The following is a 70,367-nucleotide window of genomic DNA, read 5'->3' on the forward strand; positions in this document are numbered from 1 at the left end:
GGGACAATGGGCAGAGCTCAGTGACGCTGACCATGAACAACCTCAAGGACGAGGATTCCGGATCCTATTTCTGCATGAAATCTTCTTGTACCGGTTGTTGGCCTACTGGTGCTTATAGTGACAGTGCTGGCCATGGCCTGGAGCTCTGGTATTTGATCCGCACTCATCATTGTGTCCCCAAACTCTCGAGTTTTGCCCCAAAGCTTGGCCTTTGGTCCAGTTGTTGACTCCTTGTTGTCCTAGGGTGTCATTACGTTGCTTGCCTCCCGAGTAATTTTTCTTTTTATGCTGGATATTATGGTCTGTGACTTCAAGAATGGCTCTAAGAGAGAATATTTTGTTTTGATTTGTTTTGTTTCTGTTTCCTTTTATTTTGTTATCAGCTTTTCACTCCCCCAGCAGTCGGTGGCACACAGAGACGGGGCAGTACGCAGGGCTTATTTTGCTCTTGCTTTTTGCTCCTGCTCTTTAGTTAGTTCAACCTGGCAATCAGAATTTTCCCTGGACTGTTTCTCCTTTCCCTTTTTTGGACCTGCTCTGGACTAGGACCTGGGAAACACTGAGAGTTTGCACCTTGTGGCTGCAGCAGCTGCCCCAGCACCGGAGGGACTGATAACAGAGCGACCACCCCTGAGAGAGACTTTCTGAATTTGTCATCTTTTTCAGAGCAATGAAGGAGTGGCGTCATCTGGTGTTGTTTATTTTCTGTGCTGGGGGGTGCTGTGCCTGTAAAATAAACAGGTTCTTACTACTCATTTCCGAGGAATCCCTCCCGAACCGGTTGGGAGGAGCAGGTGTGTGCTCCTGCCCCTGCTGGCCCTCCGAGGTGGGTCCCACACCATTTTCCATATGGCCACGCCTGGTTTGAGGCCCTCGACCAATCAGGTTCCTCATCCCCATCTCCCATTTGTCCCGCAGGGCTCCGGGTGGCCGTGACCCTGCTGGAGTGCGGGGGGCACCTCCAGCCCCCCGGGGGGTCCCTGCGCCTCCTCTGCCGAGGGTCTGGGTTCGATTTTGGGAATTATGGAATGTTCTGGATTCGCCAGAAATCTGGGAAGACGCTGGAATACCTCGCAAGTATCAATGGTGTTGGCACCACCCACCACGCGCCATCAATCAATGGTCGGTTCAGGATCTCCAGGGACAACGGGCAGAGCTCGGTGACGCTGACCATGAACAACGTCAAGGACGAAGATTCCGCTGTTTATTTCTGTGCCAAACGTAGCAATAATGATTATGGTTTTTCTGGTCCTGCTCTTATTGGCGAAAATTCTGTTAGCAGACCACCCCCATGTTGGTCAAAAAATGTCTCCAATGCCCAGAGATCCTTCCCCGGCATCCCAGTCCTTTGTGTCAAATCTTCACCATTTTCCCCCAGACTTTGCCCCATCCTTCCCCTAGTCTCGATTGTCTCCCCAGTTTTGCCCATTTCACCCAAATCTCCCCCAGCTCCCGGGGCCCTGATTGGAGGAGGCCGGAACTGGAGCCAGGGGTGAAGGTTTGGGGCCAATGGTTGAGTTGTGGGGCAGGAGCAGGGGAGGGTTTGGGGTCAGTGCTGACCATTGGGCAAATGGGGGAGATTGGGGACAAAGGGTCAAGATCTGAGTCAATGGGTAACGTTTGAGGGAAGGTTCTGGGGACCTGAAACGGGGGGGACATGGGGACGGGGGTGCATCCACAACTGGTGTCTTCAGCATAAGCAGCAGCATCGCCCCAATTGCCAGCAGCAGCACATTTGGCACAGAAATAGGATCCGGAATCCTCGTCCTTGAGGTTGTTCATGGTCAGCGTCACCGAGCTCTGCCCGTTGTCCCTGGAGATCCTCACCCGGCCCCTGACCGATGGCGCATAGCCAGTGTCAGCACCATCGCTCCTGATCCCCGCGACCCATTCCAGCCCCTGCCCGGGTCGCTGTCGGACCCATTGCATGGAAAAACTGCCGAAACTGAACCCGGATCCCCGGCAGAGGAGGCACAGGGACCCCCCGGGGGGCTGGAGGTCCCCCCCGCACTCCAGCAGGGTCACGGCTGCTCCCCCATCCCCAAATCTTCACCAATTTCACTCATAACATCACTGGTTTGGTCCCAAATCTCCACCAGATTTTTTCGGGTATCCTGACATTCCTCAAAATCTGCAAGTTAACTCAATATTCTCATTAATTAATTGGACACCTTTTCCTGAGTGTTCCACATTGATTTCAAATGCAATACCACGTTAAAAACCCCCAAACCCCTCCGGGACCCCAACCCCGGCACATCCCGGGCTTGGCCCTGAGCTCCCCCTGGCTCCAGGTCCTGCTGCTCCTGCTGGCTCTCCCAGGTGGGCTCCACCCCTTTTTCCTGGAGCACACGCACCTTTTCCCCTTCTGGAGCAATCACATTTCTCATTTTTAATCATCTCCGCTTTGTCCCGCAGGGCTCCGGGTGGCCGTGACCCTGCTGGAGTGCGGGGGGACCTCCAGCCCCCAGGGGGGTCCCTGACCTTACTGTGCCGCGCATCTGGGTTCAATTTTGGGGGTCAGTCCATGAGCTGGGTCCGTCAGAGACCCGGGCAGGGGCTGGAGTGGCTCGCGGGGATCAGCAGTGGTGGCAGGACCTTCTATGCATCGTTGGTCAAGGGCTGGTTCAGGATCTCCAGGGACAACGGGCAGAGCTCGGTGACGCTGACCGTGAAAAAACCTCAAGGTCGTGGATTCCGGATCCTATTTCTGTTCCAGGGGTTATTATAACAATGCTGCTGCTAATGACGCCTGTCGTTTTGACCTCATCCCCATGGCTGTTTCCCCCTTGTCCCCGTTCCCCAGACCCTTCCCCCAGTCCCCAGCCCCTGACCCCATTCCTGTCGCCGTGTCCCAGCTCTGAACTGGCTCTGCCCCAATCTCAGCTCTTGGCCCCAAACCTCAGCTCTGGGCTCCACGTCCAAACCAAATTCCCAAAAACTGACGAGGACGTCCCAGATCCAGCCCTACCGTGTCAATCTGCCTTTGCTTTGTGTGATTGGCCACAAACCTCTCGCGGTGAGCGGCGCCATTGAGTTCTGTGTGTGCTGCTGGGGCCGTGAGTCGCCGGCACCTCCCCAATGCCACAGCCCAGTGAGGAGAGCGATGGTGGGAAACCAAACGGCTCCAGAGGGATCCCCACAGCCCCATCCTGGTGGGGATTTGGACAGAGACCCCCAAGCGGGGATGGGCCCAGGACTGAGGATTGGGGGAAATGTTGGGGGTTTGGGGACAGCTGGGGACGCTGAGATGGGTGCGTGGATCCACCGCTGGGGTCTTCACCATAAGCACCAGGACCCCAAGCACCAGCATAACCAGATTTGGCACAGAAATAGGTGGCAGAATCCTCGTCCTTGACGTCGTTCATGGTCAGTGTCACCGAGCTCTGCCCGTTGTCCCTGGAGGTCGTGACCCGGCCCTTGACCGATGGCGCGTAGCCGGTGCTGCCACCAGTGTTGATCCTGCGAGCCACTCCAGCCCCTGCCTGGGTCTCATCTCCAGGGGAGATGGAGATCAGGCCCCGGATCCGGGTGTGGGCTGGGCTGGGGGTGACCAGATGCCAAAAGGGACGTCAACCCACCTGGGAGGGCCAGCAGGATGGGGAGGAGAACAAAGTGACACAGTGTGTGGCCAACATCAGGATCTGGATGCAGGAATTAGGATTTGGGTGGATTTTTTCCTTCATCCCCATCTCCCCTTTGTCCCGCAGGGCTCCGGGCTGCCGTGACCCTGCTGGAGTGCGGGGGGGACCTCCAACCCTCCCGGGGGGTCCCTGCGCCTCCTCTGCCGAGGGTCCGGGTTCAGTTTCGGGAATTTTGACATGTCATGAATCCGTCAGAGTCCCGGGCAGCGGCTGGAATGGCTCGCGGGGATCAACACTGGGGGAGCCACCGGCTACGCGCCATCGGTCAAGGGCCGGTTCAGGATCTCCAGGGACAAGGGGCAGAGCTCGGTGCTGCTGACCATGAACAACCTCAAGGACGAGGATTCCGGATCCTATTTCTATGCCAAAGCTGCTGCTGCTGGTTGGGGTAATGGTGCTGCTGATGGTTTTGACCCCACCCTTATCGCTGTGTCCCCCCTGTCCCCGTTCCCCAGCCCCTTCCCCCAATCCCCAGCCCCTGACCCCATTACTGTCCCCGTGCCCCAACCCTGCCCTGGCCCTGCCCCACATTCTCAGCTCCTGGTCCCACACCTCAGCTCGGGGCCCATTCAGGGCCATTTTGGCTCCTGGACTGTCCCTGACCGTGCTGACCCTGCCCTTGACCAATGGAACATTCCAGGTGACTACACCCTTGCACCCTTCTGCTTCTCTCAGCATGGAGCCCTTGGCTGGGGATCAATGTGAAAATTTGTGGAAAAATTCAATTTCCCCAATTTTTTCATGTGTTTTTGGCTAAAAAAATGGTTTTTTCTCCATAGCTCCCAGAGAGGATTCCAGCCCAGCCCCAAGGAGCAGCACCAGACACCGCGGCCGCTGAGGGAGCAGTGAAGCCCCAGGTGGGACAAAGGGAGGGAGGGAGGAGAAGACGCCGCGATTCTGGGGCTCCGCAGCCTCCCCCCACTTCCTCCCCGGCAGCTGCCAGGGCCCGGCCGGGGCAGGAAAGGAAACAGAAAGTTCCTGGTTTTGGTCACTGTGAACATCTGTGTTTGGCAAAGGGAAACTCAGCCTCGGGGCGCTGCGGCAGAGCGCCGGCTGCACAAAAAGCGTTGTGTGCAAAGGGCCCCGGAGTGATCCCCATTCTGCACTGGGACGGAGGGGAAGGGCCAGACTGGGGAGGAATGGGGAAAATTAGAGGAAATTGGGAATTGGGGAAGTGATGGTGGAGTTTGGGGGAAAATATCTGAGATGTTAGAAAAAGAGCCAGGATTTTGGGGAAGGATCAGAGAATTCTGTGATGCTTGGGAAGAGAGAGGAGAGGGCTTGGGACCACAACAACCATAAACACCATAAGCATAGCAGCATTACCGCAACCACTGGTGTAACGTTTGACACAGAAATAGGATCCGGAATCCTCATCCTTGAGGTTGTTCATGGTCAGCGTCACCGAGCTCTGCCCGTTGTCCCTGGAGATCGTGATCCGACCCTGCACCGACGGCGCGTAGTTGGTGTAAGCACCACTGCTGCAGATCCACGCGATGAATTCCAGCCCCTGCCCGGGTCTCTGGCGGACCTGGAACATGTCGTAGCTCCCGAAAACTGAACCCGGCCCCTCGGCAGAGGAGGCGCAGGGACCCCCTGGGGGGCTGGAGGTCCCTTCCGCACTCCAGCGGGGTCACGGCCGCCCGGAGCTCTGCGGGAAAAAGGGGAGATGGGGATGGGGCCAAAGCTCAACCCTTGACCCAAATCCTGACTCTTGGCCCCAAATTGGGACCCTTGGAGTTCATCATCCTTATCCCAGGTGGGTCTCGATACTTTATCAACCTTGACCCTCCCAGTTTGCGGCCCTGAACCAATCAGGTTTCCCATCCCACTCTCCCCTTTGTCCCGCAGGGCTCCGGGCGTCCGTGACCCTGCTGGAGAGTGGGGGGGACCTCCAGCCCCCCGGGGGGTCCCTGCGACTCCTCTGCCGAGGGTCCGGGTTCGATTTTGGACAATTTGGGATGGGCTGGATGCGTCAACGACCCGGGCAGGGACTGGAATTCGTCGCAGGGATCACCAACACTGGTGGCAACACCGGCTATGCGGATTCAGTCAAGGGCCAGTTCAGGATCTCCAGGGACAACGGGCAGAGCTCAGTGACGCTGACCATGAACAACCTCAAGGATGAGGATTCCGGATCCTATTTCTGTGCCATACCTTATTGTAGTGGTTGCTGGGCTGCTGGTAACAATGGTGACAATATTGGTGATTGCCTCCAGGCCATTCTTTTTGCCCCACTCCCTTCATTTTGTCCCTAAAGCTCTGATTTTCATCCCAAACCTCTCTTCTTGACGCACTCCTTGACCTTTTCACTCCATTTGCAACATCAGTGGCCACAGACCCCAAACCCTCCCCTGCTCCTGCCCCAAAACTCAACCACTGGCCCCAAATCTTCACCCCTGGGCTCCAGTCCAGGCCTCCTCCAATCAGGGCCCAGGGAGCTAGGGGAGATTTTGGTGAAATTGGCAAAATTGAGTTAAAGTGTAGAGTGTAGGCAGCAGGGGCGGAGTTTGGGGGAAACTCTTTAACACTTGGGAGAAAAGCTGGGCTCTGGAGGAAGGATGACTGGGAGTGGAGACATCTAGTGACCGTCATAGGGCTGGGGCCACTGCTGGAATTGTCACTAAAACCAGCAACACCACCACCATAACCACTAGTAGCACATTTGGCACAGAAATAGGATCCGGAGTCCTCGACCTTGAGATTGTTCATGGTCAGCGTCACCGAGCTCTGCCGGTTGTCCCTGGAGATCGTGAACCGGCCCTTGACCGATGGCGCGTAGTCAGTGCTGCCACCACTGTTGCTGATACTGGCGATGTATTCCAGTGTCTGCTCGGGTCTCTGGCGCATCCAGCCCATCCCAAAACTGCCAAAATCAAACCCAGATGCGCGGCACAGCAACGTCAGGGACCCCCCAGGGGGCTGGAGGTCCCCCCCGCACTCCAGCAGGGTCACGGCCGCCCGGAGCCCTACGGGACAAAGGGGAGAGATGAGGATGAGAAACCTGATTGGCTGTGGGGTCAAAGTAGGTGTGGCTTGCTGTAAAAAGGGGCGGGACCGCCCTGACAGGAGGATGATGAACTCCCAGGCTCCAAATTTGGGGCCAAGGTTCAGGGTTTGGGTCAAGGGTTGAGCTTTGGCCTCATCCCAAACTCCCCTTTGCCCTGCAGGGCTCCGGGCGGCCGTGACCCTGCTGGAGTGCGGGGGGGACCTCCAGCCCCCCGGGGGGTCCCTGCGCCTCATCTGCCGAGGGTCTGGCTTCAGTTTTGGCAGTGTCTCCATGCACTGGGTCCGCCAGAGACCCGGGCAGGGGCTGGAGTGGCTCGCAGGGGTCTACAGCAGTGGCAGCGCCAACTGTGCAGATTCGGTTAAGGGCCAGTTCAGGATCTCCAGGGACAACGGACAGAGCTCGGTGACTCTGACCATGAACAACCTCAAGGATGAGGATTCCGGATCCTATTTCTGTGCCAAAGCTGCTGGTGCTGCTTGGGCTGCTGCTGCTTACATTGACCATGCCGGTGGTGGCAGCGCCCGTGCCTGAGCCCCTCTTATCCCCAAATCTCAGAACCTTTACCCAAATCTCAGCCCTTGACCTCATTCTTGACCCCTTTGCCGAGATCTCCCCCATTTCCACCAATAGAGACTAAAGACTCCAAACCCCCAAACTAGTTCTGCCCCAAACCCACCAGCTTTGGCCCCAAAACTCGCCCGATTCTGCCCCAAATCCCCACTCTGGGCTCCCAGCCACAGCCGCTGACCCAAACCTCACCCGCTGTGCCCAAATGTCGGCCCTTTGGGGCAATTTTGGGGCACAAGTGGGAGATTTGGGGCCGAGAGTTGAGTTTGGGGGCAGACCCAGGGCAGGGTTTGGGGCCAATGGGCAGCGTTGGGGCAAAGGGGGCGGGGCTTGGACAAAGGGTCAGGAGTGGGACAGGGGGGTTTGGGGAAGGGTTTGGGGACAGCTGGGGACAGGGACGAGGCCAGGACCCCAAACACCAACCCAAACACCAACAAAAGCAGTAAGAGCAGTGCTAACACCAGAAGATTTGGCACAGAAATAGGATCCGGAATCCTCGCCCTTGAGGTTGTTCATGGTCAGCGCCACCGAGCTCTGCCCGTTCTCCCTGGAGATCGTGAACCGGCCCTGGACTGAATCCACGTACCTGGTGCTGCCACCATCACTGTTGACGCTGGCGATGAATTCCAGCCCCTGCCCGGGTCTCTGGCGGATCCAGCCCATTGCAAATTTCCCAAAATCGAACCCAGACCCTCGGCAGAGGAGGCGCAGGGATCCCCCGGGGGGCTGGAGGTGCCCCCCGCACTCCAGCAGGGTCACGGCTGCCTGGAGCACTGTGGGACAAAGGGGAGATGGGGATGAGGCCAAAGCTCAACCCTTGACCCCAACATCCCAACTATTGGCCCCAAATTTGGACCCTTGCCGTTCATCACCCTCCTCCTCCCAGGTGGGTCCTGTCCCTTTTTTCCAAATGGCTAAGCCCACTCTGAGGCCCTGGACCAATCAGGTTTCCCATCCCCATCTCCCCTTTGTCCCGCAGGGCTCCGGGCGGCCGTGACCTTGCTGGAGTGCGGTGGGGACCTCCAGCCCCCCGGGGGGTCCCTGCGACTCCTCTGCCGCGGGTCTGGGTTCAGTTTCGGCAGTTTTGGGATGATGTGGATGTGCCAGAAACCCGGGCAGACTCTGGAGGGGCTTGCGGTGATCGCCAGCAGTGGGAACACCTACTGCAATCCATCCTTCAAGGGCCGGTTCAGGATCTCCAGGGACAACGGGCAGAGCTCGGTGACGCTGACCATGAACAACCTCAGGGATGAGGATTCCGCCGTTTATTTTTGCGAGAAATCTTCTGGTATAGGTTTTGGTGGTCCTGCTGCTAATTGAGGTGATGATGATGGTTGTGTCCCCATCCCCGTGTCCCCCCCTGTCCCCGTTCCCCAGACCCTTCACCCAAACCCGCAGCCCACACCCAGCCCTTGACCATTGATCCCAACCTTGCTCTGCCTCGGCCCCAATTCTCACCCGCTGACCCCAAACCACAACTCCTGACCCCAAATCTCCTCTTTCTACCCCAAAACTTGATTCTGAAAGTGGATACTTCTGGTCAAGGGTTAAGATTTCGGTCAATTTTGTGGCCAAGAGCGGAGAATTTTGGGCAGAGCCAGGGCAGGGTTGGGAGATGTTGTCAGAAATGGGGTCAGGGGCAGAGTTTGGGAGAAGGGTCTGGGGAACCTGGAAGGGTGGGGACACGGCCATGGGGATGGGGTCAATACCATCAGCAGCAGCACCCCAAGTATCAGAGGCAGCTTTCACGCAGAAATAGGATCCGGAATCCTCGTCCTTGAGGCTGTTCATGGTCAGCGTCACCGAGCTCTGCCCGTTGTCCCTGGAGATCCTGAACCGGCCCTGCACTGATGATGCGTAGGTGTAGCTGGATCCATCGTTCTTGATCGCTGCGACGTATTCCAACCCCTACCTGGGTCTCTGGCGGATCCAGAACATTCTGAAATTGCAGAAACTGAACCCGGATCCTCGGCAGAGGAGGTGCAGGGACCCCCCAGGGGGCTGGGGGTTCCCCCCGCACTCCAGCAGGGTCACGGCCGCTCTCCGATCCCCAAACCTTCACTGGTTTTGCCCCCAATTCCCTTTGTTTGTCCCCAAATCTCCAACAGAGTTTTCCAGAATGATAAAGTGCCTTAAACTGTGCAATTAGCCCCAGTTCACCCATTAATTAATTGGACACCTCCACCTGACTTTTGCATCCACTCACCCCCATCTCCCCTTTGTCCCACAGGGCTCCGGGCAGCCGTGACCCTGCTGGAGTGTGGGGGGGACCTCCAGCCCCCCGGGGGATCCCTGCGCCTCCTCTGCCGAGCGCCCGGGATCGATTTTGGGATTATTGTGATGGCCTGGATCCGCCAGAGACCCGGGCAGGCGCTGGAGTTCATTGCAGATATCAGCACCACTGGCAGCACCAGCTACGCAAATTCGGTCAAGGGCCGGTTCACGATCTCCAAGGACAACGGGCAGAGCTCGGTGACGCTGACCATGAACAACCTCAAGGACGAGGATTCCGGATACTATTTCTGTGCCAAATATGCTTATACTCCTGATGGTACTTATGGTGTTGCTTCTATTGACGTGCCGGGCTTGGCCCCATTCCCCATCCAGCACTGCAGGAGCATCCGGGAGCAGGACGGCCGGGACAGACGGACGGATACGAGAGATCTCTGCAGCCAGGTCTGGAATTTGGGGTTTATTGCAAAGGACGAACTGCAGGGCCCTGCTGGGAGCTGCCAGGCACAGCTGGAGCAGGGCTGAGAGAAGAGAGGGGAGAGAGGATGAGACGGGAAGAGAGTAAGAGAGTAAAAAGGGTAAATGAGTAAAAGGGTGAGAGAATAAAAAGGCTAAGAGAGTGAAAGTCAGTGAATAAAATGGTAAGAGTGTAAAAGGGTAAGAACATAAAACTGTAAGAGAATAAAAGGGTAAGAGAGTGAGGTTCCCACCACAATACAATAAATCTTCTTCTCTGTAGAATATTCTAATTCTCACTAACCAATCTAATACAATATACAAACCCTACAGCATTTCCATACACCCTAAAAGAAGCCTTTCATTACCGTACTCTATTACATTTTAAACCCTAAAAACTCCTCTTTGGCACCCTTCTGCCAAGTCTAAAACCTGCTCTTTGGAAACCCTAAAAACTCCTCTTTGGAGCAACTTTAAACCCTAAAAACTCCTCTTTGGAAGAACTTTAAACCCTAAAAACTCCTTTTTGGAGTAACTTTAAACCCTAAAAACTCCTCTTTGGGCCCTTCTGCCAAGCTGTAGGGTCGCTCTGACCCTTGGAGCTGTCTGCAGGCAGAGGGTGTTGTTCCATCAAAATGGGCTCACCTTCAGCCGGCCACGCCGTTGTTTTCCAGTTGTTCAGTCCCTGAGGGATCTCAAAGCTTGCTTTCATTTCAATCTCTCTGATGGTCTCCATATTCTCAACATTTTTTACCCGACTTATTGATATTATCAATATACCCATATTGATAAGGCTTTGCTGTTCCATCCTCCCCAACCAGCATCAGCATAAGCACCGTGACCATCGGTGTCCTTGGTGCAGAAATAGGATCCGGAATCCTCGTCCTTGAGGTTGTTCATGGTCAGCGTCACCGAGCTCTGCCCGTTGTCCCTGGAGATTGTGACCCGGCCTTTGACGGAATCCGCGTTCCTGGTGACGCCACCACTGCTGGTGATGGTTCCGACCCACTCAAACCCCTGCCTGGGTCTCCAGTGCATCCAGCCCATCCCAAAATTCCCAAAACTGAACCCGGACCCTCGGCAGAGGAGGCGCATGGAGCCCCCGGGGGGCTGGAGGTCCCCCCCCGCACTCCAGCAGGGTCACGGCCACTCCCCCATCCGCAAAGCTTCTCTGCTTTTGCCCCAGAATCCTTTTTTCTTGCCTCAAATGTCCAGCAGAGGTCTCCTGTATTGAAAAATTCCTTAAACCCTGCAATGAGCCCAAATCCACCCATTAATTAATTGGACACCTCTGCCTGACTTTTGCATCGCCCCATCCCCATCTCCCCTTCGTCCCGCAGGGCTCCGGGTGTTGCCCGATTGATAAATGACACAAAACTCGGATAAGTTTTGTGGGTGCTTTATTACGGGCCCTTGGTGCTGGGGGACTCACGTCCCAAAAACCCAAGCCCCCGATTTCACGTATGGGTGCTTCCCTCTTATACATGCGATTCACAACAAAGTCTCCAAGAAACAGTTCCTTTGTGATACATTCCTTAGTTCACAGGCAAGATCATAAATCTTCTGCTTATCTTATTCTAAGAGCATTGTATGCTGCCTTCAGACAGGTTAGCATTCTTACTCTCCTGCACTAGTTTAATTATTTACTAAATTCCTAAGACTACCTGCTAAGTTACACACAAACCAAACACACACACTATCAACGGCTGCAAAACTGCAAAACTGCTTTTAACAAACCAATTCACACACAACTCATAACTAAACTATAATTACACATTTTGCTAAATTTCATTTCTTTTCCAACATTTCCCCCCTTTTGAGCATCCTTCAGTCCTACTGCAAGGATGCTCAATCAACAGTATTGACAGTAACATCTTCATAACGAGGTGGGGAGTGTTCTTCATTCTGCCGCCCGCGGGTCATGGCCTTCAGCAACCGGAGAGATCGCTTCTTTTCCTTTTCGATCACTCCTAAGAGGCATCTATATACAATCCATATAGTCACTAAAAATACTAAAAACATTAGTGCATACTGTATAGCAGATGTAATCCAGCCAGACAGGTGAAGCCCCAAAGAATCAAATACTGCTCCTATCCAGTTATGCTGTGCTTCCTTTTCAATTTCCTTGGTTTTTGTTTCCACTTCTGCCAGTTAAGAAATATCTTTCTCAATTTCAAGTGTAACATTTGGAATGTGTACACAGCAATGATCTATTCTCCTACTCAGGTAACCACAAACTCCATGTTCTCTTAACAGTAGCAAATCCAATGCCATTCTGTTTTGTAGGGTCATTCTTGATGTAGCTTGCAATTGCAAATTTAGATCTTTAAATCCCTTCTTAGTAGCTGCTGCCAACCTTTCTGTCTGTCCTAACAAGTTGTTGAGCATTTCCCTATTTCGATATGTCGCTACCGGAGGGAATAATGATTCTAATATCCATCCAAAGTGTACTCCTGAGCCAGGTTCATGCCACTGCTCCTCTAGGGATCCTTCCCTCTTTCTGAGTGCTTTCCTTTGGATCAATCTATTCTGTTTCCAGTATGGACACAATGTGGGAACCCCTAGGGTGATTTGTGTTACTGATCCATCTAGAGGTAAATGTGCGGTCCACTGTCCATGTCCCAACACCCAGACTAGATTTCTAGGGCTATGCACAGTAGTATATCTGCAATCTATAGGTCCCTCCATGGACTCTTTGCTAACCGTATGATCATATCCCCTACACTCGCATCCCCACTTTAATGCCATTTTCACCGGTACCAATCCAATTCGGTCTTCCGGTGTATCACATGTAAAAACCTCAGTACAATTCCAATCCTCTTTCTGCGGTCTGAACTCTCGGGAAGATGTAGATGTGATGAGGGCCCTATAATGTGACTGATTCTTTACTCCTGACCATTGGATGCACCATTGTACTTCCCCAAGGTAATTATAGTGTTCCAAAACACTAGGTCCCCATAATGTCTTCCAACTATTCCAGGTTTCAAAATTCTGTGTGACATTCTGACAACTCATCTCATTTCGGTGGGATTTCGTTCTTATTCGTGCTGTATTGCATGGCTCATCTATTGGGGTTGCAATTAAACACCTCCTGGTATTTTGAATCCAACCATAATGATTGGGCTTCTTTTCACATTCCTCTCTAGTCATAGCCCGAATGGTCATACACAAATCCCTCCATACATCCACTGGTTTGGGAACTGACTGGCAGGACCATGAAACATTCTTAAATGTTTCAGGCATTTTGGTTACCGGTATTATTCCCCAGGGAATAGGTTCACCTGCAGCCTGTGGTAATGGTAGGCAAGCTGTTATTTTAGTCACGTTCTGCATGATCCCAAAATCTCTAATTAATCCTACCACTAAGTTTTCCTGCTCAGTATTCCGTTCTATTGTATCATTAGCCTCCCGTCTACCCCTTCTACCGTGTCTCTGTAAGGATAACATCATTCTGTCATGCCTCCACCATGCATTTCCTATTCTACGATTAGTGACATTCAACCACCCACAACCTTTGCCTTCCTTCTCCCACCAACTGTCCTGTCCTCTATTCTGTCCCAGGTCAGTTCCCTATTTTGCCTCCACCTTTTGACCCATAGGTTCCTTTGATATCTTGATCTTACTAGGAAGGAACAATTTATTCTAAGGGGTGACCCATCCCACATGTCCGCTGCCATTGATACTGGATCAACCTTTATGTTTTCAGCACGATCCCCTGTCCATGGCAAAACCCTCATACTCACTCTTTTGTAATCAAAACTATCCCGTCTCTTGACCAAACATGTATATTCTCCCGTATCGTTTGTGGTTACCTTAGTAAGATTCAGTACCGTGTTTCCTTGTTGTTTATCCTGATCCCAACCGACTCCGATCTTGCCTCGGCTTCTTTCAGCCCCCCGTTGCCATATTGCAATAACTTCACCGGCCTCAACTCTCTGGCTGTCAAATATAACACAAGTTAATTGAACATCCATCCCTTCCATGACTGTAACCTTTGTTTCTTCAACCTGTACTAGAGTAGACCCTTGAACGGGTAATAGTCTCATGATCACTAGCAGTAATATAATTAAGAAGGCGGCTTTGCGCGGAAGATCATCCGGGTTGGAGACACCATCTGGGTTTCCCATTGGAACGGTGCCTTCTTTACCCTGGTGTAATGGATCCAAGCATCCATCCCCTGGACCTTCACCGCCGTGTAGGTCGTCATCATCACCTGGTGGGGTCCACTCCATGATTCCCGTAGAGGATCCGTGATCCACTTCTTGACGTACACCTGGTCCCCAGGCTGAATGTCGTGGACCGAATTCTCCAGCGTGAGCGGTCTATTCCACTGTAAAGTATTTCTTAAAGAATTCAAGATCTTATTAAGTGACATAACATACTCTGCAATTGTCTGGTCCCCACTCACATGTACCTCCCCTTGTAATACAGTTGCATGATATGGTTTGCCATATAGTATCTCATATGGACTTACGCCTACCTTTTCCCTTGGCTTAATTCGAATCCTGAGTAGGGCCAAAGGCAAAGCTTGAGGCCAGTGCAGCTAAGCTTCCTGGCAAATCTTTTTGATTTGTACTTTCAGGGTTTGATTCATCCTTTCCACCTGCCCACTAGACTGAGGTCTCCAGGGGGTATGCAAATTCCAGGTTATATCTAACAGTCGTGCTAATTCCTGCACTACCCCGGCTAAAAAATGCGGACCCCTATCTGATGACAATCCTAAAGGTACTCCAAATCTTGGTATTATTTCTTTTAACAAGGTTTTTACCACCTCCTTAGCCTGATTAGTTCTACATGGAAAAGCTTCTGGCCACCCTGAAAACGTACATACATACACTAACAAGTATCTGTATCCCTGTGCCCTAGGCAATGCGGAAAAATCAACTTGCCAGTAATCTCCCGGTTGTGGCCCGACTTGCAGCTTTCCCATTTGTATTTGTCTCCTAAACATACCGGGCACATTGCATTAACTCTTTTTGCCATTGTTAACATCTGATTAGAGATTATCTCATTTTTCAAAAATTTTACCAATACTTCTGCCCCCCAATGACATTTGTTATGTTCTGATTCCAAAATAAATTTCATTATGCGAGTAGGTACTACTATTTGTCCCATTGGTGTAACATACCACCCAAGTTGATTCCTCTGTGCCCCTAGCAAGTTTATTAGTTTTCCATCTTCTATTGAATATTTGGGCTCCTGATTCAGGTAAGGGGTAGCCGGATTCGTTCTTACCGGTACCAATGCCATTTGAGTCCATATTTCCCGTGCCACTTGCCGTGCTGTAACATCAGCAAATCGGTTTCCTCGGTAAACGTCTCCTTCCGCAGTCTGATGTCCTCTAACATGCATAACTGCAACTGCTTTGGGACTATGTACTGCATCCAGTAGCTGTAGTACTTCTTCCCGGTGCTTGATGTTGGTTCCCTGTGAATTCAATAGCCCCCTTTCCTTCCATAACGCCCCATGTACATGAACCACACCAAAGGAATATTTAGAATCTGTCCGGATATTAACCCTTTTGTCCTTGCTCAAATACAGGGCTCTGGTGAGTCCAATCACCTCTGCCTTCTGGGCCGAAGTTCCAGGTAACAAAGTCCTTACCTCTATTACCTGATCCAATGTTACCACTGCATACCCGGCACAGCGAGTCCCATTCTCGACAAAACTGGATCCATCGGTGTATAGTTCCCATTCAGGGTCTTCCAATGGTTCATCCTTTAAGTCGGGTCTGCTGGCATATACTTGTTCAATTACGTCTACGCAATCGTGCACCAGTCCCCCAGCCTCCTGGTCACTGCGTAAAAATTCTGCTGGATTAACATGATTAGTAGTCTTTATTTCAATATCATCCTGTTCTCTCAGGGTAGCCTGGTATTGCAACATTCGACTGGATGATAACCAGTGACCCCCCTTTTGCTCCAAAACAGCCATGACCATATGGGGAACAAACACTTTAATTTTTGCCCCCAAAGTCAATTTCCGGGCCTCTTGAATAAGAATTATTGTTGCCGCCACAGCTCGTAAACACGAGGGCCACCCGGAACTTACCGAATCCAGTTGTTTAGAGAAGTATCCCACTGGCCTCTTCCAGGATCCCACCTTCTGGGTGAGGACCCCCAATGCCAGTTTTTGCCTCTCATTCACGTACAACTGGAATTCCTTGGTCAGGTCAGGGAGTCCTAGGGCTGGGGCCTCCTTTAGTGCCTGCTTCAATTCCTGGAAGGCCTTCTTTTGCTGTGTTGTCCACTCCAGCCGATGCTGCTTCAAGGCCTCATACAGCGGCTTGGCTAGGAGACCGAAATTCATGATCCACAGTCGACACCATCCCACCATTCCTAGAAAAGATCTCAATTCCTGATGGTTACGAGGCAAAGGAATAGCACATATTGCCTCTATTCGGTTTACTCCCAAACGTCTCTGCCCTTGTGTGATCTCACAACCGAGATAAATAACGCTATTTTTGACCAGTTGAGCTTTTTCCTTAGAAACCCGATACCCTGCTTGGCCCAGCATGTTGAGTAATTTAATTGTTAATTCCACACACATTTCCCTTTCCTTAGTAGCCAGAAAGATGTCGTCCACGTACTGCAGGACTACATACAAGGATGGGGATATTGTTACCTGGGTTATCTTCCATTCCTCCAGCTCCTTGGCCAGTTGATTTCCAAAAATAGTGGGGGACCATTTAAATCCTTGTGGGATTCTGGTCCATGTAAGCTGCTTCTTTCTCCCAGAATCAGGACTCTCCCACTCAAAGGCAAAATATTTCCTACTCTCTACTGCCAGTGGGATGCAGAAGAAGGCATCTTTAAGGTCAATCACTGAGAACCATTTAAACTCCTCCGATACAGATGTTAACAAGGTATAAGGATTAGCAACAACTGGATGTATGTCTTTCACTATTTCATTAATAGCCCTTAAGTCCTGTACCAAACGGTACTTACCATTAGGTTTCTTTACTGGAAAAATTGGAGTATTATACTCCGATTCACATTCCTGTAATATTCCTTGAGCCAAAAATTGTTTAATTAATGGGGCTACTCCCCTCCTTGCCTCAAGCTTCAAGGGGTATTGCTTTACCCTCACTGGTTGGGCCCGTTCCTTTAGTTCCACCTTTACGGGCTGCGCAGCTTTAGATTTTCCGGGAACCCCTGACTCCCATATCCAGGGTACTACAGCCTGCTCAATTTCTTCTAGAATAGGAGAGGCATCCACTTCCTTGATCACAAAAATGCCTGCTATTTGTTCCTCAGGTATTTCCAATTTCACCCTTCCCCCTTCAAATATTATTTTCACATTAAGTCGGGACAACAGGTCTCTGCCAAGAAGGGGTGTGGGGCAGTTTGGCATATACAAGAATTGGTGATCTAATTCCTTCCCCCCAAACCTAAGATTTAAAGGTTGTAAAAATGGTTGTTCCTCTAGCTTCCCTGTTGCCCCCACCACCTGTACTGTTGTGTCACTCAAAGGTCCCAATAGTCTATTAAGTACAGAATAGGTTGCTCCAGTGTCTACCATAAATTCTTGATCCTTTCCATCTATCTCTAAAACTACCCTAAGATCCTTTTCTAGTCAGCCTTGATTCTGATAGTTTCCCAAAACTAGTGCTTGAGCGACTTCTGCTGGTCCTCCCGTGAATCCTCCCACAGGAGCATTCCCCATTGGACCTGTCCTTAATCCTATGTTTCCCATGCCCATACCTCCTCTAACCGGGCATTCATTTTTCCAGTGTCCTAACTGTCGGCAAAACGCACACTGGTTTGGATCCAACCTCCCCGTGTTAGGTGCAAACCCAAATCCTCCCCGACCTCTTGCCAGCCCCCTTTGTCCGTGATTAGCTCCTCCCCGACCTTGACCCCTAATGGGTCTTCCTCCTACCCCTGTCTGTTGTATTACAGCCAGAATACTAGCTTGTTGTCTTTTTGCAGTTTCTTTTTCCCTGTTGTTGTATACCTTCCACGCTACCTCCAACATTTTGTCCAAACTTCCAGTGTCCTCTCCTTCCAACTTTTGTAACTTTTTCCTAATATCTTCTTGTGATTGCCCCATTAACAACAATGCCAATTGAAGTTTTCCTGATTGATCCTCTACATCTAAATTAGTAAACTTCCGAGCCATGTCTTTTAATCGTTCTAAAAAGGCAGACGGTGACTCATTCTTGTCCTGCTTGACCGAATACAGCTTAGACCAGTTCATAGTCTTAGGTATTCCTGTCCTAATTCCTTCCACCAACAATTCCTGATATCGTTTTACAGCCCTTATTCCTCCCGTAGAGTTTGGGTCCCACCTTGGTTCCTCACTAGGTACCAATTCATCAACTGTTTCATTTAGTTGTCTCAACCGTATCTCCTCACGAGCCTTTTCTCTAGTGGCTTTAATAACTATTTCCTTTTCTGTGGAATCCATTATAGTATCTAATAATACCTGTAAATCATTCCAGTCCGGATTCTGAGTCTTTATTACCATTTTAACCACCTTGCCACCCTTTCGGGATCCTCCCGATAACTCCCCGCTGATTGCTTCCATATTACCAAATCCCCGGGGGAGAAAGGCACCTTTATAAGCATCCTTTCTCCCTGTGGTCCCACAGCTTCCCTTAATGGCGCAATTAACTGTGGCCCCTTCTGCCCCTTCCTCCCCTTGCGAGTCCGCCCTGCTAACGGAGTTCTTTTAACACTCTCATTCCTTTCACCATCACCACCATCACTATCACTCTCACTAGATCCCGTTTTTATAGCTATATCCGCAGGGGGAGCAGGGGGCACATTAGGAGCAACCGGAGCCCTCGGGCGTGCTATACAATAAGACAAATCTTCCTCAACTGAAGGATACAAATTACGCTCCTTTCTTTCTTTACATCCCACACACTCCCTTTCATCATTCACTTCTAAAACCAAAATACCACACTCCTTTTGCCATTCATCTTTCCGGTACAAAACGAAAAACAAATCCAAATATGGTATTTCATCCCATTTCTCATTTCTCCTTAAAAATTGCATCAAAGATTCCATTATCTCCAATTCCAGTGTACCATTCACCGGCCATCCCGCTTGCCCAATCTCACATTCAGGCCACCAATGATTACAATAATCTATCATTTTACTTTTATCCAATTCTTGATAATACCCCTCACTTTTCCACCGTTTCAATATACAACCTAATGGTGTATTTCCAGGTATTTTACCATTGGCTTGCACAAAGGTTTTAAAAGTTTTAAAAGACATCATATTACAGCCTTTAATTCCACCTTTAGTTCCAGTAAACCAATACACCTTAAACCAATATACCTTCTCGCCGTCCTTCCCAAACAAAAACAGGAGGCGAGTTCCGGTCCTGCGTCCTTAGACGTCTTATGGCCGGAGCCTAGGCTTTTTACCAACCACCAAATCCAAATCCAATTATCACCTTTTTCCAATATAAAGCACCTTCAGGCTTACCTTGGCAGTTGTCCAACAGGCGCGGCGTCGGGCACGACCGATGTCTCCCCGAGAAGTGCTCGGTGCCGGCTTGGAGTGGATCGGAATGCGGAACCGCCCCAGCTGCCTTTGGAGTCCTGCCGCGGTCGCCAGAAAAACTGTTGCCCGATTGATAAATGGCACAAAACTCGGATAAGTTTTGTGGGTGCTTTATTACGGGCCCGGGGTGCTGGGGGACTCACGTCCCAAAAACCCAAGCCCCCGATTTCACATATGGGTGCTTCCATCTTATACATGCGATTCACAACAAAGTCTCCAAGAAACAGTTCCCTTGTGATACATTCCTTAGTTCACAGGCAAGATCATAAATCTTCTGCTTATCTTATTCTAAGAGCATTGTATGCTGCCTTCAGACAGGTTAGCATTCTTACTCTCCTGCACTAGTTTAATTATTTACTAAATTCCTAAGACTACCTGCTAAGTTACACACAAACCAAACACACACACTATCAACGGCTGCAAAACTGCAAAACTGCTTTTAACAAACCAATTCACACACAACTCATAACTAAACTATAATTACACATTTTGCGCAATTTCATTTCTTTTCCAACACGGGCAGCCGTGACCCTGCTGGAGTGCGGGGGGGACCTCCAGCCCCCCGGGGGGTCCCTGCGCCTCCTCTGCCGAGGGTCTGGGTTCAGTTTTGGGAATTTTGGGATGGGCTGGATCCGCCAGAGACCCGGGCAGGGGCTAGAATACGTCGCAAGGATCAGTGACAGTGGAGGTTACACCGAGTACGCACCGTCAGTCAAGGGCCGGTTCAGGATCTCCAGGGACAACGGGAAGAGCTTGGTGACGCTGACCATGAACAACCTCAAGGACGAGGATTCCGGATCCTATTTGTGTGTCAAAGCTCCTGGTGCTGGGGGTGCTGCTCCTGCTGATTATAGTGACGATGCCCTTGCTGTCCCCATCTCCTCGTCCCCCCCGTCCCCGTTGCCCAGACCCTTCCTCCAGACCCCCAGCCCACACCCAGCCCTTGGCCATTGATCCCAACCTTGCTCTGCCTCAGCCCCAAATCTCACCCCCTGACCCCAAACCACAACTCGCGACCCCAAATGTCCACTTTGTGCCCCAAAACTTGATTCTGAAAGTGGATACTTCAAGCCAAGGGTTAAGGTTTGAGTCAACTTTGTAGTAATGTGCAGAGAGCGGATTTTGGGCCGAACCACTCCAAGATTGGGACATGGGGACAGGAATGGGGTCCAGGCTTGGGGTTTTGGGGAAGGGTCCAGAGAATGGAGATAGGTGGGGACCGGGGAACAGGAACATGGCCAAATGCAACCGAAACATGAGAGTGACCAATACCTGCAGCAGCGTTCCAACCAGCACTACCAACAACACTTCTGCCACAGAAATAGGATCCAGAATCCTTGTCCTTGAGGTTGTTCATGGTCAGCATCACCCATCTCTGCCTGTTGTCCCTGGAGATCGTGACCCGGCCCTTGACCGATGGCGCGTAGTTGGCGTAAGCACCACTGCTGTGGATCCTTGCGACATATTCCAGCCCCTGCCCGGGTTTCTGGCGAATCCAGAATATGTCACAGCTCCCGAAACTGAACCCGGACGCTCGGCAGAGGGAGCGCAGGAACTCCCCGGGGGGCTGGAGGTCCCCCCGCACCCCAGCAGGGTCACGGCCGCCCGGAGCCCTGTGGGACAAAGGGGAGATGCGGATGAGGCCAAAGCTCAACCCTTGACCCAAATCCTGACTCTGGGCCCCAGATTGTGGCACTTTGTCCTTCTCCTCCTCACACTGGTCACCCTACCGTGTGGGTGCAATTCCTTTTCCCAGCTGGACTTGCCCAATGCAGGCCCACAGCCAATCAGGTTTCTCATCCCCATCTCCCCTTTGTCCCACAGGGCTCCGGGTGGCCGTGACCCTGCTGGAGTGCGGGGGGGACCTCCAGCCCCCCGGTGGGTCCCTGACATTGCTGTGCCGAGGGTCCGGGTTCGATGTCGGCGGTATCACCATGTTCTGGGTCCGCCAGAGACCCGGGCAGGGGCTGGAATGGGTCGGGAGCATCAGGAAGGAGGGCTGGAGCTTCATGTACGCGCCTTCGGTCAAGGGCCGGTTCACGATCTCCAGGGACAATGGGCAGAGCTCGGTGACGCTGACCATGAACAACCTCATGGACGAGGATTCCGGATCCAATTTCTGTGCCAAATCTGCTGCTGCTGCTGCTGTTGGTGGTTATAATGTTGGTGCTATTGGCCAGCTATTGGGACTCACCTGTCCCCGTTTCCCAGACAATTCCCACCAAACCCTGACCCCACTCCTGCCCTTTGTCTCAACTTTGCCCTGCTCTGAACCCACATCTCAGCTCCTGGCCCCAAATCTCAGCTCCTGGCCCCAAATCTCAGCTCCTGGCCCCAAATCAGGGCCGGTTTCACTCTGAGCTCGGCCTCGTCCCTCCAATCCCAACCATTGCCCCCAGACTTGTCCAGTTTTCCCCCAAATCTCTCCTGCAGGCACCAAGTCACAGCCACAGACCCAAATCTGACCCATTGGACTGACATCGGGAATTTCGGGCCAAAATTTGAATTTTTGACTCCTTACCTTAACTTTGGCCCCAAATTTTGAAAAATTAAACGTAATTTGAGGAACGAGGGCACTGAGTGTGGCCCAGAGGGGACATTTGGGGCAGAGCCGGAGCTGGGCTGGGACAGAGGGTGAGGAAATGGGGTCAGGGGCTGCGGTTTGGGGGAAGGGCCAGGGGAACGGGGACAGGAGGGGGCCCAGCCATGGGGGAGGAGCCAAGAGCATACGCAGTATTAGCACCAGCACCAGCACGAACACTCTTGGCACAGAAATAGGTGGCGGAATCCTCGTCCTTGAGGTTGTTCATGGTCAGCGTCACCGAGCTCTGCCCGTTGTCCCTGGAGATCCTGAACCGGCCCTTGACCGATGGCGCATAGGCGGTGCTGGAACAACTGCTGTAGATGCCTGCGAGCCACTCCAGCCCCTGCCCGGGTCTCTGGCGGATCCAGTACATGTCAAAATTCCCAAAACTGAACCCGGACCCTCGGCAGAAGAGGCGCAGGGACCCCCCGGCGGGCTGGAGGTCCCCCCCACACTCCAGCAGGGTCACGGCCGCCCGGAGCCCTGCGGGACAAAGGGGAGATGGGGATGAGGCCAAAGCTCAACCCTTGACCCAAATCCTGACCCTTGGCCCCAAACTGTGAACCATGGACCATCCCATCCTGGTTGTTTTGCTCCTGCTGCCTCTCCAAGTTGGGTCCCAAATGCTTTTTCTGGCATGGCCATGTTCACTTCTGGTCAGAAGCCAATCAGGTTTCTCATTCCCATCTCCCCTTTGTCCCGCAGGGCTCCGGGCGGCCGTGACCCTGCTGGAGTGCGGGGGGGACCTCCAGCCCCCCGGGGGGTCCCTGCGCCTCCTCTGCCGAGGGTCCGGGTTCAGTTTCGGCAGTTTTGCCATGCACTGGATACGCCAGAGACCCGGGCAGGGGCTGGAGTGGGTCGCTGGGATCAGGAACGATGGTTCGAGCACCGGGTATGTGGATTCAGTCCAGGGCCGGTTCAGGATCTCCAGGGACAACGGGCAGAGCTCGGTGACGCTGACCATGAACAACCTCAAAGACGAGGATTCCGGATCCTATTTCTGTGCCAAACGTGCTTATGCTGATAATTGGGGCCCTCCTGCAATTTGTAAATGCACCATTGGTGGATCCATCTCCATCGCTGTGTCCCCACCTGTCCCCAAAGCCGAAGACCCTTCCCCCACACCCCAGTCCCATCATCTGACCCTTTGTCCCAGATCTGCCCCATTTCCACCCATGGTGACCAAAGACGCCAAACCCCGTCTGGTGGTGCCCCAAACCCAACTGAGTTGGTGCCAGAATTTGCCAAATTTCACCCAAAATCTCAGCCCTTTGGGCACTTTGGGGGGACCAGGGCGAGATTTGGGGCCGAGAGTTGAGTTTGGGGCCAGACCCAGGGGAGGGTTTGGGGCCAATGGGCAGCGTTGGGGTAACGGGGGCAGGGCAGGGACAAAGGGTCAGGGAGAAGGTTTGGGGCCAGTGGTTGAGTTTTGGGGCAGAACCAGGTGAGGGTTTGGTGTCAGTGCTGACCATTCATGCAAATAGGGACAAAGGGTCAAGATCTGAGACAAGAGGTGAGGTTTGGGACGAAAATCGAAAATTTGGAGATCCAATGATAGGACAGGAGCAAAAACTAGAAGTTTGACGCTATCAACAGCATTGTCACCATGATTAGCAACAGCCCAACAACCAGCACAAAAAGCCCTGGCACAGAAATAGGATCCGGAATCCTCGTCCTTGAGGTTGTTCATGGTCAGCGTCACCGAGCTCTGCCCGTTGTCCCTGGAGATCCTGAACCGACCCTTGACCGATGGCGCATAGCTGATGTTTCCACCAGTGTTGGTGATCCCCGCGAGCCACTCCAGCCCCTGCCCGGGTCTCTGGCGGATCCAGCCCAGCCCAAATTGGCCAAAACTGAACCCGGACCCTCGGCAGAGGAGGCGCAGGGACCCCCCGGGGGGCTGGAGGTCTCCCCCGCACTCCAGCAGGGTCACGGCCGCCCGGACCCCATCCCCAAATCTTCACTGGTTTCACTCATAACTCCCCTGATTTGATCCCAAAACTCCACCAGAGTTTTCCATATCTCAACATTCCTCAAACACTGCAATTAACCCCAATCCATTCTTTAATTACTTGGACACCTCATCCTGAGCATTCTGCATTGATTACACAGTTAATACACTGTGAACGACCCCCAATTCCCCCCGGGACCCCAACCCGGGCACATCCTGGCCACGGCCTCGAGCTCCCTCCGGCTCCTGGCACTGCTGATCCTGCTGCCCCTACCAGGTGGGCTCCGCCCCTTTTTTCCAGCTGGCCATGCTCCTTCGTACCTGCTTGCTCAGTCAGGTTTCCCATCCCCATCTCCCCTTTGTCCCGCAGGGCTCCGGGCGGCCTTGACCCTGCTGGAGTGCGGGGGGGACCTCCAGCCCCCCGGGGGGTCCCTGCGCCTCCTCTGCCGAGGGGCCGGGTTCAGTTTTGGACAATTTGGGATGGGCTGGATGCACCAGAGACCCGGGCAGGGGCTGGAATACATCGCAGGCGTTGACAGCGATGGATACACCAGATACCCGTCTGTATTCAAGGGCCAGGTCACGATTTCCAGGGAGAACGGGCAGAGCTCGGTGACGCTGACCATGAACAACCTCAAGGACGAGGATTCCGGATCCTATTTCTGTGCCAAATGTGATGATGGTGGTTTTGCCAATAGTGATGGTTCTGTTGGTGTTGCATTTGTTGCTGGCTCTGGCCTTGGCTCCAAATCCCTCCACTTTGTTACCAAATGAACCAGAGTCCTGTGATCTCTCCTCCAAATCCCTCACATTTCCATGAAATCTTGGCCATTTTCCCCAAAACTCCACCCCTGCTGCCCCAATTTCCGACTTCCCCCAGTGTTGCCCATTTCACCCAAATCTCCCCTAGCTCCCAGGTCCTGATTGTAGGAGGCCAGATCTGGAGTTTAGGGGTGAAGTTTTGGGGCCAATGGTTGAGTTTTGGGGCAGGAGCAGGGGAGGGTTTGGGGTCTGTGGCCACTGTTGTTGCAAATGGAGTGTAAAGGTCAAAGAGTGCATCAAGAAGAGACGTTTGGGATGAAAATCAGAGCTTTGGCAAAAAAATGAAGGGAGCGGGGCAAAAAGCATTGCCTGAAGGCTATCACCAACATCGTCACCATTGTGACCAGCAGCCCAGCAACAACTACAATCAGGAATGGCACAGAAATAGGATCCACAAACCTCGTCCTTGAGGTTGTTCGTGGTCAGCGTCACCGAGCTCTGCCCGTTGTCCCTGGAGATCCTGGACCGGCCCTTGACTGAATCCGCGTAGCCGGTGTTCCCACCAGTGTCGGCGATCCCTGCGACGAATTCCAGGCCCTGCCCGGGTCGTTGTCGCATCTAGCCCATCCCAAATAGCCCAAAATTGAACCCGGACCCTCGGCAGAGGAGGCTCAGGGACCCCCCGGGGGGCTGGAGGTCCCCCCCAAACTCCAGCAGGGTCACGGCCGCCTGGAGCCCTGCAGGACAAAGGGGAGATGGGGATGAGGCGATGCAAAAGTCAGGAAGAGCTGTGCAATAAATTAACGGGTGGGTCGGAGATAATGGCAGTGTTGAAGGCACATAACTATACTGGAAACCTCTGTTGGAGAATTGAGGCCAGACAAAGGGAATTTGGGGCAAAACTGGTAAAGGTTTGGGGATGGGGGATCGGCCGTGACCCTGCTGGAGTGCGGGGGCGACCTCCAGCCCCACGAGGGGTCCCTGCGCCTCCTCTGCCGAGGGTCCGGGTTATGTTTTGGGGATTATGCCATGCACTGGATCTGTCAGAGACCCGGGCAGGGGCTGGAATGGCTCGCGGGGATCAGCAGCCCAGCTGGTTCCAGCACCGCCTACGCCCCGTCGGTGCAGGGCCGGTTCACGATCTTCAGGGACAACGGGCAGAGCTCGGTGACGCTGACCATGAACAACCTCAAGGATGAGGATTCCGGATCCTATTTCTGTGCAAAGGAGAGTGGTGGTGGTAACCCTGCTGCTCCTTATATTGACCGTGCCAGTGGTGGCACCACCCCTGTCTGAGCCCCCCCTATCCCCAACCCCAGACCCTTCCCCCAAACCTCAGCCCTTGACCCTTTGTCCCCATCTGCACCAATGGTCAGCACTGACCCCAAACCCTCCCCTGCTCCTGCCCCAACACTCAACCATTGGCCCCAAACCTTCACCCCTGGGCTCCAGTTCAGGCCTCCTCCAATCAGGGCCCGGGGAACTGGGGGAGATTTGGGTGAAATGGGCAAAATTGGGGGAAAGTCGAGAGTGGGGATAGCAGGGGCACAGTTTGGGGGAAAAGGGCTGAGATTTCAGGAGAAGGGCTGGGATTTTGGGGAAGGATCAGAGAATTCTGTGATACCTGGGAGCACAGAAAAAAGGGCTTGGGACCACAACCAGCATGAACACCATGAGCATAAGCGCCATTACCAGAGCCACTGCTGTAACATTTGGCACAGAAATAGGATCCGGAATCCTCGTCCTTGAGGTTGTTCATGGTCAGCGTCACTGAGCTCTGCTCATTTTTCCTGGAGATCCTGAACCGGCCCTTGACTGATGGCGCATAGTCGGTGCTGCCACCATTGCCGTAGATCCCAGAGAGCCACTCCAGCGCCTTCCCGGGGCTCTGACGCATCCAGAACATTCCATAACTCCCAAAACTGAACCCAGACCCTTGGCAGAGGAGGCGCAGGGACCCCCCGGGGGGCTGGAGGTCCCCCCCGCACTCCAGCAGGGTCACGGCCGCTCCCCCATCCCCAAACCTTTAGTTTAGTTTTGCCACAAATTCCCTTGTCTGGCCCCAAATCTCCAAGAGAGAAGCCCAGTATCATACAGTGTCTTCAAGCCTGCAATGAGCCCCAGTTCACCCATTAATTAATTGGACAGCTCTGCCTGAGTTTTGCATCACCTCATCACCATCTCCCCTTTGTCCCACAGGGCTCCGCCGGGCAGCCGTGACCCTGCTGGAGTGTGGGGGGGACCTCCAGTCCCCCAGGGGGTCTCTGTGCCTTCTCTGCCGAGGGTCCGGGTTTGATTTTGGGAAATTTGCCATGGGCTGGATGCGCCAGAGACCCGGGCAGGGGCTGGAATTCATCGCGGCGATCTGGGACAATGGTGGTTGGACTGGGTACGCGGATTCGGTGCAGGGCCGGTTCACGATCTCCAGGGACAACGGGCAGAGCTCGGTGACACTGACCATGAACAACCTCAAGGACGAGGATTCCGGATCCTATTTCTGCGTGAAATCTGGTTTAACTAATGGAGGTTGGGGTGGTGCTGGAGCTTTTGTTGTTTTTGACCCTGTCACTGTTCCCATGTCCCCCCTGTCCCCATTCCCCAGATCCTCCCTCAAATCCCCAGCCCTGACCCCATTCCTCTCCCTGTGTCTCAGCTCTGAACTGGTTCTGCCCCAATCTCAGCTCCTGGCCCCAAATCAGGGCCGGTTTCACGCTGAGCTCATCCTGGGCTCTCAAATCCCAACCACTGCCCACAGACTGGACCCATTCTGCCCCAAAATATTCCTAGTGGATCTGAGTCACTGCCACAGACCCAAATCTGGCCCATTTTCCCAAATCTCGACCATTTGCACCCACGTCTGGGGACCTTGGTTGAGGCCTGGAGCCAAGAGCTGAGGTTTGGGTCCAGGAGTTGAGAATTGGGGCAGAGCCAGTTCAGAGCTGGGACACGGGGACAGGAATGGGGTCAGGGGCTGTGGTCTGGTGAAGGGTCTGGGAAACGGGGTCAGGTGGGGACACATGAACGGGGATGGGGTGAACACCATCCACACCTGCAGCTGCACCCAAATTATTATAGGCAACTTTGGCACAGAAATAGGATCCGGAATCGTTGTCCTTGAGGTTGTTCATGGTCAGCGTCACCGAGCTTGGCCCATTGTCCCTGGAGATCGTGAACCGTCCCTTGACCGATGGTGTGTAGTAGATGGTGCCACCACCACTGCTGATACTTCCAACCCATTCCAGCCCCTGTCTGGGTCTCTGGCGGATCCAGAACATGGTAAAACTGCCAAAACTGAACCGGGACCCTCGGCAAAAAAGGCGCAGGGACCCCCCGGGGGGCTGGAGGTGCCCCCCGCACACCAGCAGGGTCACGGCCGCCCGGAGCCCTGCGGGATAAAGGGGAGATGGGGATGAGGCCAAAGCACAACATTGACCAAAATCCTGACCCTTGGCCACAAATTGGGACCTGTGGAGTTCATCATCCTCCTCCCAGGTGGGTCCCAATCCTTTATCAAGCTTGACGCTCCCAGTTTTTGACCCTTGACCAATCAGATTTCTCATCCCCATCTCCCTATTGTCCTGCAGGGCTCCGGGCGGCCGTGACCCTGCAGGAGTGCGGGGGGCACCTCCAGCCCCCCGGGGGGTCCCTGACATTGCTGTGCCAAGGGTCCGGGTTCAGTTTCGGTGATTATGGAATGTACTGGGTCCGTCAGAGACCCGGGCAGGGTTTGGAATACATCGCAGGGATCTACAGCAGTTGTGTCAGCACCAGGTACGCGCCATCGGTCAAGGGCCAGTTCAGGATCTCCAGGACAATGGGCAGAGCTCGGGGACGCTGACCATGAACAACCTCAAGGAGGAGGATTCCGGATCCTATTTCTGTGCCAGAGCTGATGCTGGTTATGCTGATAATCCCGGTCGTAGTGACGGTGCCATCCCCATCTCTGTGTCCCCGCCTGTCCCCATTCCCCAAACCCCCAGCCCACACCCAGCCCTTGGCCATTGATCCCAACCTTGCTCTGCCTTGGACCCAATTCTCCCCCGCTGACCCCAAACCACAACTCCTGACCCCAAATCTCCTCTTTGTGCCCCAAAACTTTGCTCTGAAAGTCGGGGTTTGAGGCCCAGGGTCCCAATTTGGGTCAGGATTGGGGATTTGTGTCAGTGGTGGCTGCTCTGGGGCAGCAGCGCAGATTTGGGTGGAGTTGGGCGAGTTCAGCCCAGGGATCCTGGCAGAGGGGCCGGAGCCAGCCCAGGAGCCAAAATGGCCCTGAGTGGGCCCCGAGCTGAGGTTTGGGGCCAGGAGCTGAGAATGTGGGGCAGGGCCAGGGCAGGGTTGGGGCCCAGGGACAGGAATGGGGTCAGGGGCTGGGGTTTGGGGAAGGGTCTGAGGAACGGGGACAGGGGTGGCATAGCGATAAGGGTGGGGTCAAAACCATCAGCAGCACCATTACCCCAACCAGCAGCAGCAGCTTTGGCACAGAAATAGGATCCGGAATCCTCGTCCTTGAGGTTGTTCATGGTCAGCGTCACCGAGCTCTGCCCGTTGTCCCTGGAGATCCTGAACCGGCCCCTGACTGAACCCATGTAGTCGGTGCGTCCACCAGTGTTGATCCCCGCGACCAACTCCAGCCCCTGCCCGGGTCTCTGGCGGACCCAATCCATTTCAAAACTGCCAAAATTGAACCCGGACCCTCGGCAGAGGAGGCGCAGGGACCCCCCGGGGGGCTGGAGGTCTCCCCCGCACTCCAGCAGGGTCACGGCTGCCCGGAGCCCTGCGGGACAAAGGGGAGATGGGGATGAGTAGATGGAAACATCAGGCAGAGCTGTCCAATTAATTAATGGGTGGATGGGGCCTAATTGCAGAGTTGAGGGCAGTTTAAAATACTGGAAAAAACTGTTGGAGGTTTGGGGCCAGACAAAGGGAGTTAGGGGCAGAAATGCAGTGAAGGTTTGGGGATGGGGGAGCGACCGTGACCCTGGTGGAGTCCTGGGGGGCACCTCCAGCCTCCCGGGGGATCCCTGCGCCTCCTCTGCCGAGGGTCCGGGTTCAATTTTGGACAATTTGGGATGGCCTGGATGCACCAGAGACCCAGGCAGGGGCTGGAACACATTGGAGGGATCCAAAGCAAAGGCAGCACCTACTACGCGCCATCGTTCAGGGGCCGGGTCACGATGTCCAGGGACAACGGGCAGAGCTCGGTGACGCTGACCATGAACAACCTCAAGGACGAGGATTCCGGACCCTATTTCTGTGCCAAATATGCTTATGATGGTGGTGCTGATGCTGCTGCTGATATTGACCCTGCCGGTCGTGGCACCACCATTTCTGAGCCCTTCCTGTCCCCAGTCCCCAGACCCTTCCCCAAATCTCAGCCCTTGACCCCTTTCCCCCAGATCTCCCCCATTTCCAGCAACGCCAACCACAAAGCCACAAAGCCCTTACTGGTTCTGCCCCAAACCAAAGTAAGTTGGCACCAAAATTCACCCCAAATCTCCACGTTGTCCTCAAATCACCCCCTGCTCCTCAGGCCCTGATTGGCTGGGCTGCCACAGGCACAAATGGGAACTCTTGGAAAGCAAGGTCATACCTGGAGCTCAGGGGTGAAGGTTTGGGGCCAATGGTTGAATTTTGGGGCAGGAGCAGGGCAGGGTTTGGGGTCAGTTCTGACCATTGTTGCAAATGGGGACAAAGGGTAAAGGGCTGGGTCAATGGGTTACATTTGGGACGAAAATCACAACTCTTGGGACTCAATGATGGGAGTGGCGCCAGAACCAGGAGCTGGAGGCCATAACGTGCATTGTCAACATAAGCAGCACTAGGAACACAACCAGAGCACGAAGCTTTCCCACAGAAATAGGTGGCAGAATCCTCGTCCTTGAGGTTGTTCATGGTCAGCGTCACCAAGCTCTGCCCGCTGTCCCTGGAGATCCTGAACCGGCCCTTGACCGATGGTGCATAGTAGATGGTGCCACCACTGCTCCAGATCCCTGCAACGTATTCCAAACCCTGCCCGGGTCTCTGGCAGATCCAGTACATTCCATAATCCCAAAAATCGAACCCGGACCCTCAGCACAGCGACGTCAGGGACCCCCCAGGGGGCTGGAGGTCCCCCCCGCACTCCAGAAGGGTCACGGCCGCCCGGAGCCCTGCGGGACAAAGGGGATGAGAAACCTCATTGGCTGTGGGGTCAAAGTGGGTGTGGTCTGCTGCAAAATGGGATGTGACTCACCTGGGATGAGGATGATGAAATCCAAGGGTCACAGTTTGGGGCCAAGAGTCAGGATTTGGGTCAAGGGTTGAGCTTTGGCCTCATCCCCATCTCCCCTTTGTCCCGCAGGGCTCCGGGCGGCCGTGACCCTGCTGGAGTGCGGCGGGGACCTCCAGCCCCCCGGGGGGTCCCTGCGCCTCCTCTGCCAAGGGGCCGGGTTAAGTTTCGGGAGTTTTGGAATGAACTGGGTCCGCCAGAGACCTGGGCAGGGGCTGGAATACATTGCAAGCATCAGCTGCCGTGATTCCAGCACGTACTATGCGCCATCGGTCAACGGTCGGTTCAGGATCTCCAGGGACAACGGGCAGAGCTCGGTGATGCTGACCATGAGCAACCTCAAGGACAAGGATTCCGGATCCTATTTCTGTGCCAAACGTGCTGATAGTTGTTTTTGTAGTACTGCTGCTTATAGTGACGATGGCCGTGGTGGATCCATCCCCATCTCGGTGTCCTCAACTGTCCCCAAACCCAGACTCTTCCTTCAAATTGTCCCCTAAACCTCAGCCTTTGACCCTTTGTCCCAAATCTCCCCCATTTGCCCCAGTGGTCAGCACTGACCCCAAACCCTCCCCTGCTCCTGCCCCAAATCTCAACCATTGGCCCCAAACCTTCACCCCTGGCCTCCAGTTCAGGCCTGCTCCAATCAGGGCCCGGGGAGCTGGGGGAGATTTGGGTGAAACGGGCAAAATTGGGAGAAAGTCGGAAATTGGGGCAGTAATGCCAGAGTTTGGGGGTAAATGGTGAACATCTGAGGAGATGGTCTGGGATATTGGGAACGGATCTGCGGGGATTGGGGACTTTTGGTGACCATCATGGCGGGTGGGACCATTGCCGGAACTGTCACTAAGAGCAGCACCATCATAACCGTAACTACTACCAGTACCAAGTTTGGCGCAGAAATAGGATCCGGAATCCTCGTCCTTGAGGTTGTCCATGGTCAGGGACATGGAGCTCTGCCCGTTGTCCCTGGAGATCGTCAACCGGCCCTTGACCGACGGCGCGTAATCTGTGTAAGCACCACTTCTGATACTCGCAATGTATTCCAGCGTCTTCCCAGATTTCTGTCGGATCAAGATCATTCCAAAACTCCCAAAACCGAACCCGGACCCTTGGCACAGCAAGGTCAGGGCCCCATGGGGGGCTGGAGGTCCTCCCCGCACTCCAGCAGGGTCACGGACGCCTGGAGCCCTGCGGGAAAAAGGGGAGATGATGAAAATCAAAACTCTGATTGGTCAAGGGCCCCCAAGTGGGTGTGGCCATCCGGACAAAGGAGTAGAATCCCCCTGGGGGGAGGATGATGAACTCCAAGGGTCCCAATTTGGACCAGAGTCAGGGTTTTGGGTCAAGGGTTGAGCTTTGGCCCAATCCCCATCTCCCCTTTGTCCCGCAGGGCTCCGGGCGACCGTGACCCTGCTGGAGTCTGGGGGGGACCTCCAGCCCCCCGGGGGGTCCCTGCTCCTCCTCTGCCGAGGGTCCGGGTTCAGTTTTGGGAGTTTTGGGATGGCCTGGATCCGTCAGAGACCAGGCCAGACGCTGGAAATCATTGCAGATATCAGCAACAATGGTGGCAGTCCCTGGTACGCGGATTCAGTCAAGGGCCGGTTCAGGATCTCCAGGGACAACGGGCAGAGCTCGGTGAAGCTGACCATGAACAACCTCAAGGACGAGGATTCCGGATCCTATTTCTGTGCCAAATCATATAACACTGGTGCTAGTCCTGCTCGTATTGATTAACCTGCCATCTGCATCTCCTCATCCCCTCCTGTCCCCGCGCCCCAGACCCTTCCCCCAAACCCCCAGCGCACACCCAGCCCTTGACCATTGATCCCAACCTTGCTCTGCCTCCGCCCCAATTCTCACCCGCGGACCCCAAACCACAACTCCTGACCCCAAATCTCCTCTTTGTGCCCCAAACTTTACTCTGAAGCTCAGGGTTTTGTGCCCAGGGCCCCGATTTGGGGACAAAGGTTGAGGATTCGTGTCAGCACCTGTGGCTGGGAGCGCTAAGTGGGGTTTTGGGGCAGAATCGGGCGACTTTGGTGCAAACTTAGTTGGATGTGGGGCAGAACCCGCTTGGGGGTTTTGGCTCCATGGTTGTCTTGTGGAACTGCAGGAGATCTGGGACAAAGGGTCAAGAATGCGGCGAAGGGCTGGGAGTTAGGGGCAACGTCTGGGGATTGGGGACAGGAGAGGACACTGTAGTGGGGACTTGGATCCACCATGGGTGTCATCTAAATTAGCACCAGGACCCACATAACCAGCATGAACACCCTTGGCACAGAAATAGGATCCGGAATCCTCGTCCTTGACGTGGTTCATGGTCAGCGTCACCGAGCTCTGCCCGTGTTCCCTGGAGATTTTGAACTGGCCCTTGACCGATGGCGCGTAGTAGGTTCTGCCAACAGTGTTGGTGATCCCCATGAGCCGATCCAGTCCCTGACCGGGGCTCTGGGGGATCCAGTACATGTCGTAGCTCCCGAAATCAAACCCGGACCCTCCGCAGGGGAGGCGCAGGGACCCCCCGGGGGGCTGGAGGTCCCCCCCGCACTCCAGCAGGGTCACGGCAGCCCAGAGCCCTGCGGGACCAAGGAGAGATGGGGATGAGGGAAAAAATCCATCCAAATGTTGATTCCTGCATGCAGATCCTGGTGTTGGCCCCAAATGGTGGCACTTTCTCCTCCTCCCGATCCTGCCGGCCCTCCCAGGGGGCTCGAGGACCCGTTTTGGATCTGGTCACCCCTAGCCGGACCCACACCTGGATCCGGGGCCTCATCCCCATCTCCCCTTTGTCCCGCAGGGCTCTGGGCGGCCATGACCCTGCTGGAGTGCGGGGGGGACCTCCAGCTCCCCGGGGGGTCCCTGACGTTTCTGTGCCAAGCATCTGGCTTCAATTTCACGAAATCTGCAATGTTCTGGATGCGCCAGAAACCCGGGCTGGGGCTTGAATACGTCGCGGGGATCAACGGTGATGGTTCCACCCCCAGATACGTGCTGTCGGTTAAGGGCCGGTTCAGCATCTCCAGGGACAACAGGCAGAGCTCGGTGACGCTGACCATGAACAACCTCAAGGACGAGGATTCCGGATCCTATTTCTGTGCCAAAAACGCCTATGATGGATGAGGTTGGGAGGCTCCTCCTGCTGGTTCTAATTTTGGTCCCGTCCCCATCCCCGTTCCCTAGGTCCTTCCCTCCTAACCTTGACACCATTGTTGACCCCCACGGACCCAAATCTGGCCCGTTTTCCCCAAATCTCGACCATTTGCACCCAGGTTTGGGGACCTTGGTTGAGCCTTGGAGCCAAGAACTGAGGTTTGGGGCCAGGAGCTGAGATTTGGGGCAAAAGTTTGAGATTTGGGGCCAAGAATGAAGATTTTGGTCCAGGAGCTGAGATTTGGGACCAAGAGCTGAGATTTGGAGCCAAGAATGAGGATTTGGGGCCAGAAGTGAAGATTTGGGGCCGAGATTGAAGATTTGGAGCCAAGAGGCAAGATTTGGGGCCCAGAACGAATATTTGGGGCCCAGAACGATGATTTGGGGACCAGAACGAAGATTTGGGGCCAAGAATGGAGATTTGAGGCCGGGAGTGGAGATTTGGGGCCGGGAGTGGAGATTTGGGGTCAGAAGTGGAGATTTGGGGCCCAGAACAAAAATCTGGGACCAAGAACGAAGATTTGGGGCTAAGAACAAAGATTTGGGGCCAGGAATGAAGATTTGGGGCCAAAGGCTGAGATTTGGGGCTACGAGTGCAGATTTGGGTCCAGGAGCTGAGATTTGGGACCAGGAGTGGGGATTTGGGGCCAAGAACGAAGATTTGGGGCGGGAGTTGAGATTTGGGGTGTAAGGTTGAGATTTGGGGTGAAGAAGCAAGATTTGGGGCAAAGAGCTGAGATTTGGGGCCAAGAATGAGGATTTGGGGTGAAGAATTTGAATTTAATTTAATTTAATTTAATTTAATTTAATTTTATTTTATTTTATTTTATTTTATTTTATTTTATTATTTATTTTATTATTTTATTTTATTTTATTTCGTTTTATTATTTTATTTTATTTTATTTTATTATAATTTCTTTTCTTTTCTTTTCTTTTAATATATTATTTTATATTATTTTCATTTATTATTTGATTTTATTTTCCATTATTTTATTTTGATTTATTTTATTTTATTTCATTTTATTTTATTTTATTTAACTTTATTTTATTTCATTTTATTTTATTTTATTTGAATTTAATATTTTTTTTACTTTATTTTATTTTATTATATTTTTTAATTTTTTTTATTTTTCTTTATTATTTTATTTTATTTTATTTTATTTTATTTTTATTTATTTTGTTTATTATGTTATTTTATTTTATTTGAATTTATTCTTTTATTTTATTTTATTTTATTTTATTTTAATTTATCACTTCATTTTACTTTATTTTACTTTATTTTTTTACTTTATTTTATTTTTTTATTTTAATTTATTTTTTTTATTTTACTTTATATATTTTATTTTATTTTACTTTATTATTTTATTTTAATATTTTATTTTATTTCATTTTAATTCATTATTTTATTTTATTTTTCTTTTTTATTCCTATTTTAGTTTCATTTAATTTTATTTTTCTTTTATTTGATTTTTCTTTTCTTTTCTTTTTCTTTTTTTATTCTCATTTAAGTTTGATTTACTTTTATTTTTATTTTATTTCTATTTTCTAACTTAATTTTATAGTGATTTTATTTTTAAATCTAGTTTAAACTTTAATTTCAATATAATTTTATTTCTATTTGTAATTTTTATTTTGTATTTTCATTTTAAACTCATTTGAACTTATTTAAATTTTAATTACAATTGTGAGTATAATTTCATTTTTTAATTTCATACTAAGTTTATTTTTCTTTTAATTTTCCTTTTCTTTTCCAATTAAATTTCAATTAAATTTAAATTTCAAAAAAATAAAATAAAATAATAATTTTATTTTAATGATTATTTTTTTTGGAATTTTATTTTTTACTATAATTCAATTTGAATTTTTTTCATATTTTTAATATCAATTTTAATTTTATTTTTTCTCTTCATTTTAATTTCTTATTCTATTTTCCATTCTAATTTTATTTCTAAATTTATTTGAAGTTAATTTTCTTTTTCCTATTCACATCATTTTAATTTTATTTTTTTATTGTGTTTTCAATTTTATCTTAATTTCTAAATGGAATTTCAGCCTGAATTTTACCTTTAAGTTCCTTTTAAATTTATATATTTATTTTATCTTGTTTAATTTTATTTTACTTTAATTTTAATTTTAATTTCATTTTTTTTCTTTTTTATTTTAAATTTCTTTTTGATTTTGATTTATTTTGCTTTAATTTTAAATGATATATTTACTTTATCGATAATTTTCATTTTATTTTAAAATTTATATTTTTATTTCCACTTTTAACTAAATCATATTGTAAATTTTGTCGGTCAGTTTATTTTTATTTAATTTCATTAAAAGTTTACTTTTAATTGTAATTTTCCTTTTAATTTTCATTTTTATTGAATTTTAATTCTTGCCAATTTTGGGACTTTTAATTCCGATTTTTGTGATTTTCTGTTTTTATTGGTTTCCAGGTGAATTTTTGAATTTAATGACGATTTTATTTACTTTAACTTAATTTAATTAATTTTTAGTTTAATTTAGATTATTTCTATTTTATATTATTTTATTTTTATCGAGTTTATTTTATTTTAATTTTTTTTTAGTTTTATTTTGTTTTATTTCCTTTTTATTTACCAAATTTATGTAAATTAAATTTCAATGAATTTAAATTTAAAGTAAATTTATTTTATTTTATTTTATTTTTTATTTTATTTCATTTTCTTTTTATTGAGTTTATTTTAGTCTAATTTAATTGATTTGAAGTTTTATTTTGTTTTATTTCCTTTTTGTTTAACAAAGTTTCAGTAAATTCAATTATTTTAAATTTAAATGAATTTCAATTTAAAGTAAATTTTTTTTTTAGTTCTATTTTTAATTAATTACTTCCATCATTAATTTGTTAACTTTGTTTATTTGAGGTTTATGAATGACAATACTTTTATTTTATATTTTTATTTTATTAATAATAATAATAATAATAATAATAGTAATAATAATAATAAAAATAATAATAAATTATTAATATAATAATAATAACAACAATAATAAATTACAAAATCATAATAATGTTAATAATGATAATAACAATAATGATAATAATAATGATAATAATAATTATAATAATTATATAATACTAAAACAATAAAATATTATTTTTTATTTTATTTTTTTATTTTTTTAATTCTATTTGTCATTAATTACTTCTATCATTAATGTGTTAACTTTGTTTATTTGAGGTTTATGAATGACAATACTTTTAATTTATATTTTTATTTTGATAATAATAATAATAACAATAATAGTAATAGTAATAATAATAAATATAATAATAATAATAATAGTCACAATAATAATAAATTATAAAATTAGTAAATTTATTGATAATAATAATAACAATAATAGACTAAAACAATAAAATATTATTTTTTATTTTATATTATTTTTGTTATTGAAATTATATTTTTAATTAATTACTTCCATCATTAATTTGTTAACTTTGTTTATTTGAGGTTTATGAATGACAATACTTTTAATTTATATAATAATAATAATAATAATAATAATAATTATTATTATTATTATTATTATTATTATTATTATTATTATAGTAATAAATACAGTAATAATAAATATAATAATAATAATAATACAGTAAATATTATTTTTTATTTCATTTTATTTCTATTTTTATTGGTTTTATTTCTATTATTTTTATTTCTTATTTCAATATTTTGCCAGGTTCCTTCCTCGCTAACATTTATTAACATCGATTAAAGTCAATGACCGTTTATTAATCGCTATTAATTAATATTATTTTAATCAAAAATGAAGAATTTCATTTTCTTCTGGGTTTTCTTCGTTCTTTTCGTTTTTCACCTTTGGGGATCAATGAAAGAAAATGGAAGTAAAGGGAATAAAAGAATTGTAATCAAATAAATGGAAAATTGAAAAAATTCAAAATTAAATATAAAATTCAGTGAAATAAAATAAAATAATTCAATGTAATTTATGTTGTTTTTATTTATCTTACTTTTTTTTATTACAATCTATTCGTTTTTCATTATTCGCATTTTGATTAAATTGATATTATTAAGATTTATTTTTATTATTTTCATTAATAACAAAAAATGTATTTTACTTTTATTTGTTTTTATTCATAGCAGCGTATTCTTTATACGTATTTATATGAATGGATTTTTAAAATATTAAAATTAAAATGAATTTGATTTAAAAGTAAAATGAAATCATTAATTAAAATTTAAAAAAATTTCTTTTTTTTTTTTATTGCCTCCACCCCCATCGTTGTGTCCCCAAATGTCCCCAAACCACAGACCCTCCCCCTTAATCCCAGCCCTCGTCCCTGCTCTCGGTGACTGAATTCGTGTCCCCAGCCACAGGCCTAGCGCTGACCTTTGGGCCGAGTTTGGGGAAAGATCAACGGCCAAAGGTTGGGGTTTGGAGCCGGAGAGGGGAAAGGGAAATGGAGAAATGGTCACGGGCTGGGTCAGGGGGTGGGAGCTGGGCAAGGGTCTGGGGAACGGGGACAGCTGGGGGTGCAGTGATGATGGTGAGACCAGGACTTTGCAGGTCCCCATCAGCAAAAGCAACAGGAGCACCAGTATCAGCAGATTTCCCACAGAAATAAACGGCGGAATCCTCATCCTTGCGGTTGTTCATGGTCAGCGTCACCGAGCTCTGCCCGTTGTCCCTGGAGATCGTGAACCGGCCCTTGACCGACGGCGCATAGCCGGTGCTGCCACCAGTGTTGATCTCTGTGACGTACTCCAGTGCATTCCTTGGTATCTGCCCATCCCAAAACTGCCGAAACTGACCCCGGACCCTCGGCAGAGGAGGGGCAGGGACCCCCCGGGGGGCTGGAGGTCCCCCCCCACACTCCAGCAGGGTCACGGCCGCCCCGAGCCCTGCGGGAAAAATGGGAGATGGGGATGAGAAACCTGATTGGTCGAGGGCCTCAAAGTGGGCAAGGCCAGCTAGAAAAATGGGCCTGGACCCAGCTGGGAGGAGGATGATGAACTCGAAGGGTCCCAATTTGGGGCCAAGAGTCGGGATTTTGGTCAAGGGTTGAGCTTTTGCCTCATCCCCATCTCCCCTTTGTCCCGCAGGGCTCCGGGCGGCCGTGACCCTGCTGGAGTGCGGGGGGCACCTCCAGCCCCCCGGGGGGTCCCTGCGCCTCCTCTGCCGAGGGTCCGGGTTTAGTTTTGGGAGTTTCTCCATGTTCTGGATCTGCCAGAGACCCGGGCAGGGGCTGGAGCCAGTCGCCAGTATCAGCAAGGGTGGCAGCGCTTACCACGCGCCATCGGTCGAGGGTCGGTTCAGGATCTCCAGGGACAACGGGCAGAGCTCGGTGATGCTGACCATGAACAACCTCAAGGACGAGGATTCCAGATCCTACTTCTGTGGGAAATGTGCTTATACTGGTGGTTGCAGTTCTGATGCTGGTGCTATTGATGTGCCCGGCTTGGCCCCATTCCCCAACCAGCACTGCAGGAGCATCAGGGCACGGAACGGTCAGGACAGACGGACGGACATGAGAGATCTCTGCAGCCAGGTCATGGCATCTGCGGTTTATTGCAGAGGACGAACTGCAGGGCCCTGCTGGGAGCTGCCAGGCACAGCTGGAGCAGGGCTGAGAGAAGAGAGGGGAGAGAGGATGAGAGGGTGAGAGAGTGAGAGAGTAAAAATGCTAAATGAGTAAAAGGGTGAGAGAATAAAAAGGGTAAGAGAGTGAAAGAGTCAGTGAATAAAATGGTAAGAGTGTAAAAGGGTAAGAACATAAAACTCTAAGAGAATAAAAGGGTAAGAGAGTGAGGTTCCCACCACAATACAATAAATGTTCTTCTCTGTAGAATATTCTAATTCTCACTAACCAATCTGGTCCAATATACAAACCCTACAGCATTTACATACAGCCTATAAGAATCGTTTCATTACCATACTGTGTTACATTTTAAACCCTAAAAATTGGTCTTTGGGACCCTTCTGCTAAGACTAAAACCGACTCGTTGGAAACCCTAAAACTCCTTTTTGGAGCAAATTTAAACCCTAAAAACACCTTTTTGGAGAAACTTTAAACCCGAAAACTCCTTTTTGTAGTAACTTTAAACTCTAAAATCTCCTCTTTGGCCCCTTCTGCCAAGCTGTAAGGTCGCTCTGACCCGTGGGCCTGTCTGCAATCAGAGGGTGTTGCTCCATCAAAAGGGGATCACCTTCAGGTGACCACACCGTTGTTTTCCTGTTGTTCAATCACTCTGGGATCTCAAAGCTTGCTTTCATTTCAATCTTGCTGATGGTTTCCATATTCTCAAAATCTTTTGCCAGGCACTCATATTGATAAGGCTTTGCTGTTCCATCTTCCCCAACCAGCATCAGCATAAGCACTGTGACCATCGGTGTCCTTGGCACAGAAATAGGATGCGGAATCCTCATCCTTGAGGTTGTTCATGGTCAGCGTCACCGAGCTCTTCCCGTTGTCCCTGGAGATCCCGAAACGGCCCTTGACGGAATCCGCGTACCAGGTGCTGCCAACACTGCTGGTGATGGTTCTGACCCACTCCAGCCCCTGCCCAGGTCTCTGGCGGATCCAGGCCATCCCAAAATGGCCAAAATCAAACCCGGACCCTCGGCACTGCAACGTCAGGGACCCCCCGGGTGGCTGGAGGTTGCCCCCACACTCCAGCAGGGTCACGGCCGCCCGGAGCCCTGTGGGACAAAGAGGAGATAGGGATGAGGCGATGCAAAAGTCAGGCAGAGGTGTCCAAGTAATTAATGGGTGGATTGGGGCTCATTGCTCGGTTTAAGGCACTTTACCTTTCAGGATACATCTGTTGGAGATTTGGGGACAAACAAAGGGAATTTGGGGCAAAACCGGTGAAGGTTTGTGGATGGGGGAGCGGCCGTGACCCTGCTGGAGTGCGGGGGGGGCCTCCAGCCCCCCAGGGGGGTCCCTGATGATGCCGTGCCGATGGTCCGGGTTCAATTTTGGGAGTTTTGGAATGTTCTGGATCCGCCAGAGACCTGGGCAGGGGCTGGAGTGGCTCACTGGGATCTACAGCAATGGTGCTTACACCGAGAACGCGCCATCGGCCAAGGGTCGGTTAACGATCTCCAGGGATAATGGGTAGAGCTCGGTGACGCTGACCATGAACAACCTCAAGGATGAGGATTCCGGATCCTATTTCTGCGCCAAGGCTGCTGGTGCCAGTTGGGGTTATGATGTCTCTCCTCTTGGCCCCTTCCCCTTGACTGCGTCCCCTCCTGTCCCCAATACCCAGACCCTTCCTCCAAATCTCAGCCCCTGACCCCATTCTTGACCCTTTGTCCCAGATTTTCCCCAGTTCGAACAACGCCAACCACTGAGCCAAAACCCCCAAACTGGTTCTGCCCGAAACCCAACTGCTTTGGCCCCAAAATTCACCCGATTCTGCCTCAAATCCCTACTTGTGCTCCCAGCCACTACCACTGATATGAGTCGTGAACCTTTGACCCCAAATCAGGACCCTGGGCCTCAAACCCTGACCTTCAGAGCTAAGGTTTGGGGCACAAAGAGGAGATTTGGGGTCAGGAGTTGTGGTTTGGGGTCAGCGGGTGAGAATTGGGGCCGAGGCAGAGCAAGGTTGGGATCGATGGTCAAGGGCTGGGTGTGGGCTGGGGGTTTGGGGGAAGGGTCTGGGGGGCAGGGACAGGGGGGGGACACGGCCATGGGGATGGGGTCAAAACGTTCAGCACCAGCAGAATCATCATAGAAACCAGCATCCACACATTTGGCACAGAAATAGGATCCGGAATCCTCGACCTTGTGGTTGTTCATGGTCAGCGTCACCGAGCTCTGCTCGTTGTCCCTGGAGATCGTGAACCGACCCCTGACTGATGGGGCGTACCAGGAGCTGCCACCACTGCTGTAGATACTCGCAACCCACTCTAGCCCCTTCCCGGGTCTCTGGCGGATCCAGAACATGTCGTAACTCCAAAAACTGAACCCAGACCCTCGGCAGAGAAGGCGCAGGGACCCGCCGGGGGACTGGAGGTCCCCCCCACACTCCAGCAGGGTCACGGCCGCCCGGAGCCCTGCGGGACAAAGGGGAGATGGGGATTAGAAACCTGATTGGCTGTGGGCCTCAAAGTGGGTGTGTCAAACTGGAAAATGGGGCGGGACCCACCTGAGAGGGGCAGCAGGATCAGGACAACAAGGATGGGGTGGTCCAAAGGTCCCAGTTTGGGGCCAAGAGTCAGGATTTGGGTCAAGGGTTGCGCTTTGGCCTCATCCCCATCTCCCCTTTGTCCCACTGGGCTCCGGGCAGCCGTGACCCTGCTGGAGTGCGGGGGGGACCTCCAGCCCCCCGGGGGGTCCCTGAGCCTCCTCTGCCGAGGGTCCAGGTTCGATTTCGGAAATTATGGAATGTTCTGGATTGGCCAGAAATCTGGTAAAACAATGGAATACCTCGCAAGTATCAATGGTGTTGGCACCACCCACCCCGCGCCATCAATCAAAGGTCGGTTCATGATCTCCAGGGACAACCAACAGAGCTCGGTGACGCTGACCATGAACAATCTCAAGGACGAGGATTCCGCCGTATATTTCTGCGCCAAACATAGCAGTAATGATTATGGTTTTTCTGGTCCTGCTCTTATTGGCGGCAATTCTATCAGCGGACCACCCCCAAGTTGGTCAAAAAATGTCTCCAATGCCCAGCGATCCTTCCCCGACATCCCAGCCCTTTGTGTCAAATCTTCACCATTTTCCCCCAAACTTTGCCTCATCCTTCCCCTAGTCTCGATTGTCTCCCCAGTTTTGCCCATTTCACCCAAATCTCCCCCAGTTCCCGTGCCCTGATTGGAGGAGGCCTGAACTGGAGGCCAGGGGTGAAGGTTTGGGGCCAATAGTTGAGTTTTGGGGCAGGAGCAGGGGAGGGTTTGGGGTCAGTGCTGACCACTGGGGCAAATTGGGGAGATTTGGGACAAAGGGTCAAGGGCTGAGGTTTGGGGGAAGGGTCTGGGATTGGGGACTGGGGAGGTCTTGGTGATGGGAACAGGGGCAAAACCATCAGCAGCAGCAGCAGCAGCAGCAGCAGCAGCAGCATCCCAATTATTATCAGCAGTTTTGGCACAGAAAAAGGATCCGGAATCCTCGTCCTTGAGGTTGTTCATGATCAGCGTCACAGAGCTCTGCCCGTTGTCCCTGGAGATGCTGACTCGGCCGCTGAACGATGACAGGTATCTGGTGTCTCCATCATAATAAATCCCTGCAATGTATTCCAGGCCCTTCCCAGGCCGCTTGCGGATCGACATCAGACTGGTTCGTCCGAAACTGAATCCGGACCCTCGGCAGAGGAGGCGCAGGGACCCCCCGGGGGGCTGGAGATAGGGATGAGAAACCTGATTGGCAGTGAGATCAAAGTAGGCGTGTTAAACTGGAAAATGGGTTGGGATCCACCTGGGAGGAGCAGCAGGAGCAGCAGGACCCATCTGGGAGAAGGATGATGAAATCCAAGGGTCAAAGTTTGGAGCCAAGAGTCAGGATTTGGGTCAAGGGTTGAACTTTGGCCTAATCCCCATCTCCTCTTTGTCCCACAGGGCTCCGTGCGGCCGTGACCCTGCTGGAGTGCGGGGGGGACCTCCAGCCCCCCGGGGGGTCCCTGCGCCTCCTCTGCCGAGGGTCCATGTTCAGTTTCGGCAGTTTCAGAATGTTCTGGGTTCGTCAGAGACCCGGGCAGGGGCTGGAATACGTCGCAGCGATCAAGAACGATGGATCCAGCTACGCCTACGCATCATCAGTGCAGGGCTGGTTCAGGATCTCCAGGGACAACGGGCAGAGCTCGGTGACGCTGACCATGAACAACCACAAGGATGAGGATGCCAGTTCCTATTTCTGCGGGAAAGCTGCCTATGATACTTGGGGTGCTGCTGCTGATTGTATTGACCCCATCCCCATGGCTGCGTCCCCACCTCTCCCGGTTCCCCAGACCCTTCTCCCAAACTCTGCCCCTGACCCCATTTCTGACCCAATCTCCCAACCCTGCCCTGGCTCTACCCCATATTCTCTACTCTTGGCCACAAAGTTGACCGAAATCATAACCCTTGACCAGAAGTATCCACTCTCAGAATCAAGTTTTGGGGCACAAATTGGAGATTTGGGGTCAGGAGTTGTGGTTTGGGGTCAGCGGGTGAGAATTGGGGCCGGGGCAGAGCAAGGTTGGGATCAATGGCCAAGGGCTGGGTGTGGGCTGGGGGTTTGGGGGAAGGGTCTGGGCAACGGGGACAGGGGGGGATAAGGGGATGGGTGTGGGGACACCTTGAGCATGGTCACTACGACCAGCATCGTCAGCATAATTATAAACATCACACTTGGCGCAGAAATAAACACCGGAATCCTCGTCCTTGAGGTTGTTCATGGTCAGCGTCACCGAGCTCTGCCCGTTGTCCCTGGAAATCGTCACCCGGCCCTTGACCGATGGCTCGCAGATGGTGACGCCATTGTAGTGGATCCCTGTGACGTATTGCAAACCCTGCCCGGGTCTCTGGCCAATCCAGTACATTCCATAATCACCGAAACTGAACCCGGACCCTCGGCACAGCAATGTCAGGGACGCCCCGGGGGGCTGGAGGTCCCCCCCGCACTCCAGCAGGGTCACGGCCGCCCAGAGCCCTGCGGGAAAAAGGGGAGATGCGGATGGACAAAGCTCAACCACTGACCCCAAAATCCTGATTCTTTGACCCAGAATTTGACCCTCTGCTCTCTCCATCAACTTCATCCTGCTGCTCCTGCTTAGAGTCCCAGGTGGGTCCCGCTCCTTTTTCCAGCCAACCACCCCCAGTTTGGGGCTTTGGACAAATCAGGTTTCCCATCCCCATCTCCCCTTTGTCCCGCAGGGCTCCGGGCGGCCGTGACCCTGCTGGAGTGCGGGGGGCACCTCCAGCCCCCCGGGGGGTCCCTGCGCCTCCTCTGCCGAGGGTCCGGGTTCACTTTCGGGAGTTATAAAATGTTCTGGGTGCACCAGAGCCCTGGGCAGGGGCTGGAATACATTACAGATATCAGCAACACTGGTGGCTACACCGGCTACGCGCCATCGGTCAAGGGCCGGGTAAGGATCTCCAGGGACAACGGGCAGAGCTTGGTGACGCTGACCATGAACAACCTCAAGGACGAGGATTCCGGATCCTATTTCTGTGCCAAATGTTACAGCAGTGGCTGTGGTAATGGCACTTATGCTAATGGTGTTGATGGTGGTTGTGGTCCCAAGCCCTTTTTTCTGCGTTTCCAAGTATCACAAAATTATCTGATCCTTCCCCAAAATCCCAGCCCTTCTCCTGAAATCTCAGCCCTTTTCCCCCAAACTCTGCCCCTGCTGCCCAACTCTCGACTTTCCCCCAGTTTTGCCCATTTCACCCAAATCTCCCCCAGCTCCCCGGGCCCTGATTGGAGGAGGCCTGAACTGGAGGCCAGGGGTGAAGGTTTGGGGCCAATGGTTGAGTTTTGGGGAAGGAGCAGTGGAGGGTTTGGGGTCAGTGCTGACCATTGGTGCAAATGGGGGAGATTTGGGACAAAGGGTCAAGGGCTGAGGTTTGGGGGAAGTGTCTGGTTTTGGGGGAGGAGGGAACTCAAAATTGAGGACTCAGAAAAAACCACCGTGACCAACATCATCACAATCAATGTCTTTACCAGCAGCAGGACCACAACAACCATCCCAACTTTTGGCACAGAAATAGGATCCGGAATCCTTGTCCTTGAGGTTGTTCAGGTCAGCGTCACCGAGCTCTGCCCGTTGTCCCTGGAGATCGTGACCCGGCCCTTGACCGATGGCACGTACTCGGTGTAACCTCCACTGTCACTGATCCTTGCGACAAATTCCATCCCCTGCCCGGGTCTCTGTCGCACCCAGCCCATCCCAAAACTCCCGAAATCGAAACCGGACCCTCAGCACAGCAACGTCAGGGACCCCCCGGGGGGCTGGAGGTCTTCCCCGCACTCCAGCAGAGTCACGGTCGCCCAGAGCCCATCCCAAAATCCTCACCAATTTCACTCATAACTCCCCTGGTTCGGTCCCAAACCTCAACCAGATTTTTTGGGTATCCTGAGGTTCCTCAAAAGCTGGAATTAAATAATCTCATTAATTAATTGGACACCTTCTCCTCAGGGTTCCACATTGATTTCAAAAGCAATACCACGTTAACAACCCCCAAAACCCCCCGGGACCCCAACCCCGGCGCAGCCCGGCGTTGGCCCTGAGCTCCCCCTGGCTCCAGGCCCTGCTACCCCTGCTGCCCCTCCCAGGTGGGCTCCGCAACATTTTTCTGGAACACGCACACCTTTTCCCGTTCCGGACCAATCATATTTCTCATTTTTAATCATCTCCCCATTGTCCCGCAGGGCTCCGGGCGGCCGTGACCCTTCTGGAGTGCGGGGGGGACCTCCAGCCCCCCGGGGGGTCCCTGCGCCTCCTCTGCCGAGGGGCCGGGTTCGATTTTGGAGGTTTTGGGATGCACTGGGTGCGCCAGAGACCCCGGCAGGGGCTGCAATGGCTCGCAGGGATCACCAGCAATGGTGGTTACACCGCGTATGCGCCATCGGTCAAGGGCCGGTTCACGATCTCCAGGGACAACGGGCAGAGCTCAGTGACACTGACCATGAACAACCTCAAGGACGAGGATTCCGGATCCTATTTCTGTTCCAAATATGCTGGTAGTGGTTGTTGTAGTCCTGGTGCTTATAGTGAAGATGACAGTTGTGGATCCACCCCCCTCTCATTGTGCCCCCATGTCCCCAATCCCAGACCCTCCCCCCAAACCCCAGCCCTTGACCCTTTGTCCCAAATCTCCCCCATTTGCACCAATGGTCAGCACTGACCCCAAACCCTCCCCTGCTCCTGCCCCGAAACTCAACCATTGGCCCCAAACTGTCACCCCTGGCCTCCAGTTCAGGTCTCCTCCAATCAGGGCCCAGGAGCTAGGGGAGATTTGGGTGAAATGGGAAAAATTGGGAGAAAGTCGGAAGTTGGGGCAAAGATGGTGGACACTGCGGGAGAAGGTCAAGAAGGGGGCCAAGGGTTGGGATTTGGGGCAGGATTTGGGGATTTTGGGACATTTGGGGAGCCAGGGATGGGGTTTGAGGCCACCACCAGCATCGTCACCATGTCCATAGCTCTCAGAGAGGATTCCAGCCCAGCCCCAAGGAGCAGCCCCAGACACCGAGGCCGCTGAGGGAGCAGTGAAGCCCCAGGTGGGAGCGAGGGAGGGAGGGAGGGAGGGAGGAGAAGACGCCGCGATTTTGGGGCTCCGCAGCCTCCCTCCACTTCCTCCGTGGCAGCTGCCAGGGCCCGGCCGGGGCAGGAAAGGAAACAGAAAGTTCCTGGTTTTGGTCATTGTGAACATCTGTGTTTGGCAGAGGACAGCTCAGCCTCGGGGCGCTGCGGCAGAGCGCCGGCTGCACAAAAAGCTTTGTGTGCAAAGGGCCCTGGAGCGATCCCCGTTCCGCACTGGGACGGAGGGGAAGGGCAAGAATGGGGAGAAATGGGAGAAATTGGGGGGAAATTGGGAGTTGGGGAAGTGATGGTGGAGTTTGGGGAAAATGGTCAAGCTTTTAGGAACATGGCTGGGATTTTGGGGAAGGATCTCTGGGATTGGAGACATTAGTTGACCATCATGGTCACTATCAGGATTGATGCCAAAACCAGTGTCAATAGCATTGCCAGCGTAAACATTGCAAAGTTTGACACAGAAATAGGTGGCGGAATCCTCGTCCTTGAGGTTGTTCATGGTCAGCGTCACCGAGCTCTGCCCGTTGTCCCTGGAGATCCTGAACCGGCCCTTGAACGATGGCGCGTATCTGGGAGTGGCGCCATCACTGGTGACACTCACCACAAACTCCAAACTCTGCGCGGGTCTCTGGCGCATCCAGCCCATCCCAAAATTCCCAAAATCGAACCCGGACCCTCGACAGAGGAGGCGCAGGGAACCCCCCGGGGGGCTGGAGGTCCCCCCTGCTCTCCAGAAGGGTCACGGCCGCCCAGAGCCATGCGGGACAAAGGGGAGATGGGGATGAGGCCAAAGCTCAACATTGACCCAAATCCTGACTCTGGGCCCAAAATTGGGACCCTTGGAGTTCATCATCCTCCTCCCAGCTGGGTCTCACCTCTTTTTCCAGCTGGCCACGCCCACTTTTAGCCCCTCGACCAATCAGGCTTTTTATCCCCATCTCCCCTTTGTCCCGCAGGGCTCCGGGCGGCCGTGACCGTGCTGGAATGCGGGGGGGACCTCCAGCCCCCCGGGGGTTCCCTGACGTTGCTGTGCCGCACTCTGGGTTCAGTTTTGGGAGTTATTGAATGTTCTGGATCTGCCAGAGACCTGGGCAGACGCTGGAATACATCGCCAGTATCAGCAGCAGTGGTGGCAGCACCGGCTATGTGCCGTCGGTCAAAGGCCGGTTCAGGATCTCCAGGGACAACGGGCAGAGCTCGGTGACGCTGACCATGAACAACCTCAAGGATGAGGATTCTGCCTTTTATTTCTGTGCCAAACGCGCTGGTAGTAGTTATGGTGGTGGTGTTGCTGCTTTTAGTGACAATTCCAGCAGTAGTCCCACCCTCCATGATGGTCACCAGATGTCTCCACTTCCAGTGATCCTTCCTCCAGAGCCCAGCTTTTCTCCTCAGTTGTTAAGGAATTTCCCCCAAACTCCGCCTCTGCTGCCCCAACTCTCGGCTTTCCCCCAGTTTTGCCCATTTCACCCAAATCTCCCCCAGCTCCCCGGGCCCTGATTGGAGCAGGCCTGAACTGGAGGCCAGGGGTGAAGGTTTGGGGCCAATGGTTGAGTTTTGGGGCAGGAGCAGGGGAGGGTTTGGGGTCAGTGCTGACCACTGGGGCAAATGAGGGAGATTTGGGACAAAGGGCCGAGGGCTGGGGTTTGGGGGAAGAAGCTGGGTTTGGGGACAGGGGAGGTCTTGGAGATGGGAACAGGGTCAAAACCATCAGCAGCAGCAGCAGCAGCAGCATCCCAAATATTACCCGCAGCCTTGGCACAGAAATGGGGGTGAAGGAAAAAATCCACCCAAATGTTGATTCTTGCATGCAGATCCTGGTGTGTACCAAAAATTGGGGCCCTTGGACCTCCCCATCTTCGTCCTGCAACTCCTGCCAGTCATCCAAGGTGGATCCCACATCCTTTTTCTGGCATGGCGGTGCCCACTTTGGATCCAAAACCAATCCAGCTCCTCATCCACACCTCCCCTTTTTCCCGCAGGGCTGCGGGCGGCCGTGACCCTGCTGGAGTGCGGGGGGGACCTCCGGCCCCCCGGGGGGTCCCTGACGTTGCTGTGCCAAACATCTGGCTTCAATTTTACAAAATCTGCAATGTTCTGGATCCGCCAGAGACCCGGGCTGGGGCTGGGATTCGTCACGGGGAGCAACGGTGATGGTTCCACCCCCAGATACGTGCCATCGGTCAAGGGCCCGTTCAGGATCTCCAGCGACAAGGGGCAGAGCTCGGTGACGCTGACCATGAACAACCTCAAGGACGAGGATTCCGGATCTTATTGCTGTGCCAAAAACGCCTATGATGGTTGGGGTTGGGAGGCTCATGCTGCTGGTTCTAATTTTGATCCCGTCCCCATCCCCATACCCCAGGTCCTTCCCCTCCTACCCTTGAACCCATTGCTGAACTCCACGGACCCAAATCTGGCCCGTTTTTCCCCAAATCTCGACCATTTGCACCCAGGTTTGGGGACTTGGTTGAGCCTTAGAGACAAGAGCTGAGGTTTGGGGCCAAAAGCTGAGATTTGGGGCAGAGCCAGTTCAGAGCTGGGACACGGGGACAGGAATGGGGTCAGGGGCTGGGGACTGGGGAAGGGCCTGGGGAACGGGGATGGGGGGGACACAGGGATGGGGATGAGGTGAACACCATCCACACCAGCAACAGCACCCCAATTATTATAGGCAGCTTTGGCACAGAAATAGGATCCAGAATCCTCGTCCTTGAGGTTGTTCATGGTGACCGTCACCGAGCTCTGCCCTTTGTCCTTGGAGATCGTGAACCGACCCTGCACCGATGGCGCGTAGAAGGTGGTGCCACCACCACTGCTGATACTTCCAACCCATTCCAGCCCCTGCCCGGGTCTCTGGCGGAGCCAGCACATGTCAAAACTCCCGAAACTGAGCCCGGACCCTGGGCATAGGAGGCGCAAGGACACCCCGGGGGGCTGGAGGTCCCCCCCGCACTCCAGCAGGGTCACGGCCACCTGGAGCCCAGCGGGGTAAAGGGGAGATGGGGATATGGCCAAAGCTCCACCCTTGACCAAAATAATGACCCTTGGCTGCAAACTGAGAACCATGGACCATCCCATCCTGGATTTTTGCTTCTGCTGCCTCTCCAAGTTGGGTCCCACACGCTTTTTTTGGCATGGCCATGTTCACTTTGGGTCCGCAGCCAATCAGGTTTCCCATCCCCATCTCCCCGTTTGTCCCGCAGGGATCCGGGTGGCTGTGACCCTGCTGGAGTGCGGGGGGGACCTCCAGCCCCCCGGGGGGTCCCTGCGCCTCCTCTGCCACGGGTCCGGGTTCAGTTTTGGGGGTTGTGGCATGCAGTGGGTGCGCCAGAGACCCGGGCAGGCCCTGGAATGGCTTGCAGGGATCAGCAGCAGTGGTGCTTACACTGACTACATGACATCGGTCAAGGGCCGGGTCACAATATCCAGGGACAATGGGCAGAGCTCGGTGACACTGACCATGAACAACCTCAAGGACGAGGATTCCGCCGTTTATTTCTGTGCCAAGGGTGCTGGTGCTGCTGATAATGATGCCTATGGTATTGGCCCCGCACGCATCGCTGTGTCACCACTTGCCCTCACCTGTCCCAGACCCTTCCCCAATCCACACCCCCTGACCCCATTCCTGTCCCCGTGCCCCAACCCTGACTTGGCTCTGCCCCACATTCTCCGCTCCTGGCCCCACCCCTCAGCTTGGGGCCCACTCGGGGCCATTTTGGCTCCGGAGCTCTCCTTGGCCATTCTGACCCTTCCCTTCACCGATGGAACGTTCCAGGTGACTCCACCCTTGCACCCATCTGCTTCGCTCAGCCTGGAACCCTCGACTCAAGATCAATTTGAAAAATTTAATTTCCCCAAAATTTCATGTGTTTTTTGGGTAAAAAAAAGGGGGTTTTCTCAAGTGAGAGGATTCCAGCCCAGCCCCAAGGAGCAGCCCCAGACACCGAGGCCGCTGAGGGAGAAGTGAAGCCCCAGGCAGGAGCGAGGGAGGGAGGGAGGGAGGGAGGAGAAGACGCCGCCATTTTGGGGCTCTGCAGCCTCCCCCCACTTCCTCCCCGGCAGCTGCCGGGGCCCGGCCGGGGCAGGAAAGGAAACAAAAAGTTCCTGGTTTTGGTCATTGTGAACATCTGTGTTTGGCAGAGGACAGCTCAGCCTCGGGGCGCTGCGGCAGAGCACCGGCTGCACAAAAAGCTTTGTAAGCAAAGGGCCCTGGAGCGATCCCCGTTCCACACTGGGACGGAGGGGAAGGGCAAGACTGGGGAGAAATGGGGAAAATTGGGGGGAAATTGGGAATTGGGGAAGTGATGGTGGAGTTTGGGGGAAATGGTCAAGATTTGAGGAGAAGGGCTGAGATTTGGAGGAAGGATCTCTGGGATTGGAAGCATTTGTTGACCATCATGTTCACTACCAGGATTGATGCCGAAACCAGCATTAATAGCATTGCCAGCATAACCATTGCAGAGTTTGACACAGAAATAAACGGTGCAATTCTTGTCCTTGAGGTTGTTCATGGTCAGCGTCACCGAGCTCTGCCCGTTGTCCCTAGAGATCCTGAACCGGCCCTTGACTGACGGCGCGTATCTGGGAGTGGCGCCAACACCAGTGACACTCGCCACAAACTCCAAACCCTGACCGGGTCTCTGTCGATACCAGCACATCCCAAAACTGCCGAAACTGAACCCGGACCCTCGGCAGAGAAGGCGCAGGGAACCCCCGGGGAGCTGGAGGTGCCCCCTGCAGTCCAGCAGGGTCACGGCCGCCCGGAGCCCTGCGGGACAAAGGGGAGATGGGGATGAGGCCAAAGCTCAACCCTTGACCCCAAAATCCCAACTATTGGCCCCAAATTCTGACCCTTGGAGTTCATCATTCTCCTCCCATCCCTTTTTCCAGGTTGCCACGCCTGCTTTGAGGCCCTGGACCAATCAGGTTTCCCATCCCCATCTCCCCTTTTTCCCGCAGGGCTCCGGGTGGCCGTGACCCTGCTGGAGTGCGGGGGGGAACTCCAGCCCCCCGGGGGGTCCCTGCGCCTCCCCTGCCAAGGTTCCGCGTTCAGTTTTGGGGATGTGAACATGTACTGGGTCCGCCAGAGACCTGGACAGGGGCTGGAGTTGTGGCAGAGATCAGCTACGATCTTTCCAGAACCTACTACGCGCCATCGGTCAAGGGCCGGTTCACGATCTCCAGGGAAAACAGGCAGAGCTCGGTGACGCTGACCATGAACAACCTCAAGGACAAGGATTCCGGATCCTATTTCTGTGCCAAATGCGCCTGTGGTTTTGCTGACTGGGCAGGTGCTGCTGGTGGTTATGGTGACCATCCCGGGTTTGGCCCCTCTCTCTCCTCTCCTGGTCCCCAGGTGTCCTCAAACCCCAGCCCCTTCCCCCAGATCTCATACTTTGACCCCCATCTTGACCTCTGAACCCTGTGTCCAGCCCTGGGCCAACATTGAGCTGTAGGACAAAGATTTTAGGAACAAAGTTTAGATCAAGAGATGAAGGTTGAGATTTTGGGGTTAAACAGCTGAAAGGTTTGGAGAAACGGTTGAGAGAGGGCTGGGGTTCGGGCGAGGGGTCTGGGGGTCTCAGAGCACTCGGGGCAGGAGATGGAGCCAACAGCAGCAGCACCAGGAGCATAACCATTGTCACGTTTGGCACAGAAATAGGATCCAGAATTGGGGAAATGATGGTGAAATGGTCAAGATTTGAGAAATAGGGGTGAGGATTTTGGGGATGGATTAGAGAATTCTGAGTTATTTGGAAACAGAGAGGAGAGAGCTTGGGACCACAATCACCATCAACACCATAACCAGCACTAGCATCAGCACAACCACTGCTGTAACATTTGACACAGAAATAGGATCCAGAATCCTCGTCCTTGAGGTTGTTCATGGTCAGCGTCACTGAGCTCTGCCCGTTGTCACTGGAGATGCTGACTCGGCGGCTGAACGATGACGGGTATCTGGTGTCTCCATCATAATCAATCCCTGCAATGTATTCCAGGCCCTGCCCAGGCCGCTGGTGGATCCACATCAGACTGGTTCGTCCGAAACTGTACCCGGACCCTCGGCAGAGGAGGCGCAGGGAATCCCCGGGGAGCTGGAGGTCCCCCCCGCACTCCAGCAGGGTCACGGCCGCCCAGAGCCGTACGGGACAAAGGGGAGATGGGGACGAGGCCAAAGCTCAACCCTTGACCCCAAAATCCCAACTATTGGCCCCAGGTTGGGACCCTTCGAGTTCATCATCCTCCTCCCATCCCTTTTTTCAGGTTGCCACGCCTCCTTTGAGGCCCTGGACCAATCAGGTTTCTCATCCCCATCTCCCCTTTGTCCCGCAGGGATCCGGGCGGCCGTGACCCTGCTGGAGTGCGGGGGGGACCTCCAGACCCCCGGGGGGTCCCTGACGTTGCTGTGCCGAGGGTCTGGATTCAGTTTTGGGGGTTTTGCAATGTTCTGGGTGTGCCAGAGACCCAGGCAGGGGCTGGAATTCATCGCCAGCATCAACAGTGATGGTTCCAGCACCAGGTACGCAGATTCAGTGCAGGGCCGGTTCACGATCTCCAGGGACAACGGGCAGAGCTCGGTGACGCTGACCATGAACAACCTCAAGGACGAGGACTCCGGATCCTATTTCTATGCCAAATATGCAGTTTGGGCTGTTGCTGCAAATCCTTTTGTCCCCATCCGCATTGGTGTTTCCCCACTTGTCCCCATTTTCCAGATTTTTTCCCCAAACCCCAATCCCTGACCCCATTCCTGTCCCCGTGTCCCATCTCTGCCCTTCTCTGGCCCCAAATCTCAGCTCCTGTCCGTAAATCAGGGCCAGTTTCACCCTGAGCTCGGCCTCGTCCCTCCAAACCCAACCATTGCCCCCAGACTTGTCCAGTTTTGCCCCAAATCTGCCCTGCGCGCACCGAGTCAGCCACAGACCCAAATCTGGCCCCGTTGGACTCACATTGGGAATTTTGGGCTACAATTTGAATTCTTGATCCCTGATCTTAACTTTGGGCTCAAATCCAGACATTTCAGTGACATTTGGGGAACGAGGGCACTGAGTGTGGCTCAGTGGGGACATTTGGGGCAGAGCCAGAGCAGGGCTGGGACAGAGGGACAGGAATGGGGTTTGGGGGAAGGGTCTGGGGCGCGGGGATGCAGACAGGGACGCAGTGATTAGATCAGTTTGATCAAGATGAGCAGCAGGATTACAACAACCATCAGTACTGGTTTTGGCACAGAAATAGGTGGCGGAATCCTCGTCCTTGAGGTTGTTCATGGTCAGCGTCAGCGAGCTCTGCCCGTTGTCGCTCGTCAATGTGAACCGGCCCTTGACCGAGTCCGCGTAAAAGATGCTGCCACTTCTTCTGCTGATCCCTGCCACCATTTCCAGCCCCTGCCCGGGTCTCTGGCGGATCCACAGCATTGCAAATTTTTCGAAATCAAACCCAGAGGTGCGGCAGAGGAGGCGCAGGGACCCCCCGGGGGGCTGGAGGTGCCCCCTGGACTCCAGCAGGGTCACGGCCGCCCGGAGCCCATCGCCAAACCTTCACCAATTTCTCTCATAACTTCCCTTGTTTAGCCCCAAAACCCCACCAGTTTTCCATATCTCAACAATCCTCAAAACTTCAATTAATCCCAATCAATTCTTTAATTAATTAGACACCTCATCCTGAGCATTCTGCATTGATTATACAGTTAATGCACTGTTAATGACCCCCAAAACCCCCGGGACCCCAACCCGGGAAACATCCCGGCCACAGCCTCGAGCTCCCTCCGGCTCCTGGCCCTGCTGCTCCTGCTGCCCCTCCCAGGTGCGTCCCACCACTTTTTCTTGGAAGTCACACCCCTTTTCCCCTTCTGGACCAATCAGGTTTCCCATCCCCATCTCCCCTTTGTCCCGCAGGGCTCCAGGCGGCCGTGACCCTGCTGGAGTGCGGGGGGGACCGCCAGCCCCCCGGGGGGTCCCTGACGTAGCTGTGCCGCGCATCTGGGTTTGATTTTGGCAGTTTTGGGATGGGCTGGATGCGCCAGAGACCCGGGCAGGGGCTGGAGTACATCGCCAGTATCAACAGCAATGGTGGCAGCACCGGCTACGCACCATTGGTCAAGGGCCGGTTCAGGATCTCCAGGGACAATGGGCAGAACTCGGTGATGCTGACCATGAACAACCTCAAGGACGAGGATTCCGCCGTTTATTTCTGCACCAAATGTGCTAGTAGTAGTTATGGTGGTGGTGTTGCTGCTTTTAGTGACAATTCCGGCAGTGGCCCCAGCCTTGGATCGTCACCAGATGTCTCCACTCCCAGTGATCCTTCCTCTAGAGCCCAGCTTTTCTCCTCAAGTGTTAAAGAGTTTCCCCCAAACTCGGCCCCTGCTGCCTCAACCCTACACTTTCCCCCAGTTTTGCACATTTCACCCAAATCTCCCTCAGCTCCCCGGGCCCTGATTGGAGGAGGCCTGAACTGGAGCCCAGGGGTGAAGGTTTGGGGCCAATGGTTGAGTTTTGGGGCAGGAGCAGGGGAGGGCTTGGTGTCTGTGGCCACTGTTGTTGTAAATGGAGTGAAAAGGTCAAGGAGTGCGTCAAGAAGAAAGGTTTGAGATGAAAATCAGAGCTTTAGGGACAAAATGAAGGGAGTGGGGCAAAAAGCATGGCCTGGAGGCAATCACCAACATCGTCACCATTGTTACCAGCAGCCCAGCAACCACTACAATAAGGTACGGCACAGAAATAAGATCCGGAATCCTCGTCCTTGAGGTTGTTCATGGTCAGCGTCACCGAGCTCTGCCCGTTTTCCCTGGAGATCCTGAACCGGCCCCTGACCGACGGTGCGCAGCTGGTGCGGCCACCATTGCTGGTGATACTTGCGAGCCACTCCAGTGAATTCTTTGGTTTCTGTCGATACCAGCCCATCCCAAAACTGCCGAAACTGAAACCGGACCCTCGGCAGAGAAGGCGCAGGGAACCCCCGTGGGGCTGGAGGTCCCCCCCGCACCCCAGCAGGGTCACGGCCGTCCGGAGCCCTGCGGGACAAAGGGGAGATGATGGAAATCAAAAGTCTGATTGGTCAAGTGCCTCCAAGTGCGTGTGGCCAGCTGGACAAAGGGGTAGAACCCACCTGGGAGGATGATGAACTCTAAAGATCCCAGTTTGGGGCCAATAGTCAGGATTTGGGTCAAGGGTTGAGCTTTGGCCTCATCCCCATCTCCCCTTTGTCCCGCAGGGCTCCGGGCGGCCGTGACCCTGCTGGAGTGCGGGGGGGAACTCCAGCCCCCTGGGGGGTCCCTGCGCCTCCTCTGCCGAGGGTCCGGGTTAAGTTTTGGGAGTTTTGGGATGGGCTGGATCCGCCAGAGACCCGGGCAGGGGCTGGAATTCATCGCCAGCACAAACAGTGATGGTGGCAGCACCAGGTACGCGGATCATGTCAAGGGCCGCTTCAGGATCTCCAGGGACAATGGGCAGAGCTCGGTGACGCTGACCATGAACAACCTCAAGGACGAGGATTCCGGATCCTATTTCTGTGCCAAACGCGATGCTACTGGTGCTAGTGGTTATGTTGCTGATATTTGTCGTTTCAGCCCCAACTGTGTCCCGGTTCCCCAGACCCTTCCCTCCAACCTCTGACCCCACTCCTGTTCCTTTGTCCCTGCTCTGGCCCCAAATCTCAGCTCTGGCCCCAAATCTCAGCTCCTGGCCCCAAATCAGGGCCGGTTTAACCCTGAGCTCGGCCTCGTCCCTCCAATCCCAACCATTGCCCCCAGACTTGTCCAGTTTTACCCCAAATCTCCCCTGCAGGCACCGAGTAACAGCCACTGACCCAAATCTGCCCCTGGGCCTCACATCAGGAGTTTTGGGCTAAAATTTGAATTCTTGACCCCTGATCTTTACTTTGGACCCATATCCAGACATTTCGGTGACATTTGGGGAACGAGGGCACTGAGTGCTGCCCAGAGGGGACATTTGGGGCAGAGCCAGAGCAGGGCTGGGACAGAGGGACAGGAGTGGGGTCAGGGGATGGGGAATGGGGGAAGAGTCTGGGGAACGGGGACAGGTAGGGATGCAGAGATGGGGACGGGGTCAATAGCATAACCAGGATTAACATTTCCAGAAGCAGTGGTTTTGGCACAGAAATAGGCGGCGGAATCCTCGTCCTTGAGGTTGTTCTTGTTCAGTGTCACCGAGCTCTGCCCGTTGTCCCTGGAGATCGTGAACTGGTCCTTGACCGACGGCGCGTACCAGGTGCCACCTCTGCTGCTGATACTTCCGACTGACTCCAGCCCCTTTCCAGGTCTCTGTCGAACCCAATCCATTTCAAAACTGCCGAAATCGAACCCAGACCCTTGGCAGAGGAGGCGCAGGGACCCCCCAGGGGGCTGGAGGTCCTCCCCACACTCCAGCAGGGTCAAGGCCGCCCAGAGCCCTGCGGGAAAAAGGGGAAATGCCGATGAGAAACCTGATTGGCTGTGGGCATGAAGTGGGCGTGGCCTGGTGGAAAAGGGCCCGGACCCACCTGGGAGGGGCAGCAGGAGCAGCAGGAGGAGGTAGGGGTGTTACAGTCACAATTTTGGCACAAGATTAAAAATTTTGGGGTCAAGGGTTGAGCTTTTGCCTTATCCCCATCTCCCCATTGTCCCTCAGGGCTCCGGGTGGCCATGACCCTGCTGGAGTGCAGGGGGGACCTCCAGCCCCCCGGGGGGTCCCTGCGCCTCCTCTGCTGAGGGTCCGGGTTCAGTTTTGGCAGTTTTAACATGGAATGGGCTCGACAGAGACCCGGGCAGGCGCTGGAATTCATTGCCTACATCAGAAACACTGCTGCTTACACCTTCTACGCGCCATCGGTAAATGGCCGGGTCACGATCTTCAGGGACAACGGGCAGAGCTCGGTGACGCTGACCATGAACAACCTCAAGAACGAGGATTCCGGATCGTATTTCTGTGCCAAGCGTATTTCTGGTGGCAATGCTGATATTGCCGGTGCTTTTGGCCCTGTCCCCATCGCTGTGTTCTCAGCTGTCCCCAGACCTTTCCCCTGTGGTCACACATGGCCAGCGTCACCGAGCTCAGCCCGTTGTCCCTGGCCGTGCTGACCCGGCCCTTGACCGATGGAACGTTCCAGGTGACTCCACCCTTGAACCCATCTGCTTCTCTCAGCATGGAGCCCTTGGCTCGCGTTCAATTTCAACAGTGTCATCTCCACAAAATTTCGTGTGTTTTTGGGAAAAAAAAAAGGGTTTTTTCTCCATAGCTCGCAGAGAGGATTCCAGCCCAGCCCCAAGGAGCAGCCCCAGACACCGCGGCCGCTGAGGGAGAAGTGAAGCCCCAGGTGGGAGCGAGGGAGGGAAGGAGGAGCAGACGCCGCAATTTTGGGGCTCCACAGCTTCCCCCCACTTCCTCCCCGGCGGGTGCCGGGGCCCGGCCGGGGCAGGGAAGGAAACAGAAAGTTCCTGGTTTTGGTCATGGTGAACATCTGTGTTTGGCAGAGGGCAGCTCAGCCTCGGGGCGCTGCTGCAGAGCGCCGGCTGCACAAAAAGCTTTGTGTGCAAAGGGCCCTGGAGCGATCCCCTTTCCACACTGGGACGGAGGGGAACTGGGGGAAATTGGGGAGAAATGGGCAAAATTGGGGGCAAATTGGGAGTTGGGGAAGTGATGGTGGAGTTTGGGGGAAATGGTCAAGATTTTAGGAACACGGCTGGGATTTTGGGGAAGGATCTCTGGGATTGGAGACATTAGTTGACCATCATGGTCACTACCAGAAGTGACGCCAAAACCAGCGTCAATAACATTGCCAGCGTAACCATTGCAAAGTTTGGCACAGAAATAGGATCCGGAATCCTCGTCCTTGAGGTTATTCATGGTCAGCGTCACCGAGCTCTGCCCGTTGTCCCTGGAGATCCTGAACCGGCCCTTGAACGATGGCGCGTATCTGGGAGTGGCGCCATCAGTGGTGACACTCGCCACAAACTCCAAACTCTGCGCAGGTCTCTGGCGCATCCAGCCCATCCCAAAATTCCCAAAATCGAACCCGGACCCTCGGCAGAGGAGGCGCAGGGAACCCCCGGGGGGCTGGAGGTCCCCCCCACACTCCAGCAGGGTCACAGCCGCCCGGAACCCTGCGGAACAAAGGGGAGATTGGGATGAGAAACCTGATTGGCTGTGGGCCTGCAGTGGGTTTGGCCAGCTGGAAAAAGGGATGAGACCCACCTGGGAGGGTGACCAGGAGCAGGAGGAGAAGAACAAATTGTCACAACCTGGGACCAATAGCTGGGATTTTGGGGTCAAGGGTTGAGCTTTGCCCATCCCCATCTCTGTTGGGATGGGCGGGAGAAATGCGGCACGCGATGTGAGTGATCAGCAAGTCTCAAATCTTTATTGGTAGGCACGCATCTTTATATCGGTGTTAATGGGGCTCATGCATATTGCAAAGGCGAGCTCACCATTGGTCGGTTACTCATCAGCCAACTGCGCCTCCTTCTGCATTCTTGTGGGTATTTTATTGAAGCTTCTCTTCGTATTCCTGCCAAAGATGCTCTCCCCTACCCTGCCATTGCACCAAGGGCACAATGTCCTTGCCTGTAACTGGACACTGGCTGCTGGCTCCTGTACTTGTCCCCTTCAAGCTTGACCAGCGGCATTATGTCAACGTGACCTTTAACAGCCAACCAGCTGTCCACAAACTCAGCACACTTCTCCCCTTTGTCCCGCAGGGCTCCGGGCGGCCGTGACCCTGCTGGAGTGCGGGGGGGACCTCCAGCCCCCCGGGGGTCCCTGCGCCTCCTCTGCCGAGCGTCTGGGTTCACTTTCAGCAGTTTTCCCATGCAATGGATCCGCCAGAGACCCGAGCAGGGGCTGGAGTGGCTCGCGGGGATCAGCAGCCCTTCTGGTTCCAGCACCTACTACGCGCCATCAGTCAAGGGCCCGTTCAGGATCTCCAGGGACAACGGGCAGAGCTTGGTGACGCTGACCATGAACAACCTCAAGGATAAGGATTCCGGATCCTATTTCTGTGCCAAATATGCTTATACTCCTGATGGTACTTATGGTGTTGCTTCTATTGAAGTGCCAGGCTTGGCCCCATTCCCCAACCAGCACTGCAGGAGCATCAGGGCATAGGACGGTCGGGACAGACGGACGGACACGAGAGATCTCTGCAGCCAGGTTGTGGAATTTGGGGTTTATTGCAAAGGACGAACTGCAGGGCCCTGCTGGGAGCTGCCAGGCACAGCTGGAGCAGGGCTGAGAGAAGAGAGGGGAGAGCAGGAGAGAGGGTGAGATGGTAAAAGAGGAAGAGAGTAAGAGAGTAAAAAAGGTCAGAGAGTAAAAAGCATGAGAGAATAAAAAGTGTAAGAGAGTGAAAAAGTCAGTGAATAAAAGGGTAAGAGCATAAAACCCTAAGAGAATAGAAGCATAAGAAAGTGAGATTCCCACCATAATACAATAAATCATCTTCTGTGTTGAATATTCTAATTCTCACTAACCGATCTGGTACAATATACAAATGCTATAGCATTTCATCCAGCCTAAAACAGTCATTACATTACTACACTTTGTTACATTTTAAACCCTAAAAACTCCTCTTTGAGCCCCTTCTGGTAAGCCTACAACCTACTCTTTGGAAACCCTAAAAACTCCTCTTTGGAGTAACTTTAAGCCCTAAAAACTCCTCTTTGGGGTAACTTTTAACCCTAAAAACTCCTCTTTGGGCCCTTCTGCCAAGCTGTGGGGTCTGCTCTGACCCTTGGGCCTGTCTGCAATCAGAGGGTGTTGTTCCATCAAAATGGGATCACCTTTAGCCAGCCACGCTGAACAACTGTTTTCCAGTTGTTTAGTAACTGAGGGATCTCAAAGCTTGCTTTCCTTTCAATCTCGCTGATGGTTTCCATATTCTCAAAATCTTTTGCCAGGCACTCATATTGATAAGGCTTTCCTGTTTCATCTTCTCCAACCAGCATCAGCATAAGCACTGTGAACATCGGTGTCCTTGGCGCAGAAATAGGATCCGGAATCCTCGTCCTTGAGGTTGTTCATGGTCAGCGTCACCGAGTGCTGCCCGTTGTCCCTGCAGTTCCTGAACCGGCCCTTGACTGAATCCGCGTACCCGGTGCTGCCACCACCTCTGGTGATGGTTCCGACCCACTACAGCCCCTGCTCAGGTCTCTGGTGGATCCAGGCCATCCCAAAATTTCCAAAATGGAACCCGGACCCTCGGCACAAAAACGTCAGGGACCCCCCCAGGGGGCTGGAGTTCCCCCCCGCACTCCAGCGGGGTCACGGCCGCCTGGAGCTTTGCGGGACAAAGGGGAGATGGGGATGGGGTGATGCAAAAGTCAGGCAGAGCTGTCCAAGTAATTAATGGGTGGATTGGGGCTAATTGCACGGTTTAAGGCACTTTACCATTCAGGATACCTCTGTTGGAGATTTGGGGACAAACAAAGGGAATTTGGGGCAAAACCGGTAAAGGTTTGGGCATGGGGGAGCGGCCGTGACCCTGCTGGAGTGCGGGGGGCACCTCCAGCCCCCCGGGGGGTCCCTGCGCCTCCTCTGCCGAGGGTCCGGGTTCAGTTTTGGGGATCATGGAACGTTCTGGATCCTCCAGAGACCCGGGCAGGGGCTGGAGTGGCTCACGGGGATCAGCAGTGGTGGTTACACCGAGTACGCGGGTTCAGTCAAGGGCCGGTTCAGGATCTCCAGGGACAACGGGCAGAGCTTGGTGACGCTGACCATGAACAACCTCAAGGACGAGGATTCCGGATCCTATTTCTGTGCCAAGGCTGCTGGTGCCAGTTGGGGTAATGATGTCTCTGCTCTTGGCCTCAACCCCTTGACTGGGTCCCCTCCTGCCCCCAGGCCCAAGACCCTTCCCCCAAATCTCAGTCCTTGACCCCATTCTTGACCCTTTGCCCCAGATCTCCCCCAGTTCCAACACCACCAACCACAGCGCCAAAACCCCCAATCGGATTCTGCCCAAATCCAACTGAGTTGGCTCCAAAAATCGCCCGAATCTGCCCCAAATCCCCACTTTGTGCTTTCTGCAGCAGCAGCCGCTGACACGAATCCTCAACCTTTGTCCCCAAATCGGGACCCTTGGCCTCAAACCCCGACCGTCAGAGCAAAGTTTTGGGGAACAAGTGGAGATGTGGGGTCAGGAGTTGTGGTTTGGGGTCAGCGGGTGAGAATTGGGGCCGAGGCAGAGCAAGGTTGGGATCAATGGTCTAGGGCTGGGTGTGGGCTGGGGGTTTGGGGGAAGGGTCTGGGCAACGGGGACAGGGGGGGACACGGGGATGGCAGAGGAACCTCATGGGCATCGTCACTACGACCAGCACTTTCAGCGTAATAATTAGCAGCACACTTGGCACAGAAATAAATGGCGGAATCCTGGTCATTGAGGTTGTTCATGTTCAGCGTCACTGAGCTCTGCCCGTTGTCCCTGGAGATTGTGAACCGACCCTTGAACGATGGCACATAGCCGGTGCTGCCAACAGTGTTGTAGATGACTGCGACATATTCCAAACCCTGCCCGGATCTCTGGCGGATGCAGTACATTCCATAATCCCCAAAACTGCACCCGGATCCTTGGCACAGCAACGTCAGGGACCCCCCGGGGGGCTGGAGGTCCCCCCCGCACTCCAGCAGGGTCACAGCCGTCCGGAGCCCTGCGGGACAAAGGGGAGATGGGGATGAGGCCAAAGCTCAACCCTTGACCCAAATCCTGACTCTTGGCCCCCAATTGAGACCCTTGGTTCTCCACATCCTCCTGCTGCTCCTACTGCTCCTTCCAGGTGGCACCACCCCATTTTCCAGCTTAGCACGCCCACAATGACACCACAGCCAATCAGGTTTCCCATCCCCATCCCCCCTTTGTCCCGCAGGGCTCCGGGCGGCCGTGACCCTTCTGGAGTGCGGGGGGTACCTCCAGCCCCCCAGGGGGTCCCTGCACCTCATCTGCCGAGGCTCCGGGTTCGATTTTGGGAGTGTTGACATGTTCTGGATCCGCCAGAGACCCGGGCAGGGGTTGCAATACGTCACAAGGATCTACTACACTGGCGGTTACACCGCCTATGCGCCGTCGGTGCTGGGTTGTTTCAGGATCTCCAGGGACAACGGGCAGAGCTCGGTGATGCTGACCATGAACAACCTCAAGGACGAGGATTCCAGATCCTATTTCTGTGTGAAATCTTTTAATACTGCTTCTCCTCCTGCTGGTTATGGTGACAGGGCTGGTGTTGGTCCTGTTCCCATGTCTGTGTCTCCACCTGTCCACGTTCGCCAGACCCTTCCCTCCAACCCCTGATCCCACTCCTGACCCTTTGTCCCAAGCCTGCCCTGCTCTGACCCCAAATCCCAGCTCCTGGCCCCAAATCAGGGCCGGTTTCACCCTGAGCTCACTCTCGGCCCACAAATCCCAACCATTTTTTCCAAACTGGACCCATTCTGCCCCAAAATTTCAGTGGTGGAACTGTGTCATAGCCACGGACCAAATTTGGCTGATTTTTCCCAAATCTCAATCATTTGCACGCAGGTTTGGGGACCTTGATTGAGCCTTGAAGCCCAGAGCTGAGATTGGAGCCAGGACCTGAGACTGGGGTAGAACCAGTTCAGAGCTGGGAGAGGGGACTGGAATGGGGTCAGGGGCTGGGGTTTGAGGAAGGGTCTGGGAAATGGGGACGGGGGGACGTGCGGATGGGGACAGGGCCAAAACTATCAGCAGCAGCATCCCAATTTATATAATCGCATTTGGCACAGAAATAGACGGCGGAATCCTCGTCCTTGAGGTTGTTCATGGTCAGCGTCACTGAGCTCTGCCCGTTATCCCTGGTGATGCTGAACCGGCCCTTGACCTCGGATGGGTACCAGGTGTATCCACCACTGTCAAGGCATGCGACTGTTTCCAGCCCCTGCTTGGGTCTCAGGCGCACCCAGCCCATCCCAACACTGCCGACATTGAACCCAGACCCTCGGCACAGCAACGACAGGGAGCCCCCGGGGGTCTGGAGTTCCCCCCCCCCCCCGCACTCTAGCAGGGTCACGGCTGCCCGGAGCCCTGTGGGACAAAGGGGAGATGAGGATGAGGCCAAAGCTCAACCCTTGACCCAAATCCTGACTCTGGGCCCCAAAATGGGACCCTTGGAGTTCATCATCCTCCTCCCAGGTGGGTCCCATCCCTTTTTCCAGCTGGCCACACCTGTTTTGAGGCCCTTGACCAATAAGGTTTGCCATCCCTTTGTCCCGCAGGGCTCTGGGCGGCCGTGACCCTGCTGGAGTGCTGGGGAGACCTCCAGCCCCCACGGGGGTCCCTGCGCCTCCTCTGCCGAAGGTCCGGGTTCGATTTTGGGAGTTATGGAATGTTCTGGATGCGTCAGAGACCCAGGAATGCGCTGGAGTGGGTCGCGGGGATCTACGGTAATGGTGGTTACACCGCCTACACACCATCAGTCAAGGGTCGGTTCACGATCTCCAGGGACAACGGGCAGAGCTCGGTGGCGCTGACCATGAACAACCTCAAGGACGAGGATTCCACCGTTTATTTCTTTGCCAAATTTTACACCAGTGGTTGTGGTGGTGGTGCTGCTGCTCATGGTGTTGATGGTGGTTGTTGTCCCAAGCCCTCTCCTCTCTCTTCCCAAATAGCTCAAAATTCTCTGATCCTTCCCCAAAATTGTGGCTCTTTTTCTCACATCTCAGATATTTTCCCCCAAACTCCACCATCACTTCCCCAATTCCCAGTTTCCCCCAATTTTGCCCATTCCTCCCCACTCTGGCCCTTCCCCTCCATCCCAGTGTGGAACGGGGATCGCTCCAGGGCCCTTTGCACACAAAGCTTTTTGTGCAGCCGGCGCTGTGCCGCAGCGCCCCGAGTCTGAGCTGGCCTCTGCCAAACATAGATGTTCACCATGACCAAAACCAGGAACTTTCTGTTTCCTTCCCTGCCCCGGCCGGGCCCCGGCACCTGCCGGGGAGGAAGTGGGGGGAGGCTGCGGAGCCCCAAAATTGTGGCGACTGCTCCTCCCTCCCTCTCTCCCTCGCTCCCACCTGGGGCTTCACTTCTCCCTCAGCGGCCTCGGTGTCTGGGGCTGCTCCTTGGGGCTGGGCTGGAATCCTCTCTGGGAGCTATGGAGAAAAAACCCTTTTTTTTTTCCCAAAAACTCATGGAAGTTAGGGGAGATGAAACTGTTGAAATTGATCTCGAGTCGAGGGCTCCATGCTGAGAGAAGCAGATGGGTGCAAGGGTGGAGTCACCTGGAACGTTCCATCGGTGAAGGGCTGGGTCAGCAGGGCCAAGGAGAGCTCCGGAGCCAAAATGGCCCCGAGTGCGCCCTGAGCTGAGGTGTGGGGCCAGGAGCTGAGAATGTGGGGCAGAGCCAGGGCAGGGTTGGGGCACGGGGACAGGAATGGGGTCAGGGCTGGGGATTAGGGAAGGGTCTGGGACAGGTGAGGGCAAGTGGTGACACAGCGATGGGTGCGGGGCCAATACCATAGGCATCATTATCAGCAGCAGTAGCACCAGCACCCTTGGCACAGAAATAGGATCCGGAATCCTTGTCCTTCAGGTTGTTCATGGTCAGCGTCACCGAGCTCTGCCCGTTGTCCCTGGAGATCGTGAACCGACCTGTCGGAGAATGACTTAAAGAAACGGCCATGAGACATAAAATTGAGATAAAAGTTTAAGGGAAAAGTAAAGCAGTTCTCAGCCTTCTGATTTCTATAAACAATTAGACTCTCTTTATAAACAATAAAGTTCTCAGACAGTCTTCCCATAACAAGCAGAACACCGTCTCTGGGAAAACCTGGCACCCTGAGAACAGATGTAGAAGTTTTGGGAACACTGGTTCTGTTTTTAATAAACAATTGTAGATATTCTAAAACAAGAGGAGTGGTTAGAAGTTTCTCTGTTAGCCTATCATGAATCTGGATTACAGAATATTCATGGAGTTCGTTAGCACTGTTATTTAAGGTGATTGATTGATCAATAAAATTGGAGTTTGATGCATTACTAGGATGGTCGTTTCTCCCTTCACTTCAATACCGGCCCTGTGCCGATGGCGCGTAGTTGGTGCAAGCACCATTGCTGCTGATCCCTGCAAGCCATTCCAGCCCCTGCCCGGGTCTCTGGCGCACCCAGTGCATGACAAAACCCCCAAAATAGAACCCGAACCCTTGGCAGAAGAGGCGCAGGGGCCCCCCGGGGAGCTGGAGGTCCCCCCCCGCACTCCAGCAGGGTCACGGCCGCCCGGAGCCCTGCAGGACAAAGGGGAGATGGGCACGGGGCCTGGCTGTGCCATTCTCGTTCCCTGCACAGAGTCAGACACCATTGTCTCTCTTCCTCTCTCTCCCTCTCTCCCTCTCTCCCTCTCTCCCTCTCTTTCTCTCTCTCTCTCCCTCCCTCTCTGTATGCCTCTCTCTCTCTCTCATTATTTTTCCTGGAGCAGCACAGGGAGAAGATGAAGATGAAGTGATTCCCATCTCTCATCGCTGCTCCTGCTGTTTCTGCACATGTGGAATGTGTCGGGGGGATCGTTCCCCTCCAGGCATTTACCAGTTGGGTTCTGCTGATTGATTCTTATTTTTTTTCAATTTAATTGCTCACAGGTTTTCTATAGGATATTTTAGTGTCTTTTGTACTGAATTCTTTTAGTATCTCTTTAGTGGAGTGGTAATATAGCACAAATGAAATATAATATATTATTAATGAGATATAATATAGTATTAAGTAGATATAGAATTAATGTAATATAGTATATATTGAACACAGCAATTGTGCAGCATTCTGAGTATTGGGGTCAGATGCCACTCAATCCTAGTTTCCAAAATCAACTGGGCGTAGCCAGATCTGGAGGTGGGCGGGACCCACCTGGGAAGGCAAGCAGGAGGAAGAGATGGAGGATGGGGAGGTCCAAGGGTCAAAGTTTGGGGCCAAGATTCAGGATTTGGCTCAAGGGCTGGGGTTTTCCCTCACCCCCATCTCCCCTTTGTCCCGCAGGGCTCCGGGCGGCCGTGACCCTGCTGGAGTGCGGGGGGGACCGCCAGCCCCCCGGGGGGTCCCTGCGCCTCCTCTGCCGAGGGTCCGGGTTCAATTTTGGAAAATTTAGGATGGGCTGGATGCGCCAGAGACCCGGGCAGGGGTTGGAATACGTTGTGAGTGTCAACAACAATGGAGGTTACACCGAGTACGCGCCATCAGTCAAGGCCGGTTCACGATCTCCAGGGACAATGGGCAGAGCTCGGTGACGCTGACCATGAACAACCTCAAGGAGGAGGATTCCGGATCCTATTTCTGTGCCAAATCTGCTAATGCTGGGGTGCCTGCTGCAGCTACTCATATTGACCATGCCAGTTTTGGCATCACCCCTGTGTGAGCCCCATGTCCCCAAACCCAGACCCTTCCCCCCAAACCTCAGCCCTCGACCCCTTGTCCCAAATCTCCCCCATTTGCCCCAATGGTCAACAGTGACCCCAAACCCTCCTCTGCTCCTGCCCCAGAACTCAACCATTGGCCCCAAACCTTCACCCCTGGGCTCCAGTTCAGGCCTCCTCCAATCAGGGCCTGGGACTTGGTAGAGATTAGGGAGAAATGGACAAAATTGGAGGAAAGGACGGAGTTGGGGAAACAATGGCAGAGTTTGGGGGAAAATGATTGAGGTTTTAGAAAGGCTGGAACTTGGTGAAAGCATCACTGGGATTGGAGAAATTTCACGACCATCAGGGTCACCACGAGAAGTGAAGGCAAAAATAGCAGCAGAATCACCACCAGCATAATCATTGTCACGGTTGGCACAGAAATAGGACCCGGAATCCTTGTCCTTGAGGTTGTTCATGGTCAGCGTCACCGAGCTCTGCCCGTTGTCCCTGGAGATCGTGAACCGGCCCTTGACCGACAGCATGTAGAAGGTGCTGGAACCACTGCCGCTGATCCCTGGGAGCCACTCCAGCCCCTGCCCGGGTCTCTGGCGCATCAATTGCATGGAAAAACTCTCAAAATCGAACCCAGACCTTCGGCAGAGGAGGCGCAGGGAACCCCCGGGAGGCTGGAGGTCCCCCCGCACTCCAGCAGGGTCACGGCAGCCCGGAGCCCTGCGGGACAAAGGGGAGATGAGGATGAGGGGATGGATTGGCTGTGCGGACAAAGTGGGCGCTGCCATTCCAGCAAAAGGATGTGGGATCCACCTGGGATGACTGGTAGGAGTTGCAGGAAAAAGATGGTGAGGTCCAAGGGCCCCAATTTTTTGGCAACATCAGGGTCTGCATGCAAGAATCAACATTTGGGTGGATACATTCCCTCATCCCCATCTCGCCTTTGTCCTGCAGGGCTCCGGGCAGCCGTGACCCTGCTGGAGTGCGGGGGGGACCTCCAGCCCCCCTGGGGATCCCTGCGCCTCCTCTGCCGAGGGTCCGGGTTAAGTTTCGGCAGTTTTTCCATGCAATGGATCCGGCAGAGACCCGGGCAGGGGCTGGAGTGGGTCGCGGGGATCAGGAACGATGGTGCTTACACCGGCTACGTGCCATCGTTCAAGGGCCGGTTCAGGATCTCCAGGGACACCGTGCAGAGCTCGGTGACGCTGACCATGAACAACCTCAAGGACGAGGATTCCGCCACCTATTTCTGTGCCAAATCTGCTGCTTCTGGCAATTGGGGCGATGTTGCTGCCTATGTTGAAGACACCAGTTGTGGATCCACGCCCGTCTCCATGTCCCCCCCGTCCCCAATCCCAGACCGTTGCCCCTCAAACCTCAGCTCTTGACCCTTTGTCCCAAATCTCCCCCATTGGCACCAATGGTCAGCACTGACCCCAAACCCTCCCCTGCTCCTGCCCCAGCACTCAACCATTGGCCCCAAACCTTCACCCCTGGCCTCCAGTTCAGGCGTCCTCCAATCAGGGCCCGGGGAGCTGAGGGAGATTTGGGTGAAATGGGCAAAACTGGGAGAAAGTCGGAAATTGGGGCAGTAATGCCAGAGTTTGCGGGTAAGTGGTGAACATCTGAGGAGAAGGTCTGGGATATTGGGAAAGGATCTGCAGGTATCGGAGACATTTGGTGACCATCATGGCGGGTGGGACCATTGCCGGAACTGTCACTAAGAGCAGCACTATCATAACCGTAACTACTACCAGTACCTCGTTTGGCACAGAAATAGGATCCGGAATCCTCGTCCTTGAGGTTGTTCATGGTCAGTGTCACCGAGCTCTGCCCGTTGTCCCTGGAGATCGTGAACCGGCCCTTGAGCGACGGCGTGTAGAAGGTGCTGGAACCACTGCCGCTGATCCCTGTGAGCAACTCCAGCCCCTGCCCAGGTCTCTGGTGGATCCATTGCATGGAAAAACTCCCAAAATCGAACCCGGACCCTCGGCAGAGGAGGGGCAGGGACCTCCCTGGGATCTGGAGGTCCCCCCCGCACTCCAGCAGGGTCACGGCCGCCCGGAGCCGTGCCGGACAAAGGGGAGATGGGGATGAGGCCCCGGATCCGGGCGTGGGCTGGGCAGGGGGTGACCAGATCCAAAAAGGGGCCTCGATCCACCTGGGACGGGCAGCAGGATCGGGAGGAGGAGAAAGTTCCACAATTTGGGGTCAACATCAGGATCTTCATGCAGGAATCAACATTTGGGTGGATTTGTTCCCTGATCTCCATCTCCCCTTTGTCCCACAGGGCTCCGGGCGGCCGTGAACCTGATGGAGTGTGAGGGGGACCTCCAGCCCCCCGGGGGGTCCCTGTGCCTCCTCTGCCAAGGGTCCGGGTTCAGTTTCGGACAATTTGGGATGGGCTGGGTGCGCCGGAGATCCGGGCAGGGGCTGGAATACATTGCCAGTATCAGCAGCCGTAGCAGCCCCTATTACGCGCCGTCGGTACCGGGTCGTTTCAGGATCTCCAGGGACAATGGGCAGAGCTTGGTGATGCTGACCATGAACAACCTCAAGGACAAGGATTCCAGATCCTATTTCTGCATGAAATCTTCTTGTACCGGTTGTTGGCCTACTTATAGTGCTTATAGTGACGTTGC

General features: G+C 53.0%; 1 pseudogene and 7 gene segments (V, D, J or C); 3 read left to right on the forward strand and 5 right to left on the reverse strand.

The window, feature by feature from the left end:
- Window positions 1-5,274: 5,274 nt before the first annotated feature.
- On the reverse strand, window positions 5,275-7,155 carry LOC128946296 (Ig heavy chain V region 914-like). The segment is given in 3 exon segments: window positions 5,275-5,292; window positions 6,231-6,653; window positions 7,147-7,155. Coding segments are annotated over 3 exon segments (450 nt in total).
- A 251-nt stretch (window positions 7,156-7,406) lies between these two features.
- Window positions 7,407-8,638, reverse strand: LOC128946298 (immunoglobulin heavy variable 3-23-like). The segment is given in 3 exon segments: window positions 7,407-7,432; window positions 7,650-7,983; window positions 8,624-8,638. Coding segments are annotated over 3 exon segments (375 nt in total).
- Window positions 8,639-9,456: 818 nt separating this feature from the next.
- Window positions 9,457-21,656, forward strand: LOC128946299 (Ig heavy chain V region 914-like; the record flags this gene model as incomplete). The annotated part of the segment is given in 2 exon segments: window positions 9,457-9,795; window positions 21,636-21,656. Coding segments are annotated over 2 exon segments (360 nt in total), but the record flags the coding sequence as incomplete, so codon positions are not given.
- Window positions 21,657-21,775: 119 nt separating this feature from the next.
- Window positions 21,776-33,458, reverse strand: LOC128946300 (Ig heavy chain V region 6.96-like). The segment is given in 3 exon segments: window positions 21,776-21,851; window positions 22,155-22,486; window positions 33,324-33,458. Coding segments are annotated over 3 exon segments (543 nt in total).
- A 336-nt stretch (window positions 33,459-33,794) lies between these two features.
- Window positions 33,795-34,112, forward strand: LOC128946301 (immunoglobulin heavy variable 3-23-like; the record flags this gene model as incomplete). The annotated part of the segment is given in 1 exon segment: window positions 33,795-34,112. A coding segment is annotated over 1 exon segment (318 nt), but the record flags the coding sequence as incomplete, so codon positions are not given.
- A 4,344-nt stretch (window positions 34,113-38,456) lies between these two features.
- Window positions 38,457-41,277, reverse strand: LOC128946302 (immunoglobulin heavy variable 3-23-like). The segment is given in 4 exon segments: window positions 38,457-38,525; window positions 40,513-40,835; window positions 40,944-40,957; window positions 41,201-41,277. Coding segments are annotated over 4 exon segments (483 nt in total).
- Window positions 41,278-52,901: 11,624 nt separating this feature from the next.
- LOC128946303 (immunoglobulin heavy variable 3-9-like) lies at window positions 52,902-55,130 on the reverse strand. The segment is given in 3 exon segments: window positions 52,902-52,909; window positions 54,591-54,925; window positions 55,120-55,130. Coding segments are annotated over 3 exon segments (354 nt in total).
- A 159-nt stretch (window positions 55,131-55,289) lies between these two features.
- Window positions 55,290-57,185, forward strand: LOC128946304 (immunoglobulin heavy variable 3-64D-like; annotated as a pseudogene).
- Window positions 57,186-70,367: the final 13,182 nt, after the last annotated feature.

Source organism: Melozone crissalis, unplaced genomic scaffold (assembly GCF_028551555.1).
Source record: "Melozone crissalis strain CALT ecotype California unplaced genomic scaffold, PUWL_Pcris_2 ptg000079l_1, whole genome shotgun sequence".
Taxonomy (NCBI): domain Eukaryota; kingdom Metazoa; phylum Chordata; class Aves; order Passeriformes; family Passerellidae; genus Melozone; species Melozone crissalis.